Source organism: Coregonus clupeaformis, chromosome 23, assembly GCF_020615455.1.
Source record: "Coregonus clupeaformis isolate EN_2021a chromosome 23, ASM2061545v1, whole genome shotgun sequence".
Taxonomy (NCBI): Eukaryota; Metazoa; Chordata; class Actinopteri; order Salmoniformes; family Salmonidae; genus Coregonus; species Coregonus clupeaformis.
The window spans coordinates 30,717,295-30,789,383 of NC_059214.1; the positions used below are offsets into that span (position 1 = coordinate 30,717,295).

Below are 72,089 nucleotides of genomic sequence, written 5' to 3' on the forward strand. Positions count from 1 at the left end.
TGTTGGACAATAATTGTAAAAATGAAATGACTTTTATGGTGTCTGACGGAGTTAACATCAATCCGGTTAAAAGCATTTTATAAAAAATGGCTATCAAAAAAATATTTAAAATTGCATTAATATTAAGACTAATATTTGTGGGAAAAAAAGTTGATTATCCCGTCTTTCAAGAATCCCTGAGCTCTAAAACAGCAAATGTTTCTCTCTGCCCCATGACAACAACAAAAAAGATCCCCCCCCAATTTTTTTAAAACTGTATGTAAGTTGAAAACACTATGTTAAAAGCACTACGTGTGGGGGTGTCCCTAGCATTGCCAAAAGACAAAAAGAGCTGTGAATGGATCAGTGGTTCACCAAGATGGGCTTGGCAACAGTAACAAGGGGTGATGTGTAATGAAACTAGGGTCCGCATTCTCATTTAGAAGGTGGGGGGGGGGAGAGAAACCGTTCATTTGAGACCACCAGGTGACGTCCCCGGGACCAACCGGGAATAAGACAACACCTACAGGGGCCCATGACACGGCGACCATTTCGTGACATCCTAATGACACATTATTGTTTGCAAGGATATTGCTGAAAGGTTCCACAGAATAAATCAGGATGAGGGAGAATCCGTGACAATGTTTGATGCTGCATTAAATAAACTATCAGAGCACTGTGAGTGTAATGATGTTCTAAATAACACCATTAGAGACTGACTATTATGTGGGCTACGGAGTGAAGCTACACAAAAGAGACTATTGACTAAAAGTAATCTGACCTTGGTAAGGGCCATTGAAGTCAGTGTGTCCATGGAACTAGCTGCTAAAGAGGCTCAGCAGCAGTTGGGTTCATCAGGAAAATCAAGGCACATGCTTTCGCTCTGGCAAAGCAGACATCAGGCGTCTACATGCTGGTGTAAAGACATGGCTTGACGAGCGTGTGGTAAAAAACAGTGACATGTTCACACTGTTGAGCAGGAGAACACTGAAGTCAGTGACTCATCAGACGAGGAAGTCACATTGAAAATACGGACTGTTGCTGGGGGGCTACACGGCTACTATGTCTCTCTCTTGCTAGAGGGGCAGCCAGAGCATATAGAGATTGACACAGGGGCAGCTGTATTTCGTGTCAGACACAGTCTACAAAAAGACGCTGAACCACCTTCCACTTCAGCCAGCGTACAGTGAGGGAAAAAAGTATTTGATCCCCTGCTGATTTTGTACGTTTGCCCACTGACAAAGACATGATCAGTCTATAATTTTAATGGTAGGTTTATTTGAACAGTGAGAGACAGAATATCAACAAAAAAATCCAGAAAAACATGTAAAAAATGTTAGAAATTGATTTGCATTTTAATTAGGGAAATAAGTATTTGACCCCTGTGCAAAACATGACTTAGTACTTGGTGGCAAAACCCTTGTTGGCAATCACAGAGGTCAGACGTTTCTTGTAGTTGGCCACCAGGTTTGCACACATCTCAGGAGGGATTTTGTCCCACTCCTCTTTGCAGATCTTCTCCAAGTCATTAAGGTTTCGAGGCTGACGTTTGGCAACGAACCTTCAGCTCCCTCCACAGATTTTCTATGGGATTAAGGTCTGGAGACTTGCTAGGCCACTCCAGGACCTTAATGTGCTTCTTCTTGAGACACTCCTTTGTTGCCTTGGCCGTATGTTTTGGGTCATTGTCATGCTGGAATACCCATCCACGACCCATTTTCAATGCCCTGGCTGAGGGAAGGAGGTTCTCACCCAAGATTTGACGGTACATGGCCCCGTCCATTGTCCCTTTGATGCGGTGAAGTTGTCCTGTCCCCTTAGCATAAAAACACCCCCAAAGCATAATGTTTCCACCTCCATGTTTGACGGTGGGGATGGTGTTCTTGGGGGTCATAGGCAGCATTCCTCCTCCTCCAAACACGGCAAGTTGAGTTGATGCCAAAGAGCTAAATTTTGGTCTCATCTGACCACAACACTTTCACCCAGTTCTCCTCTGAATCATTCAGATGTTCATTGGCAAACTTCAGACGGGCCTGTAGATGTGCTCTCTTGAGCAGGGGGACCTTGCGGGTGCTGCAGGGTTTCAGTCCTTCACGGCGTAGTGTGTTACCAATTGTTTTCTTGGTGACTATGGTCCCAGCTGCCTTGAGATCATTGACAAGATCCTCCCGTGTAGTTCTGGGCTGATTCTTCACCGTTCTCATGATCATTGCAACTCCACGAGGTGAGATCTTGCATGGAGCCCCAGGCTGAGGGAGATTGACAGTTATTTTGTGTTTCTTCCATTTGCGAATAATCGCACCAACTGTTGTCACCTTCTCACCAAGCTGCTTGGCGATGGTCTTGTAGCCCATTCCAGCCTTGTGTAGGTCTACAATATTGTCCCTGACATCCTTGGAAAGCTCTTTGGTCTTGGCCATGGTGGAGAGTTTGGAATCTGATTGATTGATTGCTTCTGTGGACAGGTGTCTTTTATAGAGGTAACAAGCTGAGATTAGGAGCACTCCCTTTAAGAGTGTGCTCCTAATCTCAGCTCGTTACCTGTATAAAAGACACCTGGGAGCCAGAAACCTTTCTGATTGAGAGGGGGTCAAATACTTATTTCCCTCATTAAAATGCAAATCAATTCATAACATTTTTGACATGTGTTTTTCTGGATTTTGTTGTTGTTATTCTGTCTCTCACTGTTCAAATAAACCTACCATTAAAATTATAGACTGATCATTTCTTTGTCAGTGGGCAAACGTACAAAATCAGCAGGGGATCAAATACTTTTTTCCCTCACTGTATATCGTGTTAGAGACTTAGACAGGTGAATCTGAGGTATCACTTAGGTCACAATTCAGTTAAACGGACAAACTGAAAAGCTGCAACTCTAAGTCATGAAAGGAGACTATCCATCACTACTCGGTGGTTGGAGAACATCACACTCGACTGACCATCAGTGTGTACAATGACACATGGAGACACTGGCCTATCCGCCATCTGAAAGAAACATGGAGAAGTCTTTAATAGAGAGCTGGATAGCAAGCAAACCAACGTTTCTGAATGCACTACCCGTACCTTATGCTATCGAGGCTGACTTGGATGCTCTAGTCAAGAACAAAGTACTGGAGCCGGTCAGCGTGAGTGAATGGGCAACACCCATCGTACCAGTCCTTAAGAAGGATGGTGGAATCACGATATACAGTATGGAGACTTTAAAGTCACAGTTAACCCTGTATTATCCGCTGAGCAGTATCCTTTAGATCTTGAGTGGACGTGTCATCAATGATACAGGCCTTCACAAGGCTCCTTCCAAAATTAAGGTGATCTTGGAGGCCCCAGCTCCTCATAATGTTACCCAACTATGTTCTTCCCTGGGGTTAATGAATTACTACAGACGCTTTATCCCGAGCTTAGCAATGAAGCTGAAGCCGTTACATCAGTTGCTTTGTCAGGACAAAACATGGAAATGGAAAGAACACTTTGACCCGTCATTGCCCATCCAACTAGCTTGTAAGTCTCTAGTCCATATGGTGTGGGATCAGTCATGTCTCATATCATGTCTTCTGGTGAAGAGAAGCCGATCGCTTTCGCATCGAAGACATTGAACAAAGCAGAAAGTAATTATGCACAGAACGAGAAGCCCTAGGCATCCTTTTTGGGGTGCGTAAGTTTCACCAATATCTGTATAGGAAGAAGTTCAACCATCTTACAGATCATCGTCTGCTGACGAGCATCTTTGGACCGCATACTGGGATTCCGAGTTATCATTTTGCCTTCGCTAAGAAAACCAGTGTTGCAACAGCTACGCTCAGGTCATTGTAGAATAGTTTGCATGAAGGAGATCGCACAAAGCTACTTCTGGTGGCCTGGATTGGATTGAAGGTAGCATTGAGGAGAAAGCAAAAACATGTTCCTCCTGTCAAAAGGTTCTCAACGTACCTCAACTTGCACCTTTTCATCCGTGGAATTGGCCGGAGGAGGCATGGCAACACATATATGTCGTCTTCACAGGACCATTCGAAGACAAAATCTTAATCGTGGTCGTGGAGGCTCATAGCAAGTTGCCAGAGGTTGCCATAATGAGGTCTAAGACCATCAAAAAGCTTGGAGAAGTGTTTATTCGGTTCGGATCGCCACTCCAACTCGTTAGTGACAACGGACCGCAGCTAGTGTCCCATGAAATGGCCACAGTCCTACAGGTGAAGGGACGTACAGCACATCAGGTCCGTATCATCCATCTACCAACGGGCTGGCAAAGAGGTTCATACAGATCATGAAACATGCCTTGTCATGGGGCCAAGGGACACTGCACCAATGCTTGAACAGCTTCCTGCTATCCTACCAATACACTATCACAGATTATCGTGAAATAGACACAAATCTGTTATTTGAAATTCTTGACAGGCACACGAAAAAGTATTTGTTTTTTATTTCTACCACACGTTTCTCTTCATAACGCATTTGTGTCCAGTACATGATTTTCTTGTTGTGGCTAACATTAACGAAAAGTCGCTACGTTAGCTAGGGATAAAGGTTACGGGTTAAGGTTAGGTATGAGGGTTAGGGGTTAAGGTTAGGGGTAGGGTTAAGCTTATTACAAGCTCTACGCAGATGCAAGATTTGGAGTGTTGCAATGTTATTTTTGTCACAAAAGGGTTGGCTCCTTTTAATACGCTCCGGCATTCAACATACTTTTTTACTACCTGAAAATTGAGACACGCTGCATCATTCCTTTCGCAGCTGTGGGGGCAGTGTTGTCGCTTGGTTCCTTGATCTGATCTATAGGCTATTCATCAAAGTAGCCTATTTTGCATTGATAACCAAATGTAATCTCAGCTTGAACTGTTCAAACAGTAAACCAAACAACAAGAATCCACCCAAAAAGTTATTTAGTTATTTAGTGAAACTAGTGATTACAGGCTATTGTGAAATGGTAGAACCTGATGTAGCCAACTAGCTAGCCATGTGCTTTTTTCTCCATGACCAAAACATGATGATGTTCTATTTTTAGGTAGACCGTTTTGGGAATAAATGCACAAGCAGCATATCAAACTGGGATAATGTTTTAGGTTACACCGGCAAGTATAAGAATATTTGCCAGGCCATATTTTTTTAATTATGAATATGATTATTTCACATGTGGGAAGCTAAAAAGGCTAGCTAGCTAACTTGCTATGTTTTTAGCCAGGCTAAAGCCAGCTAGCTACTACTAGCAAGGGGAGGTGACTCTTCCTTGCTTTCACAAAATGAAAAGACAAGAATAAAAAACTTTGCTATCACCCCCTTGTGAATGGGAGTGGGACCGGCGAGGATATAATATTACCAAAAGGTGTCCGCTACTCCAAAATTCCCACTCCACCCACGTGCACGTAGATCAACGGACTGAAGCTTGAAGGATTAGCTAACATGCTAGCTAAGTAGTTAAAAAGTAGTAAGTAGGTGCGAACTTGTACATCATGTGATTCAAACACGCAACATTTGGGTTGCTAGACCTTCCCGTTATACACCCACCCACCCTACGAGACCAACCTCCCTCCTATCGTTTCTGTCTTAAGTAACCTACTGCCTTCATCTGTGTTTGAAATGGACAGTATACAAAATTGTGTGGTGGAATCGAAAATGTTTCCTTTCTTGTGTGTCTGTCACGAATTTCACATAAGTAATTTGTGTCTATTTCAGGATAATTTGTGATAGTGGGTTGATCCTTCAGGAACACGCCACATGCAACCACCAAAGCGTTTCCTGCTTTTGCTACTCATGAAGAGAGCGCTACGCACAAGCTTCGACCTACTCAAACTTCCGAATGCTAAGGAGTCAGTGCTACATCAACAGGAGAGTCAAGTCAAATGTTGTGAATTGAGAGCAAAGGACAGACCTTTCCATCCTGGAGGAAAGGTCTTAGCTAGGAACTACCTCAAAGGACCAAAGTGGGTTTCTGCTACATTCATTGCTGACTGGTCCTGTGTCCTACACTGTCCAGACAGCAGAGGATGTCATTAGGAAAAGGCACACAGATCAGTTACTGTTGAGTAAAGCAACACCGACAGAACCACCAGTCATGGGTTGTCCAGAACTGTTACTGGCTGACACCCTGACCCAGCAGTCGTCACTTAGGGGCTCACAGTCACGTTCTCAGGACACTGACTCAACCGCAACCATATAAGTGTATTTCATATGTGTGTTATTGAAAATGAACAAGCTGTGAAAAAAGTTTAACTTTTACATAATGGGAACAATTCAAATAAGAGAAGAGGAGATGTTATATATTAAGGTCATAGCTTTTGTACCTTCTACTTGCACAGAGCATCATGGGTAATGTGATGTTGAGATGTGCACGTTCTAGATAAATGATTTAACTGATTTCCGTCTAATCATTATTGAATTGTTATAAAGACATGGTTATGAAACCCACAAGACATAACAATGAGGGAGAAAGAATGTATTGGTAGCTGACTTGGTAGAGCATGGCACTTGCAACAGCAGGGTTGTGCATTTGATTCCCACAGGGGACCCGTATGAAAATGTATGCACTCACTACTGTAAGTCGCCCTGGATAAGAGTGTCTGCAAAATGTCTAAAGTGAGAGTATTGTTTTGTACAGTGATGTAAAAATACTTAAAAGTACTACTTAGGTTTTTTGGGTATCTGTACTTTACTATTTATATTTTTGAAAACCTTTACTTCTACATTCCTCAAGAAAATTACTTTTATACAAATACTTTTATACTTTTACTGAAGTAGTATTTTACTGGGTGACTTTCAATTTTACTTGAGTCATTTTCTATTAAGGTATCTTTACATTTTTACTCAAGTATGACAATTGGGTACTTTTTCCACCACTGGTATTGTAACTGTACTGTATAGCAGTGCTGTCTTACCTGCAGCAGTGTAGCAGTCCTTCAGGGTGAACTCTGCAGTTTTTTCACTAACAGGGTTTTCACCACACATGTGTAGACAGACTCCTGGTTCTCAGACTCCTGGTTCTCCCCCCACTTATGAACAGTTCAGGTCCTGGACTCACGGACCCTCCAGGACTCCTCCAGATGAACTGGGTCAGGGGCTGGAGGTCAGCTGAGCACAGCAGGGTTCTGTCCATGTTCTCTGGGGTTGTGTTGTTGACCACACAGGTTATGGTGGGCTGTTCCACAGCATCTAAACATACCCAGCAAAACTGTTTCATTCTTAAAACAATAGATTGTGCTATATCACACCTGCACAAGTAAACATTAATGATGATTGTTATGTGAAAGAATAGGAGTGGTTTTTTTTTGGTAAAAGATTAGCTACAGATTTTATTATTGCTTAAATATAACATTTTATATATATATATATATATATATATACATATATATATATATACCAGCAATATACCTTATCTTGTGATACAGTAAATCATTAACATGGCATAGACTAGTCAGTTCTGCTTGGGTATGTTACCTAGGCTAGAACATAGGTGAATTCCCCTATGTTAAACGTTTCCCAGATAAAGACTAGCCAACACAGTGCTATTACACTCCCATTAGGCCTCTAGCAAAACATGTGTGCTTATTCTAAGCCCTACTTTCTTATGTGTCTTTAAACCTGTAACATTGCTGAGTGACCCCAATAACCTCCTAAAACGCATGTAACCAGCCTCTGTGCAGAAAAAGACGTGGAGCACCAGCCCGTGTAGAAAGACACTGAGAAATACACTATTTTGTTAAGGGATAAGAAAGACAAAGACTCCCGAACACGATTGAGAAGGAAACGCGAGCTGCCATTGCATTTGAACAGCCTTATCCACTTGTTGAAAGTGAAAGTTCACAGTTGTCTGAGTCAGTCATTGCTCAGGCTGCATAATTATAAAATGGGCCATACACTTAAAGATTCAATATGCAGAAATCGCTCCGCCATTTCCTGGTTGCTCAAATTCTAATATGTCGCTTAATTTCAGTTTATGTGACAAAACAAGCAAGTATAGTGTAATCACTGTACCATGGAAACCGCTGCAGAGCTGCCAACTCTCACGTATTGGCCGTGAGACACACGCATTTGACCCTCTTAAATCTCACGCATTGAAAAGTATTGCTTTTATTTTTCTAATTAGTCCATTGTATAGTCAGCGCATTAACTTTTCAACAAATCATTTTGAAATCGGAGCACCTGTGCCTGCAATTTAACATCACGAGCAGAACCTCTATCATTGTCCTGTTTTGCCACAGCACTGTGACCAGTGGCACATTGAAGCATATAATTGGTCTAGATATGTAAGGGAGCAAGGGGATTGGATGCATGTTTTTTTTTAAACACCCCTCATGATTAAAGTGGAGTTGAATGGAGAGAGAACATTCTCCACTGACTCTAAAAAACTGTGAAAAGACAGTGTAGTATGGTAGTGCTATGTTATGTACGATGTTGTCAACAAAATTAGGTTGCTTTACTCCCGTCACTATTGCAGATGCAGCCTTTTGACAGCATGTACTAAAGTCGATTTAATCCACACTTGCATTAGTCCCCTCATTTGGTGATTGGCATTTAGGCTGTGACAATTTAAAGGCAGCAGACATACCTACAGTATGTTTTAGCAGGGAAGTTTGGTAAGGTGACATGATTTGTAACTATGAAAATCATTTTGTCAAACAGATTGTGAAGCAAAATGGGGCAATTTGATTCTAGAGGGGGGACAATAAATATACAAATAATCTGGTTAGGGTGTAGGGGCAGATTTATGTAATCTTGTCATCAGGAGATTTTATCTATTTACTTAATTTAGACTGATCAGTGGAACAATTCTTATTCTTAACAATGGGCTAAAGTATTGGGTAATTACTGTGCCTGTCAGCAAGAACACTACTGTTGTTCCCCACTTATTTGTATTATTCTACTTCCTCCCAATTTTGCCAGTGTAATCACATATTTGAAATCTCATATGCCTACTTGTATCTTTCAACATTAATTATATGAGGCAATGTATTTTTGCAAACATTAATGGACAGTTTTGAATAAGTCATACAAATAAGCATTGGAATCAAATAAAATGTTTGACATTTTAGTATTGTGCACACGCTAGGCAACTAATAAACACATCATATTTTGTCTATGTAGAGATGACGGCAAGGATCTTCAACTAGTAGGCATAAACCACCTGAACATTGATATATATATATATATATATATACAAAAAATTGTTTGTAATTTTACTCCATTTTTGTGATATCCAATTGTCTCATCGCTGCAGCTCCCCAATGGGCCCAAGAGAGGCGAAGGTCGAGTCCTCTGAAACATGACCCGCCAAGCCACGCTGCTTCTTAACACCTGCTCGCTTAACCCGGAAAACAGCCGCACCAATGTGTCAGAGGAAACACCGTTCAACTGATGACTGTTTTCATCTTGCAGGTGCCCAGCCCACCACAAGGAGTTGTTAGAGCGCAAAGAGCCAAGGAAAGCCCCCCGGCCAAACCCAGACGACGCTGGGCCAATTGTGCGCCGCCCTATGGGACTCCCGGTCACGGCCGGCTGTGACACAGCCTGGGATCGAACCCCAGCCTGTAGTGACGCCTCAGCGATGCAGTGCCTTAGACTCCTGAGTGGCGCAGTGGTCTAAGGCACTGCATTGCAGTGCTAACTGTGCCACTAGAGATCCTGGTTCAAATCCAGGCTCTGTTGCAGCCGGCCGCGACCGGGAGACACATGGGTGGCGCACAATTGGCCCAGGGTAGGGGAGGGAATGGCCGGCAGGGATGTAGCTCAGTTGATAGAGCATGGCGTTTGCAACGCCAGGGTTGTGGGTTTGATTTCCACGGGGGGCCAGTATAAAAAAAAAAATATATATATATATGTATTCACTAACTGTAAGTCGCTCTGGATAAGAGCGTCTGCTAAATGACGTAAATGTAAATGTTAGACCATTGCGCCACTCGGGAGGCCCTGAATGTTGATATTTATTCGATTTTTCAAACACCCATCACTTGGGAAACATAGATCAGGGGTGGCAAACCCTCCTGGAGAGGAAGCAGGATTTTCTTCCAGCCCTATTTTGAAGAGGTAGTTCACCTAAATTACAAAATATAAAATGTTTGTGTCCTTCCCTTGAAAGCAGTCTATGGACAAGAAGACTGCAATCTATGATTTGGTTATCCACTACCATCAACCATTAATATTTCCTGTGCAGAGCCTTGGTGTACTGGTAATGCTCCCTGGCACGTGTTGCATACAACTTTCCACCTGAAAACAGGGCTCAATCCCTGCTTCCAAACTTCCCACTGTTTCTATCTCACTTCATTACAGACCTGCCGCTGTGAAATATCTTCTCCATAAGCAAAGGTTATCTTCACTGTTATTAGTCGTTGATTTGGTCATGCAATATTGACTACGGTGAACATGCCCACACCAGTTTTTGTTTTATACAGTATAGAATATAATCCAATAGGCCTATATTGTTTAGCTGTGTAGGAATTCCAGTCAAATTCAGATACTTCTTGTGATGCGTTTCACATAATATGACTTATAATAATATGATATTATGAAGGAAGGGGCATGTGAAAGTTCACTTGATTTAAAGTTCCCAGTTCTGCCCCATCTTCATTACTCTGGGGGGGCTGTTTAGTCCCACATGATGCGGAGAGACACCCGCTTGTTTTTACAATATAGCCAATTGTGACTGCAACTGGCCCATCTAGCGGAAAGCACTCAGTTCTGCCTCCAGGACAAGACTCATGACAATAAACATCAACCTGCAGAGTATTTTTTTTGCATATTCATTAAGGATCTCCATTAGCTACTGCCAAGGCAGTAGCTACTCTTCCTGGGGTCCAGCAACATTAAGACAGTTATATATAGTATACAATATTACATGACATTACATTTTAAAACACTTTACCCAATACATTTAGTGTGTTCCCGCTTATTCTGGTCTGGTTACAGTCACTTATTCACATCATTCTTTTAACATGTATTTATTTACACTGATCACTGAGGATCTCTGACAACCCATCAAGATGGCATATCAGTAGTCTAAGTAAGTGCTTTAGCAATGACAGTATGTTAAGGTTCATTAAAACATATCTTTAAATTTAGCTAAAATAACAAATAGTGTATTAACTTGTAGTATGTTAAGTATTATGTTAGCTACCACAGGTACATAGAACTTAAACGTAACTTGAGAGAAATGCTGTTTGTAAACTATGAAACCAAAATCAAGAAATTCCAATGTATTACACTGAGCTATACTTCATTCACTTTTCTTTTCACTGTAGAAGTTAAACAATACATATGTAGCATCCAGCATTTTCTTCACTACAGTCTTTCTTCTACAGCACTTCTAACTCCAGTAGAAAATAAGTGGGAGACCTGTTATCCAAACTTTAGTGACATCTCAAAAACAGTGCATTTAAAGTCATACAGCTGTCCCAGAATTCTACAGTGTTATTTCCATTAGGGATTCTTGTGAGTCACTGGACTGCCCCTGTAGTGAAGTCTGGGTAATGTGCTGCCCCTTGGGTTCTGGGGTGGGTGTCTCATGTTCCATCTCTTCTTGGTTCTCTAGGGCTCCTGTGGAGTCACTGGACTGCCCCTGTAGTGTAGTCTGGGTAATGTGCTGCTCATTGGGGTCTGGGGTGGGTGTCTCATCCATCTCCTCATCACTCTGGGTGGATGTCTGGTTGGTATCATCTCCTTCTTTCTCTGTGTCTGGTTCCTTCTCCTCTTTCCCTTCCTCCTCCATCTCTCCTTCATTTCCCCTCTCATCCTCTGTGTTTGCACCAATACCTCTATTGTGGTCCATTTTCCATCTCTGTTCTCTTTTCTTTTATCTTTCTCCTCTCTCATTCTCTTTATTACTTCCTCTTTGCCCTTTCCCTTATTCTTCCACCTCATTATTCTGTCTCTACTCCCCTGGCTGGTTCCCCTGACTGAGTATCCTGGTTGCCAATCTAAGGACTTGTTAGGCTATATTGCAAATAGCCTGTGTCTAAATGTTCCCCCGAATCCCCCATCCCTAATTAGCCTACTATAGTAAGTATGAAATATATTTAATACAATATACAGCCAAATTATTAGGCCTAATATTAGGCAACATGATGTGTCAGTGAGTGTGTCTTTCTCTACCTCGACTGCACCACAGCAGATGATCTGTCATCTTCTCACAGGCACTCGGACAAGCAGAATCAGAACTTTTACCAAACAAGTTGGTTAAATTTGTACGATATATCCAATTTTGACTTTGCAGCTGGCCCATCTAGAGTAAACCGCTCAGTTCTGCCTCAAGGGCAAGACTCATGACAAGAAACATTTACTCTTACTTGTTATTGGATCTGTTTTGCCTGGAGCTGTCTCTGTCGTGTCTGCTGAGCCGGTTTTGCATTGAGCTGGCTCTGGTGTGATTAGGTCTGGTTGGGCAGGGGTTGGGTCTGGTGTGCCTGGGTCTGATTGGGCCGGGGTGGGGTCTGGTGTGATTAGGTCAGTTTGGGCCGGGGTGGGCACTGGTGTGACTGGGTCTGGTTGGGCCAGGTTGGGGTCTGGTGTGACTAGGTCTGATTGGGCCGGGGTGGGCTTGTCCTGTACTGGCTCTGTGTCTGAAACACAGAATGAGAAAATGGGTTGATACATGACTACACAAACACTATTATATAGATACATTTGTCTTAATGATAACATGACTTATTATGTTTGTCAGTCTCAATATTGACTATTTTGTTTAAGCTATCTGCCATGGGAGATAAAATCACCTGTCTGTCTGTCCAGAGGGATGTGACCCCCACTTTTTGTTGGAGACAAAATCCTTCCAGTTGGTGCGGTGTGCTGTTTCCTGTTTGCATCTGCATCCTGCTTGGTAAACAGCTCTTGTCCTATTAAATTAAAACAAAATAGTTTTATTCAGAAACAGCAAAGTGGTAAGGTATTAGTGTTGTCTAAAAATATATGTGATGGCCAAACGAAGTCTATAGCACTACACCTCAAGTTCAAAATGGCATTTTTATAGCTTACCAACCTTCTTCTGTATTTGTAACTTCCTCTACTTTAGATTTTCTCAGTGCAGCTTCAGCCACTGGTCATCCACCACAGAGTGGAAAAGACAAGAGGGATAAAGGACAGAATTAGACATAGAGAAGAGATGTGGGTAAACATCCTGTATCATTTATATGTCTAACCAGAAAGACTATGTATGTACTTTGCTGTGTTTGCTGGTTGTACTCTTTTCTCTCCTCTTCTCTACTCTAATCTCTAATCTCAGATCCAAGGTCAACGACCTTGTAACAAGTCAGCTGGCGTCACTGGGACCGTGATCATCTGAAAGCTCAGCACATACCAGGGGAGTAGGGAGGAAATGGATTGACTCTGGTCTAGCCAGATCATTAGAATGAGGGGCATTTCCTCCCATAATACTGACCTATGCCCCTTATATTTCCTGAGTCTGGAACTAAAGGTTGGCCTTCAGGCCTGATTTTGTCATAGGACATAGGATGGCCTTACGTTTCTTGCCTTTCCTCCAGCGCCACAATAACACCAGAACGGCAACTAAGACGAGGAGGATGAGGATGGACAGGATCACAGCCAGGACACTGGATGAGCCTTCCTCTGCACAGAAAGACCATTAAAACAACTTGGATGAGCAGCATTTCCACACTTAATAACACATCAATTAAGCAGTCATAACACTATGAATTATATAGTAATGTAAGTGACTAACATATGAATATCCTGGAACTGCAAAAAAATATGTTTAGCATGATCACTATAACATTATATACACATAAATCTCATTATATGTATAATAATAATAATAATATGCCATTTAGCAGACGCTTTTATCCAAAGCGACTTACAGTCCTGCGTGCATACATTTTTGTGTATGGGTGGTCCCGGGGATCGAACCCACTACCTTGGCGTTACAAGCGCCGTGCTCTACCAGCTGAGCTACAGAGGACCACCATGTATCTCTAAACCATGTTCTCACTATCAATAAATGTACAGAATCTACATTTCATGCAAATGTGTTGGCAGCATTAAATAATACATCCAAATTGTGAACACGAGAGATAATTAAAGTGACAGTACGTGTATTACTGTACCTACAGTTTAGAAGTGTTATCTTACCAGTGTAGCAGTCCTTCAGGGTGAACTCTGCAGTTTTCTCACTAACAGGGTTTTTCACCACACATGTGTAGACAGACTCCTGGTTCTCCCCCCCAGGTATGAACAGTTCAGGTCCTGGACTCACGGACCCTCCAGGACTCCTCCAGATGAACTGGGTCAGGGGCTGGAGGTCAGCTGAGCACAGCAGGGTTCTGTCCATGTTCTCTGGGGTTGTGTTGTTGACCACACAGGTTATGTTGGGCTGTGACACAACATCTAAACATACCCAGCAAAACTGTTTCAGTCTTAAAATAATAGACTGTGATATATCACACCTGCACAAGTAAACATTAATTATGATTGTTATGTGACAAGACTAGAAAAGGAGTGGGGCTATAAGTGTGACAGCACTGTTAGTGTAGGGGGTTGAGAGTCTTTAAAAACACTGAGTGTGGGGGATAGCATTGTCAGGTATTCCTTTTTATGTCTCTCTCCAGGTAGACTTCAGAAAAATGAGAAGTAGTTTTCAGCTCTGCTAATCTGATTGGTTTATACAACCAATACTTGGCCTTTGACTAGGGCTTGGCCTAATGATAAATGAACATTTGTAATAAAGATGTAATGATGATAAGGGGGCAGTTTCAATATCACACTGGAACGAGAGTTCAAGAGCTAGGCGAGAATATGTGGGTCCTGACTCATTAGGTACAGTACCCAAGGTATACAATTCGTTTTTTTTTTTACAATTCTGGCATCACTTAATCATCCGTTGTCTAGGCCTAATGATTACTTTTTTAAACACCCGTACTGATACTGTAAATAAACACACTGTATACACACAAACCTGACATGCAGGCCTTTAGACAATAATATTACACACTTACCAATAACGTCCACCTCATGTTGTGAGTACTGCAGCTTGCCCTTGATGACTGCCTCTAACAAATAGGATCCACTGTCTGCATCTGTGAGACCACTGATAGTTAGCTCTCCAGTGTGCCAGTCCAGGATGATCCTGTGTTTATACCTGCCATACTCCCTGTTCTGGCTCCCATCAAACACTACCACCTTGTTTCCATTGTGTTTCCACAGGATGTATTCAATATATCCAGACATCGAGGGGGTCAGGGTGATCTCTCCTCCCTGACCACCATACCGCTGTGCACCTGTTCCTTCCACTGGGCACAGAAAATCAGAAGATATTTGAGAAAAGCTTCTCTTTGGAAACACACAGTAACCTACCACCCCCCTGATAATTGCTGAATTATTTTTGGAATTTTTGGAAAAAAGATTAGCTACAGATATTACACCAGATAAAGTGGTTTAACAAAATATTTTTGGTATCAATTACTGGGAGTTAGCCATTACTGGGAGAAGACCTGAAATAGACAAGATGGCGGCATACACATTGTTGGATTACTTCATGGAGGGAAAAAATAATTTATTTTAATAACAGAGCATTTTCTAAATTCAAACAGACCCCCTGAAACTGGACATGGACTTTTTATGAGACTCCTGTTTCCACAAATCGAGGAAAAAGACGGTATCGCCAAGCTAATTTGTCACACAAGCTCATGCGATAGCTTAGCCTAGCGGTTAAGAGCGTTGGGCAAGTCAACGAAAGTTCACTGGCTCAAATCCATGAGCAGACTAGGTGAAACAAGATATGCTCTTGAGCAAAGCACTTAACCCTAATTTCTCCTGTAAGGCGTTCTGGATAAGAGTGTCTGCTTAATGATGTAAATCTAAATGTAGCTAGCAAAAGATCTGACTGCAAAAGATCTGACTGGTCAGAAGACCAATAATAAGTGCTGTGTATACATTGATGCCAAGGGAAGCCAGACCCCACCCCCCAAAAAAAAAAGAAATAATAATTTAAAAAAGTATATTTCGTCTCTGTGTTTCATCATTTTCATTCAATTTGCAAGAGGCTGAATCTATCTCACTGGAGAAAGCATCCGAGCGAGCGAAAGAGCGCCCCTCTGTCTCTGTATGTGTAGGCCATTTATCTGATGCTGTCTGGTCCAAAGAGCATGACATTGTTGCTGCCCGTAGCATTGTAGGCAAGGGAAGCCAGCGAGCACTTGGCCTCCCTGATAAAAATGTAATACATAATAGCAAATCAGCGTTGAGCTAAACTGAGTGAGCTCAACTGTGAATGGTCCTGGCGCACCAAAAGAAAAGTGTCACTGGAAGCCAGTTTGAATTTGGCTTCTCTCCAATCACATTGCATCGAGAGCATACGTCATTGACAGAAACAATTTGAATTGTTGCATCTACTTGTGTTGTTGTCCTCCGGTCGATAGCTAGCTACCTAAAATTGCCCCTTTCCTAAATTAGCCATGGATGGAGATAAGAATTTGGACTGGCCAATGATTATAATGGCAATTTTGATCCAAAAATAAATTGTGCCCCTGGCCTGAGAGGAGGGAAGTTCAATATGTAGCTAGATGTAGAAGGCTAACGTTAACTAGCTAACGTTGCCCATTAAATGAATTTAGGCTAGCAAGCAAGCATTTTAGCCAGGTAGCCTAGGACAACAAAACATTTAAGCGTGTATGATAGACGATTCGTCAACATGAAAGGGATGAGGATGGCATTGGCGTTTCTCTACAAGTAGGGTGAGTCAACAGCTCCTGTTTTCTTTGCGACTTGCTGTAATTCTCTGTGGTTCTAAATCAATAGTTGTTTAGTGGATCGAAAATGTTGGAAACATTAACTTGCTTGACCATGCTGTAGGTCATGTAACTGTTTGTTACATACAATATGCTTTGTGGACTTCAACAGACAGAGGTTGCTCTCCGGTTTTGTGATGAAACAAATGTGTGGTTGAATTTATTCTGCCACTGTGTCTTCTTATTGTCTCGGCCTTAGGCCTATATATCACGGTCACAAGGCATATGAACTCACAGGTTATAGAGCAAACAACACAATTATAAAAACACAGGTTGTAATATGGCTTTGTTTTCTGGCTTCCACAGTGATTTTACCCACACACGTTTCCCAAATAAAGACTAGCCAACACAGTGCTATTACTGTACCATTAGGCCTCTAGCAAAACATGTGTGCATATTCTAAGCCCTACTTGCTTATGTGTCATTAAACCTGTAACATTGCTGAGTGACCCCAATAACCTCCTAAAACCCATGTAACCAGCCTCTGTGCAGAAAAAGACATGGGGCACCAGCCCATGTAGAAAGACACTGAGCAATACACTATTTTGTTAAGGGATAAGAAAATGTGCACACTTACCAAGACAATAACTCCCCAGCACAATTGTGAAGAAAATGCGAGATGCCATTGCATATGAACAGCCTTCTCCGCTTGTTGAAAGTGAAAGTGAAAGTTGGCAGTTGTCTGAGTCACTCATTCCTCAAGCTGCCAATTATAAAACGGGAGGGGCCATAAACTTAAAGATGCACTATGCAGGAATCGCTCTGCAATTTCCAGGTTGATGAAATTCTAATAGTTCGCATAATTTCAGTTTATGTGACAAAACAAGCAAGTATAGGATAGAGAATCATTATACCATCTAAACCGCTGTGAAATATATTTTCCAGAACCTAAGGTCATCTTCACTGTTCGTAGTCATTAAGTTGATTTGGTCATGCAATATTGAACATGGTGAACAGGCCCATACCATTTTTTGTTATACAGTATAGAGTATAATCCAATAGGCCTAAATTGTTTAGCTGTGTAGGAATTCCAGTCAAATTCAGATACTTCTTGTGATGCTGTAGTGTCTAAAAGACACACCTTTGCTGGTCCATGCTTGTGATGATAAGGAATCCGCCGACACTGTACTCTGTTTATAAAGGTTTATTATAACAAAAGTTCCAGCATCGGAATTTGACCGATACCTGCAGATATCGGAGGACAGCACAGCCAAAATCAGTAATTTGCTATTCCCAACTCCTATTGTTCAAGACATGGTTTTATATAATTTATGACGTAATATGGTGTGATTCTAAAAACCAATCCCTAGTCTTTTTCACATCTCTCCCCATATCATCTTTCCATGAACATTAGTAATGCTTTCCAGATGTTTTCAACAGAGTAGAATACAGTTCATCTGTTACACCATTTTGCCACATCAGCAAAATCTTAGAGCCAAGTTTCCTCTAACCCACTTTCTGCAACGGTCAGCATTTCTAGACTCTAAGACACTACATATTTCCCCCCTTCGAGACTAATTAAGTCTCGAAAACAAAAAGAATAGGATTATGACAAATAACAATTCTTGTTCTTGAGTAACTTTAACAATAAACCAAAATTTATGGAGATTAAACACCTGTTTATATAGACACATTTTCGTATGTAGTGTAAATACATTATTATGGAGTGTAAATAAATTGTCATGGAGTGTAAGTAAATTGTCATGGAGTGTAAGAGCGAAAAACCTGTCTGGCAGCTTTCATTCCAAATATCCATCAGTCAGTCAAGACAGGAAAATTCTCTCACGGCCCCTCTGCCCTAGGCGACCACCTAAGTACTCCAGATCAATTCATACATCTTCATGAATACATTTTAAGCTATGATGCAATTGAATACATATGAAAACCCCAGCAAACAAAATACAATCAAAATGTCCACGTACAGGCTGGTCGACCCATCGGACCCTCCTGTGGATTCTCTCTTTCCTTGCCTAGACCCCATATCCCTAAACTTCAACGAAATAAACAAAAACATCTGAGGTCCCCACATGTACCCAACAACAGAAAACATAATTCTTCAAAAATGCATACAGAAAGAATATAACACTGGAATGTAGTCCACTACACTTCATCTCCTCCACAGTGTCGACTTTCAATGCGACGTCGATGATGGAATCGGAACATTTCCACTCCTTCCTTGTTCCACTTCCTCTAGTCCATTCATATTGTCCATGTTTGAGTATTTGAGTCCCTCTACATATTCCCCCATATGCTTCTGGAAGAAAAGAAAATACCAAACAGTATCTTTTGCAAAACAACACATGCAAATTAAAACATCAATATCAGCAATAATATAAGAATGTATATATAAGATTATATATATAATGAATCACATTCCATTTCCCCCCTTTGATTCATCACAATAATATAATCGTCCCACAATCAGATATTCCAAATTTCCTAGAGTTATTTCAACCCTAGTTTTCATAACATTTTAGTCTGACTTTTTCCAATTTTTATTTTTCTCAATTATTATTTTTATTTTTTTCAAAAAACCCATTTCACTGATTTATTCACAAAACTCTTTCCCATTTTCTGAGGATATTACATTGGGAAATTCCCACCTGCTTATGACTTCTTTACACAACAACTTTGCAACCGACTGAGAATCTTTTAGCTTAGTTGAACATCTTATGCACCTCTTGGTATATGAATGTAACCAAGAATAACAGTCACACATTATTTTTCAGACAGATTGTGCACCTGCCTAGTCAATCTATTCAAAAAAATATGGTTCCCAAAAATTCTACTCCTTTTTGATCTTTATCCTAAACTCCCCTTTACAACATAAGCTAACCCATAGCTTACTAAATCATCATGGTTTCTCCAAAACAATAATTGATTGCTACTCTAAGGATTTTTTTCTTTCATTGTCTTCAAAACACTTGCTTTCGAAAGTCCTTCAATTTCTGGTTCAATCCCTTGAATTGCTTCATCTTCCAATGGATACTGATTCTTCCAAGGAGGTCTGCCTCCTCAACTTTCACCTCAATTGAGCTGATTTCACAAATCCAATATCAGTCCTACTTTAATATCTCAAACATTCTTGAACTTTTTTCAACATCTCTTCTTCCATAGATTCTCAATTCATCTTCACACTTCAAACAGCTTATGACTCTCTTTGTCCTTGAGCCAAAATCATCATTTTCAGAAATCGCTGATCTTCACTCCAAGTTCTTCTCATAATTAATTGATTTGACATCGTGAGATGTGTAACCTCTTCAGGCTGAACACAGATAAAAACCTTTCTGCTATCCATCATCACTTCCCATAGTCCATTGTTTATTTTCACTTCAATTGTTGGATCTTTTTCCGGTCCTGATGCTACCAGTTGAAAACTCCTTTCGGATCTTCTAGGCACCTCTAGAGTCCTTGCTCCTTTCTCCTATAGGGTTCACCTGGAGGACAGGTGATCTTCACTTGCTCCTGTATCTTCCTCTGAAATTCTTTCTTTCCAGAAACTATCTATGGGTATGAAACAATTTATACCACTTGTTGTGGCTGGTATAATTGCATTTGACCTTGTTCAGTTGAAGCTGTAGCAGTGATTGTTATTTGGTTTACACTGATTCTGCATAACCAATGCTTCTCTTCTCCTTCTTCTCCACCAGTTGTATTTGATTGAGTTTTCTGAGAGTTTCTTGGTCCTGTTCTTTCTGGTTGTGTTCCTTTTTCTGGTACAGATCCACTTGATGGGCTATATGATCTGTATAGACACCTTTTGTCATGCTCCCAAGTCCAACCACTTCTGCCAGTTTGCTCCTTACCGGTGAGGGCAGTCCCATCTGTAGTTTAGCTCTCAAAATTGACTGCTCAATTTGACTCACATCTGGATCATTTCCGGTAATATTTCTCCACACTTGATGAACTCTTGACACGTAGGCTCTCGGATTTTCTTGTTGTCCTAGTGGGTCAATCAGAATGTTGTCAGGATGCACATTTGTTGGAAACGTATCTTTCAGTGCTCTCCACAGCCGATTCCTGCTTGCAGCCAACAATTCAGGATCATTCACAGCAGTTCCCACATATCTATGAAGTCCAGCTCTCTGAAAAATTTCTTCCATGCCTGGAATCCCAAGGAGATTAGCCAAAAGTCTCTTAATGTCTCCTATGGCAGACTGTGTTCCCACCGTAATTTCTTCCAACTTTGAAATCCAAGGATATGCTCCATCTTGAAGAGTAGGCAGTTTCTCAAGTATATCTGACATATCGGTATTCTGCAAAGGCTTATATTCTAGGTTTTGTCCTCGAATGATCACCGGCATAATTTTCTTACTAGTGCCATCTTTCCTTGGCCTCAATGTATATCTCTTCTCAGATTCTTGGGATTCTTTTCTCAGCAGCTTCTTCTCCTTCGTCTTCAGCTTCTTGAGTTGATCTTCCAGTTCTTTTACTTCTTCAAAATTATTGGCCTTATACAGGTATGATACGCATCGGTCTATATCTCTTTCTATTTCTTCTGTGTTAGTCATTGGAGGATAAAATCCTCTTGAATATGAAGCACCTTTAGTCTCCAAATCTTCATCGTTGTCTCCATCTTCATTTTCACCAGCACTCGAATCACTTGTATTCTTCTTCTTCCAACTTCCATCACCCCTTCTTTCCGCTCTGGCCAACCTCTGTCTGATGACAGGGTCATATCCACCCATGATCTCTTCTGAATCACTCTGATCATCATCATCATCATCATCAAGTTCCATCCTCCTTGACCTCACTCTACCCTTAGTCTCCAGACATCTCGTTTTGTTCCTGCTTTTGGAGTTTGGATTCATCTTTATGGTCGTTTCTGCTTGTCCTCTCTCTATTATTTGTTCATCTTCATCTCTGATGCAATAGTCACCCTCCTGAATGATCACTGGAAGCTGAGGATAAACGTCCTTAAACTTGGCTTCTTTCTCATAAGGTGGGGGTGTTTTTGCTGAATCCATATATGAGAAAGGTGTATTGACTTCTGCCATTAGCTTTTCTGTCACCTTCACCTCCTTTGCCATTTTCTCTGTACCTCTGTCTCTCTTATCTTTTGTATCTTTTATCAGTTTTTGTCCTTCATTTTCAAAAAGCTTAAGAACACCCAGGTCTCTTTGTCTTTTTTCTTTACGAAGTTTTCCTTTCTTCCCCTTCTTTTGATCTGCCTTATACGTGGATACAAGCACTTGCATTATCTTGATGACGTCTGGGTTAAGAGTGCCTTCCAATGGCCATGGTTGTTCAATGTCAGGCCAACGTTTATTCCATTTTTCAGATAATTTTGCTATACCATTAACTAGAGGATTACTATTCTGTACTACATGAAGAGGAGTAATTGCTTTTGTAGTTTTGATGTCCTTTTTCCCCATTGTAATGACTATGTTATGTGTTTCCCTCTTGTTTCCCTCCTCTTTTTTTTTTATTTATTTTTATTTTTTATTTTATTTATTTATTTAAAAAATAATTAATCAATTAATCCAATCAATCAATTACCAATCAATCAATCAAATCAATCAAATCAATCAATCAATTACCAATCAAATCAATCAATCAATTACCAATCAAATCAATCAATCAATTACTAATCAAATCAATCAATCAACTAATCAATCAAATCAATCAATGAATTAACCAATCAACCAATCCAATCAATCAATTAATCAATCAAGTCAATCAATCACTAATCAAATCAATCAATCAATTAATCCAATCAATCAACTAATCAATCAAATCAATCAACCAATTACTAATCAAATCAATCAATCAACTAATCCAATCAAATCAATCAATCAATCAAATCAATCAATCAACTAATGAACCAATCAATCAACTAATCCAATCAATCAACTAATCAATGAAATCAATCAATCAATTAATCCAATCAATCAACCAATCAACAAAATCAATCAATCAATTAATAATCAAATCAATCAATCAATTAATCCAATCAATCAACCAATCAATCAAATGAATCAATCAATTACTAATTATTCTGTGAATTTTATTTTACCAAATTATTGATTAGTGGCAGTCTTACCACATCCGATGAGGAAGAGTAAAGGAAAGTAGTCAACTCCAGAGCAATTCAAAAATAAAAGACCTGTACCAGCAACACTACCCAATTGCTTAATAAGCAATTAATTACCTTAATTTTACAGAATAATGTCGATGCTGGATTTCCAACACAACTCTAATCAAAACAAGTCATTGACAAAAACTCTAATGTGCAATTATCAATTACATCAATTCATCAGTCTGTTGCCAAGTTCCTGCGAAATGGTCACAACATGAAAAATTCTATGTAGACACAATGTATCAATTAAATCCTGTAAGGGAAAGTAGGTTTTGTGGATAAGTACAGTACTGGCCTTGATTTGGCTGGGTGGTTGTCATCGATGCCAGTTGATGTTAGCACCTCCTCTCTCTCTCTCTCTCTGTCTCCTCCTTCTCGTCTCTCGTATGACAGAAGGACAAAACAACAAGCAAGAATTTAGTTCATCATTATTTATATATATATATATTTTCTTTTCACATTCACGCTAAGAAATAAGCAAACAGCTTAACTCAGGAATATTATAAATAGCTCAATAACATTTTATTTTATTCATTTATTTTATTATTATTATTTTTAATCCGTCAATATATCTCTCATTCACCAACTCAACCGATTATCAACCAAACAGTTTTACAGTCAAGCAATAGTTAATTCAAGAGAACATTTCACTTGTGTGCAAAATTCCCCCTCCCGTTTTCTTTTTGTCTGCACTGAGAATGACTCTCCCAATCAGTTCAGTGCAGGGGAGTGGCTAAACTCATAAAATCCTACGCGTGCGCAGTTCAGTCACCAATGTGATTTCAGAGTGAAAGGAGCTATAGACAGACCCGCTGTTGCTCCGTTCTCTCCTCCCATAGACAATAACAAGACTCTACAGAACACACAAACAAACACGAAACACACAGAACACAAATCCCACTTCCAAGTTATGTTATCTTTCACTTATCCTAGTTTGCAGATTGATAGTTATGCTGTTATCAATTACAAAACATCTCTATACACTCTTAAAAAGTCCTCCCTGTAGGGTCATGCTATTCTAATAGTTAATGAACATTCTCCTTTTTATAGAGACTCATAAGGTTTTGACCTCGACTACCATATTTCCTTACAAAAGAGTAAAGTCCCTGTTGTCAGAGCCTTAATCGACACACATCTGGAAGTAATCAGAGACCTCTCCACGTACACACATGTAGCAGCATTCTCTCTGTCTCACACACACACACACACAGTTCAAGAGGAATGCATCCGTTCCTACAAAGCATGCTTACCGTCGCTCCTTATTTCTCTTGTTCCTTCTAAATTTGTGCTACCTCGAGTTGTAGACATTCAATGAGAGGTCACTTCGGACATATAATTCGTCAACCATATTCCGAGAGGTAACATACAATTGAACATATCTCCTACAATCCCACAGTTCCCAGAACTGACCCGAGAGTCAATCTAATAACTCTCCTAGGATTTATGGCCCATCTTAATGATCGCCTCGTTTGAGGGCTTCCTTAATTAGCGACGTCCTAAAGTATACTGTTACTCATTTTCTAGCCTTATTCCTTGTATTCTTAGACACTTCTAGACACTCCTTGTACGTTTATTCAAGCCAAATTATCGGTGTGCCCTATAGACACTCCCCACTTTTTTGCTTTGTTCTCAACGCAAAGTAATTTAGAAAATTTAGAACGGAATTCCTATCACACAGCAAAAAAGAACCAGCAAAATGCACGCACAGATACTTTGACGGTACATCTTGAACACACACACTCTCTGGACTCACAAAACGGCCAGCGCCCAATATTAGTGAAAAAAGCTCACCTTTTTTTTTTTTTTTTTTTTGCCGGCTTCTTGAGCGGAAGTCACTTTGTAGCCCAGGAATGGAATGTTGAGAATAGACGTAACACGACCCAAAAAGAATAAAAATAAAACTACCTCGTCGCCATTAAATGTAGTGTCTAAAAGACACACCTTTGCTGGTCCATGCTTGTGATGATAAGGAATCTGCCGACACTGTACTCTGTTTATAAAGGTTTATTATAACAAAAGTTCCAGCATCGGAATTTGACCGATACCTGCAGATATCGGAGGACAGCACAGCCAAAATCAGTAATTTGCTATTCCCAACTCCTATTGTTCAAGACATGGTTTTATATAATTTATGACGTAATATGGTGTGATTCTAAAAACCAATCCCTAGTCTTTTTCACATCTCTCCCCATATCATCTTTCCATGAACATTAGTAATGCTTTCCAGATGTTTTCAACAGAGTAGAATACAGTTAATCTGTTACACCATTTTGCCACATCAGCAAAATCTTAGAGCCAAGTTTCCTCTAACCCACTTTCTGCAACGGTCAGCATTTCTAGACTCTAAGACACTACAATGCGTTTCACATAATATGACTTATAATAATATGATATTATGAAGGGAAGGGCATGTGAAGACTCACTTGATTTCAAGTTCCCAGTTCTGCCCCATCTTCATTACTCTGGGGGGCAGTAGCGGTGCGTGGGTAACATCACTGAGGAAGCCAAGCCAAGCCAGTAAAGTAACCCATATTACAGCCTTTGTTGGGATAATTGCATTGTTTGCTCTATAACCCATCTGTGATCTACAATAAGGCTGTGACAACAAAAAGACAAGTCACACAGTGGTGGAATAAATTCAACTGCACATAGGTTTTTTTCATCACAAAACCAGAAAGCAACATCTGTCAGGTGAAGTCCACAAAGCAAATATTGCAAACAAATTGTTATATCGAGATTATATGCTGCAACTGTGGTGGCAAACATGCGCCTGATTTCTCGGATTGCCCTGTTAGGGTGAAGGAAGCAGAGGTGGCAAGAGTAAGGGCTGTCCAGGGTCTCCTATCTGGAGGCGGTGAGAAGAGTGGAAGGTTTGCGTGGCATTGAGGATACAATGGTAACTGAGCCTGCACCACTGAATGTTTCTCGGCCATCAAGGGATCCTGATATTTTACAGGACTTTGTAGCACTTATTGCAATGGTCATAAACTGCACAGCACAAACAAAAAAAAATCGGAGAAAATTGGAATCATTGTGAGTGCAGTTAAACACTTTTTGGATGTCAGTAAGTTTACAGCCGAGGCATTGTAAGAAATCCTGTCAAAGGATTTTCAGCCCTACAGTCCCCTGTTCCTGTTTAGGGATGTCACTTGATTGGAATGTGACTGAAGGAAGTGACAATTTTGGTTTTTTGTGTGTCTATGTCTGTATTTTGTATGATGTTGTTTTTTCCCCCTTTCATACAATGGATATTTTTCTATAGTTTACCACCCCTACAGTAGGTGGCAGCATGCACCTCAAATGCTTGTTTGCCGACCACCATAATATAGTACTATTGATGAAGAAAAAGAGTTATCACCTGCAGCATGGTGCAGCAAGTTAATGTTCGACAGTTTTCTAAACAACTACTGATTTAGAACCATAGAGTTACCGCAAGTCAGCACAAAGACAACAGAAGCACTGCCTCTGCTATTCCAGCACCATTTCAACTTAAACATTTCAACATTAAATCAACAAGGCTATATATGCTTAGTTTAATATACTGAAAACAAACTTAAAGATACCAAAAACAATTTAGTCCAATCAATGTTGCTAATGTGGCTGTCCATTGTAGTGATTCCTCTGTGTGTGTGCGCACGCAAGTAAATGTTTTTGTTTTTTTACTCACCTAACTTATAGACTAGTTGAACGCCAATGCTATCCTCCTCTCTTTCATGTTGGCAAAACGGTCTATGGCTCTGTAATACAGTACACTTTTAGTTTTTGTTGTCACAGGCTACCTAGCTAAAATGCTTGCTAGCCTGACTTCCTCGCATGGGCAACTATGAACCAGCTAAGTTAGCTAGCTAGCTAGTTAATGTGACTCTACTAGGCTACATCTATAGGGTGACGTTCTGGCCTTTCTTTGTCATAGGACATAGGATGGTCTTACGTTTCTTGCCTTTCCTCCAGCGCCACAATAATATCAGAACGGCAACTAAGACGAGGAGGATGAGGATGGACAGGATCACAGCCAGGACACTGGATGAGCCTTCCTCTGCACAGAAACACCATTAAAACAACTTGGATCAGCAGCATTTCCACACTTAATAACACATGAATTAAGCAGTCATAACACTATGATTTATATAGTAATGTAAGTGACTAACATATGAATATCCTGGATCTGCAAAAAATATGTTTAGCATGCTCACTATAACATTGTATACATTCAAATCTCACTCGGTTTCTCTGAACCATGTTCTAACTCGCAATAAATGTACAGAATCTTCATGAAAATGTAATGACAGCACTGAAATAGTGAAACCAAACTGTGCGTCCTACTACAACACATGAGTTGGGATGAAAGTGAGTGTAGAGTGTACAGTAACATCACTATAGCAGTGTTGTCTTACCAGTGTAGCAGTCTTTCAGGGTAAACTCTGCAGTTCTCTCACTCACAGGGTTTTTCACCACACATGTGTAGACAGACTCCTGGTTCTCCCCCCCAGGTATGAACAGCTCAGGTCCAGGACTCTCTGACTTCCCAGGACTCCTCCAGATGAACTGGGTCAGGGGCTGGAGGTCAGCTGAGCTCAGCAGGGTTCTGTCCATGTTCTCTGGGGTTGTGTTGTTGACCACACAGGTTATGGTGGGCTGTGCCACATCATCTACACACATGCCCACACGAGCACGAGCACACACAGCAAAGTGAGATAGAATTTTGGTTCAAATATCTTACATTTAATTAGGTTTTATAGTCATAAAGGAACTGAGAAAAAACGAAATTGCTACTGTGTTTACCACTTCATCTCCATCTAACACCAACTCTGTTAGAGTGCTGAAATATCTTATAGAATGGTTGTTTTTATTTGGGACCTTAAGACAGATTTTTGTGTCAATATTCGTGAAAAATATTTTCAGCACTGTTCTGCAACATATGCTTAAACAATTGAAGTATTTGCTGTGCTAGACCTGAGGGATAATGTATGCTTTATACATTTTGTTTTCTGTTCTAAATCTAGAAAAACATGCCTAAATCAGGGGCACAACTTTGGTTTTAGAAGTGGGGGGGACGTAACTTTTTATTTTATTTATTATATATATATTATTTTTTTTTGGGGGGGGGGGTCAGATAAAGACTCCAAATAGCATAACTGACCGCTCGGAGGCGTCCGCATGGTCCTGAAGCACACCGGTGCCTCGTTTTGTATTACATTCCAATGACAAAACTGGGGGGAGGGGGGTAAAAAATTCAATTTCAGAATGTGGAGGGGCCATGTCCCCCCCATCCCCAGTGAAAGTTGCGCCCCTGGCCTACATGCTAATGAAATTATCCCTGAAGTATTTAATAGTGCTATAAAAGAAAAAAAAAGAAGCTTGGAGATTTGTATTACTTATTTGAATAATCTAATGTTAGAAATAAACAATAAATAAGACTTAAAATGAACTGATATTGGCACAAGATGGAGGGAATGTTGGAACACAACTAACGAGATTACAGGTAACAAACATGTACTGTTAATCCAGTATAAATTCATGTATAGAATTTATTAAGAGACAAAATTCACAAATTCTACAGCACAACAGCAGAGTCATGTCTGAAGTGTAAAACTAACAATGACTCAATAATCCATGCATTCTGGGAATGTTCTAAATTCCAAAAGTTATAAAGTTGCCTGTCAGAAGTATTACAATGTAAATGTACTTTGAATCCATCTGCATATTTCCAGACATGGCATATGAGGGTGCAGTGAGATACCCGATGGCTTGGACGATACATCTCTCGTCAATATATTTTTTTAAACGTATACTTAAAAACTGGAAATCAACCAATCCTCCGTCGTTAACGCAATGTAAAGGTAAAATGCTTTATTATCAAAAAATGTAGTGTGTGAGACAGAGAGAAACAAAATGGTGCAGTTTGAGGCCATTTGGCGGAGAGTGAGTCGGGAGCTATAGGTGGGGGTGTGTGCTAGTGGGTCTGGGCAGGTGTGGTGTATTTGTATACATATATGATGTTGTCGTTTGTATATGTATAATTTGTATTGTTTATAAAATATAAAATCTTACAAAAAAAAAGAATAAACAATCAAGGCATTTAAACACTTGTTGGACAATAATTGTAAAAATGAAATGACTTTTATGGTGTCTGATGGAGTTAACATCAATCCAGTTAAAAGCATTTTATTAAAAAAAATTTACATTTTACTTTGGCTATCAAAATATATATTAAAATTGTATTAATATTAAGACAAATATTTGTGGGAAAAAAGTTGATTATCCCGTCTTTCAAGAATCCCTGTGCTCTAAAACAGCAAATGTTTCTCTCTGCCCCATGACAACAACAAAAAAGATCCCCCCCAAAAATGTATGTATGTAAGTTGAAAACCTTATACCTGCCATATTCCCTGTTCTTGCTCCCATCAAACACTACCACCTTGTTTCCATTGTGTTTCCATAGGATGTCTTCAATATGCCCAGAGATAGTGAGGGTCAGGGTGATCTCTCCTCCCTGACCACCATACTGCTGCGCACCTGTTCCTTCCACTGGGCACAGAAAATCAGAAAATATTTGAGAAAACCTTCTCTTTGGAAACACACAGTAGCCTACCACCCCCCTGATAATTGCTGAATTGGCTGTTTCAGCCCAATTCTGATCTTTTGCCCAATTTTTGGAAAAAGATTAGCTACAGATTGTTACACCAGATAAAGTGGTTGAACCAAAGTTTTTTTGGTATCAATTACTGGGAGTTAGCCATTACTGGGAGAAGACCTGAAATAGACAAGATGGCGGCGTACACATTGTTGGATTACTTCACGGAGGGAAAAAAGTATTTATTGTCATGGATACGGCCGAGGCTGCCCCTCCTCCTCGTTCGGGCAGGCTTCGGCGGTCGTCGTCACTGGAGTACTAGCTGCCACCGATCAATGTTTCTGTGTCTCACTAGTTCTGTCTTTATTGTTCACACCTGTTACTCATTAGGCTTATTAGTTTCCCTATATTACCTCTGTTTTCCCTCCTGAGTGTGTGCGTGATTGTTCTTTGTTACGTCGTCTGTTGAACTGTTGTTTTTGCTCTTCCCTGCGTGGAGGGTTTGCTAATATTTACTTGGAGTCGAGTAAAGCCATTTATTCTCAGTTCTGTGTCCTGCGCCTGATTCCGTTTCCCCACTGCACCCAGACGCTGACAGAATCACGCACCCGTTATGGAGTCAGCAGGCACGCCCGATCCCAGCGCTTCGGTGGAGGAACGCATCCACCAGCACGCGACCATGCTGCAGCGACTAGGTTCGGCTCTGGATCAAGTGATCCACACCATGGATCGATGGGAGAGAGTTGGGTTTTCTACACCTCCTCCTTCGCCGATTTCTCTTCCATCAAGATCCTCAACCCCTGGGTCCAGTGGTCTTCGGCTCTCACTCCCGAGGGAATACGATGGGACAGCTGCCGGGTGTAAGGGTTTCCTGCTCCAGGTGGAACTTTACCTGGCCACCATCCACCCGGCTCCCTCGGGATACGAGAGCGTGTCCGCCCTCATCTCCTGTCTGTCGGGCAGAGCCCTGGAATGGGCCAACGCGGAGTGGGGTGGAATAGATGCTGAGTCTGTTCGTTATGAGGATTTTACCCGCCGTTTCCGGGCAGTATTCGATCATCCGCCTAAGGGGAGAGCGGCGGGGGAGCGTCTGTTTCACCTCAGCCAGGGAAGGAGGAGCGCACAGGAATACGCCCTGGATTTCAGGACACTGGCAGCCAGCGCGGGATGGAACGAGAGGGCCCTGATTGATCACTACCGATGCAGTCTACGGGAGGACGTTCGTCGGGAGCTGGCCTGCAGGGACACTAATCTTAACCTGGACCAGCTGGTAGATTTATCGATCCAGCTGGATAACCTGTTGGCTACCCACGGACGTCCAGATCAGGGTCCGTCCAGTCCATCCCCCAGCACTTCCGAGTCCACACCTATGGAGCTTGGAAGTGCTGATGCGGAGAGACCGAGCAAGGGGGTGGTCTCCTGCACCAACTGTGGCCTCAGAGGACACAATGCGGGCCGGTGCAGGAGAAGGCCCTCATGGAATCGAGGCAGCAGGCAGGGTTCTGGGGGATCATCCGAGGTGAGTAGGCACCCAACTCACCCAGAGCTCCCTGTTGCTCACATGATGATTAATGTTATTTTCCCTGAGTTTTCCCCACATTCCCAGCATAGGGCGCTCGTAGATTCCGGCGCAGCTGGGAATTTCATGGATAGATTGGTTGCGCATAGATTAGGGATTCCTATATTGCCGTTAGATGTGTCCTTCCCCATACGTGCCCTAGATGTATATCAATGATGTCGCTCTTGCTGCTGGTGACTCTCAGATCCACCTCTATGCAGACGACACCATTTTGTATACATCTGGCCCTTCATTGGACACTGTGTTAACAAACCTCCAAACGAGCTTCAATGCCATACAACAATCCTTCAGTAGCCTCCAACTGCTCTTAAACACTAGTAAAACTAAATGCATGCTTTTCAATCGAACGCTGCTGGCACCCGCCCACCCGACTAGAATCACCACTCTCGACGGGTCTGACCTAGAGTATGTGGACAACTACAAATACCTAGGTGTCTGGTTAGACTGTAAACTCAACTTCCAGACTCACATAAAGAATCTCCAATCCAAAGTTAAATCTAGAATCGGCTTCCTATTTCGCAACAAAGCCTCCTTCACTCATGCTGCCAAACATGCCCTCGTAAAACTGACTATCCTACCAATCCTTGACTTCGGCGATGTCATTTACAAAATAGCCTCCAACACTCTACTCAGCAAATTGGATGTAGTCTATCACAGTGCCATCCGTTTTGTCTCCAAAGCCCCATACACTACCCACCACTGTGACCTGTACGCTCTTGTTGGCTGGTCCTCACTACATGTTCGTCGTCAAACCCACTGGCTCCAGGCCGTCTATAAATCACTGCTAGGCAAATCCCCGCCTTATCTTAGCTCATTGGTCACCATAGCAGCACCCACCCGTAGTCTGCGCTCCAGCAGGTATATCTCACTGGTCATTCCCAAAGCCAACACCTCCTTTGGCCGCCATTCCTTCCAGTTCTCTGCTGCCAATGACTGGAACGAATTGCAAAAATCTCTGAAGCTGGAGACTCTTATCTCCCTCAATAACTTTAAGCATCAGTTGTCAGAGCACCTTACCGATCACTGCACCTGTACACAGCCCATCTGAAATTAGCCCACCCAACTACCTCATCCCTATATTGTTATTTATTTTGCTCTTTTGCACCCCAGTATCTCTATTTGAACATAATCTCTTGCACATCTAGCATTCCAGTGTTAATACTATTGTAATTATTCTGCACTATAGCCTATTTATTGCCTTACCTCCATAACTTGCTACATTTGCACACACTGTATATATATTTTCTGTTGTATTTTTGATTTTATGTTTTTTACCCCATATGTAACTCTGTGTTGTTTTTATTGCACTGCTTTGCTTTATCTTGGCCAGGTCGCAGTTGTAAATGAGAACCTGTTCTCAACAGGCTTACCTGGTTAAATAAAGGTGAAAAAAAAAAGATAGTCGCCCATTAGGGTCAGGTATGGTTAGGGAGGTCACAGCTCCACTTCGGATGGAGACACAGGGGGGTCATGAAGAGAGAATTAGTCTCTTCCTTATTGATACTCCTGCGTTTCCCGTGGTGCTGGGCCTTCCCTGGCTAGCCACCCATGACCCCAGTATTTCGTGGCAACAGAGGGCGCTTAAGGGATGGTCACCTCAGTGCTCGGGAAGGTGTGTAGGTGTTTCCGTAGGGGCAACCACGGTGGAGAGTCCAAACCATGTCTCCCCAATGCACATTCCCTCAGAATATGCCGTTTTGGCTCTCGCCTTCTATAAAAGGAAGGCGACTCAATTACCACCCCATCGACGAGGGGATTGTGCGATAGATCTCCGTGAGGGTGCTGCACTTCCCAGGAGTCACGTGTATCCTCTGTCACAGGAGGAGACGGTGGCTATGGAGACATATGTCACCGAATCTCTGGGACAGGGATACATTCGGCCCTCCACTTCCCCCTGCCTTCTCGGGTTTCTTTTTTGTGAAGAAAAAGGATGGAGGTTTACGCCCGTGCATTGACTATCGAGGTCTAAATCAGATAACCGTAAAATACAGCTATCCTCTTCCTCTCATTGCTAGTATGACGGAGTCATTGCACGGGGCACGCTTCTTCACAAAATTGGACCACTAGTCCCCCTCCGTATCCGGGAGGGGGACTAGTGGAAGACGGCATTTAGTACCACCTCTGGTCACTATGAGTACCTTGTCATGCCGTACGGGTTGATGAATGCTCCCTCAGTATTTCAATCCTTTGTCGATGAGATTTTCAGGGACCTGCACGGACAGGGTGTAGTGGTGTATATAGATGATATTCTCATATACTCCGCTACACGCGACGAGCATGTGTCCCTGGTGCGCAAGGTGCTTGGTAGACTGTTGGAGCATGACCTGTACGTTAAGGCTGAGAAATGTCTGTTCTTCAGACAGTCCGTCTCCTTCTTAGGATACCGCTTGTCAGAGTCAGGGGTCGAGATGGAGTGTGACCGCATTTCAGCCGTGCGTAATTGGCCGACTCCTACCACGGTAAAGGAGGTGCAGCGATTTTTGGGTTTTGCCAACTACTACCGGAGATTTATCCGGGGCTTTGGCCAGGTAGCAGCTCCCATAACCTCTTTGCTAAAGGGCGGTTCGGTGCGCCTGCAGTGGTCAGCGGAGGCGAACAGGGCTTTTGGTCAGCTGAAGGCGCTGTTCACCACGGCTCCCGTGCTGGCTCATCCGGATCCTTCCTTGCAATTCATAGTCGAGGTGGACGCGTCCGAGGCGGGGATAGGAGCTGTACTGTCTCAGCGCTCGGGTACGCCTCCCAAACTCCACCCCTGTGCTTTCTTCTCGAAGAAGCTCAGCCCGGCGGAGCAAAACTACGACGTGGGGGATCGGGAGCTGTTAGCTGTTGTGAAAGCTCTTAAGGTGTGGAGACATTGGCTTGAGGGGGCTAAACACCCTTTTCTCATTTTGACTGACCTCCGCAATCTGGAGTACATTTGGGCAGCGAGGAGACTGAATCCTCGTCAGGCAAGGTGGGCCATGTTTTTCACGCGTTTTGTGTTCACCCTATCATATAGACCAGGTTCCCAGAATGCTACCAGCCGGTCCTGGCACCGTGGCATCAGAGCCAGAACCAAGGCTCCTGCGGTGGATGAATGGTTTCGGCGCTCGGAGGAGACATGGAACGCTGCCCACGTCTGCCTGCAAAGGGCGATTAGGAGACAGAAGGTGAGTACCGACCGCCACCGCAGTGAGGCTCCGGTTTATGCACCGGGGGACCGGGTCTGGCTCTCGACCTGAAACCTGCCCCTTCGCCTGCCCTGCCGGAAGCTGGGTCAGCGGTTTGTGGGGCCCTTTAAAGTCCTGAGGAGGTTGAACAAGGTTTGTTATAGGTTACAGCTCCCCCCTGATTACCGTATTAACCCCTCGTTCCATGTGTCTCTCCTCAGGCTGGTGGTAGCTGGTCCGCTCCAGGAGTCCGAGGTGCGGGAGGTTCCTTCGCCCCCATTGGACATTGAGGGGGCACCGGCGTACTCGGTCTGTTCCATTATGGATTCGAGGCGTCGGGTTGGAGGCCTGCAGTATCTCGTGGAGTGGGAGGGGTACGGTCCGGAGGAACGGAGCTGGGTTCTATAGGAATATTTTATGTATCATTAAGGCAAAATGTTGGGAAATGTCAAAAGTAAAATATAGTAAACATGATTGACATTCTATAATCCAGATGTATGTTTAAATAAGGAATATAGCCAATACAGTGTGTAAACATAAATTAATGTATGTATGTGTAATGAGATTAGGGAAAGGGTCTGCTACCAATATAATGAGATTAGGGAAAGGGTCTGCTACCAATATAATGAGATTAGGGAAGAGGCTTCCTATGGAAAAGTGACCATGGCCTTTTGGAGTAAACCACATGTGACATCTGGACGTTGAAAGATAAGGGTAGAGTGGCACTAAAATAAGTTAATGTACGTGGTCCTCTGTAGCTCAGCTGGTAGAGCACGGCGCTTGTAACGCCAAGGTAGTGGGTTCGATCCCCGGGACCACCCATACACAAAAAAAATTTATGCACGCATGACTGTAAGTCGCTTTGGATAAAAGCGTCTGCTAAATGGCATATTATATTATTATATTATTATTAATCATTTGCCCTAAGGGGAGTAATTGTATGCTATGTAAACATGACTGTGCATTTGTGTGTGTATATAAGAGATCTCTAAGCCAAAGAGAGACAGTTGCTCCATGGAGCAAGCTCGGCTTTGTTATGCAAATAATAAAAGTATAATTTCTAAATTCACAAGCTCCGGTCTCTTGAGAGATATTTTTGAGTTGACTATTTTTGAGTCAAATATTTCTATGACATAATTGGCGAGCTTTGCCAGGAGTTGACAACAGGGGCCAGAGATGGTGTACATCTGCAGTTGTGAAACGGCTTGGACGGACCATACAAACAAAAGCGGCCGCTTTTAACAGGTAAGCCAAGTTCTTACTTATATAGTATAAACGTTTGTGTGGTCCGATCCGGGGCACGGTATCAGCTGCAGAAAAACCAAGTAGGTCTCTCCAAATTTAAGAACCAGAAAATTAGAGACTAGGAGCTTTTGAATTTAAGAATACATGTCGATGTCATCTGTTGTTTGTCTGAACCGTCTGTTCAATTGGTTTGATTCATTTGATTCATTTGATTCATCCTGCTGATCGCTTTGTCTGGGTCATTTCGGCACGGGCGGTTGTCCATCTGGTTGAGCGATCAGACAATAACATGTTAAGTCCTGCGAATACCGCTATAAACGTGTAGCGGAGGTGTATTGTTTATAGGCTGCTTAGGTAGGCAGAAATCCTGTGTAATACCGCTTCTTTTTCTGTGTCGAGGAAGTGTAACAGAAAAAATAGGGAAGAATTTACAGGTCGCTTAGGAAAGCGTAGTAAAAGTCCAGGTGTGTAGAGGAAGTGTAACACCTAGGGGGCTAAATAAATAGAAATCCTGTGGATACCGCTTTGGAGAGCTAAAGTTAGCGCTCCAGAGGGCTGAACGGGCAGGTGGCTAGCTAAATTTGGGACCTACGGTTACCGCTCTAATGAGGAATTCATTGTTAGAGGTCTGCTCGGGTAGGTGGGGCATCATCCTGTGTTGTGGTGATGCCAAAGTTAGGTAGGGTCGATCAGGTAAAAAAGTTAGGTCATCCGGCGTAGGTGACAGCATAAATTGGAGTAACACCGGTCATCCTGAGTAGGTGAACGGGTTAAATAGTCACAAGGCCTTCAAAATATAGAGAAAGTGTTAAATAGAGTAGATCTGCTCATCTTGTGTGGGTGAGTGGTTTGCTTGGGCGGCTGTGAGTCATTCAACTGTCTGATTCATTTGGGCACAAGTGGCTGCTCATCTGTGTGAGTGAGAATAATAAGAAATCCTGCAAGTAAATAGCCTTTCTGTAAGGAAATGAAATATATTTGAGGTCGTTTGAAGCTTCTGTCTGATGGAGAAAGGGCGTGCACAATCTCACATTAGGAAAGAGAAGAATAAATGGTGCGTGGATATTCATTGACCAACTGAGTGTAGAAAATTCACGTTACCAGGAGGGGTAGAATAAAACCTGTTGGAGGAACAGGTCACGTGTACGGGTGTGATCATATGACGTCTATGCATTGTATTTTGATCAATCTTTTAGGGTATGTTTCTGACATTATATTTAGAAACTTTAGAGGTGATGTAGTATTGTGATAAATTGACTACGGTAAAATAATAACTAGGATAGGGTTAACATTCCAAATTTGGGCCCTTTGATAGAATAAAATATTCCTGTAGGTTATACAAATAGTAATTAAGCGCGTTTGAGAACAACATTGTGTAAATATGGAATAAAAGTGGTATAATGGTGTAAATTAGTCGCACTCTGAAGTTTGAATGATGAGATATAGAGGTGTGTATGATAATTATATATACGTTGGAATAATAAGCTTTTCTTGTAAATGATATCTTGGAGTTTCATACAACAATGCCTGTCATAGAATTTCGTAAGATCAGTGAATAGTGACCAGCATATACGAATATGGGAGGATTCTATGACTGAGGGGAAGGATTTGGGTAATTTGTTGTTCGTTCCGCTGAGACTAGATTGTGATTAACTGATTTGTGGCAATAAAGAATCATTAGAAACATGAATGGTTTGATTGATGTGAATATATTAGAATAGAATGAATTTTATGGGAGTGTAATTTATTACAAGTCATTGGATAAAATTATAGGTGTTGACTTGTCCAAACACGTAGACGTACGTGGAAATGGGAGAGAGTACATAGGGCATGTGGTAGAATTAAGCATTATAATAAACTATCTATTATTTCAGAAGCAGAGGTGATATAGTCAAGGAATTTTAGTATATTAGGGGAATATATAATTAATTTGTTTAGGTCGTTAGATCTGGTTCCAAATCAATGAATGTGGGGTTTGACTCGTTGACTGTTAAATTGTTTACGTTGAGCGTGTGAGATCTGTGTCCTTCAAAGCTATTTTCTGATAAAGTGTGGTATGTGCCAACTACTGACCATTATCATTGGAATAAAGGAGGATTAACTTGTCATTTCAATAAAGCATAGATTCTGCATCGCTGATTAGAGTCTAGGTTTTCTAAGTATAGTTCAGCTATGGTTGTGGGTTGTTTAGATTGAAGGAACATTCAGGATAAGACTGGACGATTTAGCAGCCTGCGTCTTTTCAGACTGAAGGACTCACTTATTCAACGGGAAAGAATGAGGAGTGACTATAGTCTGAAAGGACAGTTACATACATCTGAATAGCGTACTGGCAATTGCGATATTGTTATGGCCATAATTTGAATTGTTTAGGTAGACTGGAATGAAAGTAAGGTCTTTTAATAATATGAATATAAATATATTATTAGTTATTGTTGGGATGTGAATAGACTTTACTAATGCCATGAACTGGTTTCCGGGTAAAATAGAGTCGTACTTGCTTGACTGTATCGAGCTGAAAGAGTTATTTGAAGCAAGTTTGAATAGCTGGATGGAAAACATGTATTTGACAAAATTCTAATTGTTATTACTTTATTCTATAGTTTGCGTGACACCAGTAATGTATGCGAATAGTTGGTGAATTGTAGAATGATAATGTATTTTCGTTACATGAACTAGGGGATGCAAGGAGCTTTGGCTATTATGCTGAGGGAATAGCACCAATTTATAGTGGGTTCTAGATTTGTTGAATAAACAAACTTATATTTTAAACTAAAGTAATGCAATAGGCTACAATTATAACATTATCAGAAAAGGGCATTATACACTCATCTGTGGTCCTCTGTAGCTCAGTTGGTAGAGTACGGTGCTTGCAACGCCAGGGTTGCGTGTTCGATTCCCAAGGGGGGTTAGTATAAAAATGTATGAGCTCACTAATTGTGGGTCGCTTGGGATAAGAGCATCAGCGAAATGACTAACAAATGTTAATGGATATGGAGAGAAGAGTGCGTGGTAGTAATTTTTAGTCATTGAATAAGGTTTTGCTAGATTAATCGAGTGACAATGGTGGAATATGTCTATAAATAAATTGGATCGTGATAAATGGATGATTTTAATATATGATGGTAAACTACAGCAAGTGTTTGGTGTTACTTGTAGCTTACTTAGAAAGGATAGTTAATTCATTCTGATAATGGCGGAGTGATGGTTTAATTGCGTGGCTATGATTTTAGTTGATACAAGAGAAATAAGATATAGTTTACAACGCATGGAGAAGTGAATGTCTTATATGGTAATAGATCAACTGAACCAAACATGACGTTACTATGGAAATTTAGCATGGTTAATGTTGTTAAGTTCGTTTTTAAACCCTATGATAGAGGTAAATGCAGAACGCTGTTTGAAAGTGTGTTTTATTAGGTCTGCTAGTAAAAATGGAAGAATTTCCATTTTTGTCTGTGGGTGATAAACATTGGGGCTTGCTGAAACGCGAGAGCGCTATAAGGGACATTATGGGTTAAGTTAGGTGTACAAGGATCGCGTATTTTGTAGGAAGTCGTAGAAGGTTGAATATTATCGGCAGGAAATTGCTAGCTAGTTAGCGGTGAGAGCTAGTGCGGTTTTCGTTGGGTGACGTCACTTGCTCTATGAACTGGAAGTAGATGCTTTGTGTGGCATTTGTGGAGCGACGGGTAACGGTGCTTTGATGGTGAATGTTGTGGATGTGTGCAGAGGGTCCCTGGTTCGAATCCAGTAAGCGACAGAAAGTAAATATTTTACATTGATGCCATTGATGTGAATTACTGGTTTCATTGATAACATTATAGGAAAGATGTTGTCCTTCCAATCCATGGGATAGGATAACATAGTAATTAAAATTTCATATTGGTGAATTGGATGTTTTATTGGTTTTTACTATAAATATAAAATAATTTGTCATCTGTTGAGGTACCGTTATGAGGAAAATTAGCGGTAGAGTATGATAGATATTGTAGAGGGTTTAAAAATAAATAAATAAATAAATAAGTAAGTTAATTGGGTGATGAGACAGGTTGACTTGATGTTGAATGGGATTGTTTAATAGAAGTAATTATTTCTATTTAGGAGAATGAGAATATGTTATTAGGTAGTATTGCTTTGTGGAGACGATTTACTAATGAAGAACATGTCTCGATAGTTGAATAAGGAACGATATTTGATAATTGATCATTTTATTATGACATTATATAGTTTGTTTAAACAGCAGTGAGTTATGACAATGGTTTATTACTTCAGAAAACGATAATTTGTTTATAGTACGTTGAACGATGAGAGTAGTTCTGAGGAGTGAGATTGATACGAATGATTGTCGATGGGATAGGACTGGGGATATATGTATGATGTTTTGTGTGTAATTACTATCTTTGGATTGTTGATTATATGTTAACGACATGTATACTTTCTCTTCCAGGAACATGGGGATTTCTTTATATCTCATTGGGATGTTAAAAAGTCTGTAGGCTAGGGTGGAACTAGTTAGTAAAATTGAGTAGTTATATTTTTATTTTGTCATAGGGAGCTACCAAAATAAATAAGGCCTGGCCATTTTTTGTTTGTTTATTGTTTTACTATATGGTGTTCGAATAACCACAAACAAACTACTTAGTATGAAATTTAATTCTGTATAGGATTTTATCTCTATTTTAGGTTTTGTGACGGGATGGAAGTGAAATATCTTAAAGGGGCATACACATGTAATTTGGGTTTTATTTACTGAGTGATAAGTAAATATGTGTGATTTATTTTGAAAAGAGCTGTACTAAGGACTTACTGTACACTCGGGATACAACATTTATGAAAGGTCTTGATGGTTGTTAGGAGTAGTATACTATTGGATGAAACAATTCATTGAATGATTTCAATGACCTCAGAAATCTGTCCTGGCTTTATAGTGTGACCTGATCACCCGCACTATAAATTCTAGAGGCATGCTGGAGTGAGAGAGTTAGTCCTGAAGGAGAGGAATTCCTTGGATAGTGTTATGGGATACAGTTAAGTAAAGATATGCTCATGGGTTGTCATTTTCAGTTTAGTTATTATTTTTGGTTTAATAGGCAATATTGTTGTTGTTTTGTTTTTTGAACACATGAATCACAATGTGATGCATGTGTCCAAGGGGGGAAGTTGGGATTACCGAGGTTTTAATGTTTTATTATGGTTTTGTGGGGAAATATGCAAGGTGTATTAAGGATATGAGCAGTAGTAATAATGTGTTATGGGTTAGGTTAAATCTTTTTTATTTTTGTGATAGGAGGCATGGTGTAGAGGTGGTCTGTCTATGAGATAAGTGGACTACAACAAGCTGGAAGCAGGTGTGCTTCATAATCTCAAGGCTTCTCTTGATGGATGAGAGGACATGAGTAGCATACTGTGTCTCACTAACCTAACAATGCTCTTAAGATTTTCTTTTCATGGGTGAAGATAACTCTGCCCAACTAAGTAGGAGAATCTAAGTATTCTCTGCGCCCTGGAGACTATGTGATGGCAAAAGACTACAGAAGAAAGAGCTGGAAAGACCCTATGTGGAGGGGCCTGTACCAGGTGTTGTTGGCTATCTTAATGATGGTAAAATTGGTGGAGACAGATACTTAGATCCATGTTTCCCACTATAGGAGTGTTCCTGTCACGAGTTGCTAAGCCAGAACCCAGAAGCAGACCAGGACAAGGTAAGTTGAAACGAAGGTGAGTGTTTATTACAAATTCAAGAGTGATGCTGAATAATCCAGGGAACAGAGCGGGCGGCGTTGATTAGTTGTTGGGGGTGCAGTGGTTGATCCCATCCTGGGTCGGCAGCCGCCGACCACCAGGCAGAGGTTGGATGAAGGTTCCGGACGGGTGACTGCAGATGGAACAAAACGGGGGTAAGTAAGCAACAAACCAACAAGGTGCAAAAACAACAAAACTAACGCTAGGCTCTAAGACTGATACTCTGGTAAACCTACTGTTCATGGCTAACGATCCGGCAGGGAATGGATGTTAGGCCAGAGCCTAAGAAGGGTGATGATCAGGACCAGGTGTGCAGATTGCTGATGGGATGCAGGTGCGGAAATCAAGAGAGCTCCCGGAGCGTTCCCGAACCCTCGGGAAACTGGAGATCACGAACAGAAAAACTAGTCCACAGACAGGACCCGACTCAGACTGCCGGGATCGTTACAGTACCCCCTCCGACGAACGCCACCGGGCGGACTCCCGGAGCGCCAGGATGGAGGCGGTAGAAGTCACTGATGAGGTCAGCATCTAGGACCTGTCGCCGCGGAATCCAACTCCTCTCTTCAGGACCATACCCCTCCCAGTCCACGAGATACTGGAACCCCGGCCCCGCCGTCTGGAATCCATGATGCGACGCACCGTGTAGGCAGGACCACCTCCGATCATCCGAGGAGGAGGAGGAGGAGGCGGAGGAGGCAACAGAGGACTGAGGAAAACAGGCTTGAGGCAGGAGACATGAAAGGTGGGATGGACTCTGAGCGTCCTCGGGAGTTTGAGTCGAACTGCCACCGGATTGATCACCTTCTCCACCACAAACGGACCAATGAACTTCGGTAACAACTTCCTAGACTCAGTCCGTAAAGGAAGATCCCGTGTGGCCAACCAGACCCTATCTCCGATGGTATAGGTGGGAGCGGGGATCCGGCGACGATTCGCCTGGAGCTGATACCGGTCCGAAACTCTAAGGAGTGCCTTTCTGGCCCGATGCCAGGTCCGGTGGCACCACGAATATGGGCCTGAACAGAAGGCACTGAGAGCTCCTTCTCCTGAGAAGGGAACAGGGGAGGTTGGTAGCCATACAGGCACTGGAAGGGAGACATCCCAGTGGCAGATGTAGGGAGAGTATTGTGGGCATACTCAACCCAAGGCAACTGAGAGACCCAGGAGGTGGGGTTGGAAGAGACCAGGCAGCGTAGCGTGGATTCCATCTTCTGGTTGGCTCTCTCCGCCTGACCATTGGATTGGGGGTGAAAACCAGATGTGAGACTGACTGTAGCTCCAATGGCCAAACAGAAGGACTTCCAGACAGCAGAGGTAAACTGAGGGCCACGGTCGGAAACGATATCACTGGGCAAACCGTGGACCCTGAAAACCTCCCTAACCAGGATCTCGGACGTCTCCGAGGCAGAGGGAAGCTTGGCAATTGGCACAAAGTGGGCGAACTTGCTGAATCTGTCCACGATAGTCAGAACGACCGTGTTCCCCCTCAGAAGCGGGCAATCCAGTGACGAAGTCCAGGGCCAGATGCGACCATGGTCGCGGGGAATAGGAAGGGGGTGAAGTAGTCCAGAGCTGGGCCGATTGGTACTCTTATTCTGCGCACACACTGGACAGGCAGCAACAAAACCCCGAGTATCCTCGGCCATGGCAGGCCACCAAAAGCGTCTGCGAAGAAACGCCATTGTCCGAGCCACGCCAGGGTGACAAGCCATCTTGCTGGCGTGGGACCATTTGAGGTCAGCAGGACGAACCGACTCAGGCACAAACAACCGACCGGGTGGACCGTTACCGGGACCGGGCTGAGTCCGAAGGGCCGCCAGCACCTCCTCCTCAATCTTCCACATAACTGCTCCCACGACGCAGTTCCGGGGGAGAATTGTCTCGGTCTTGGACCCACTCTCCTCCGTCTTGGAGAACATCCGGGACAAGGCGTCCGCCTTGCCGTTCTTAGATCCAGGTCGGAACGTCAGGGAAAACTTGAATCGTCCGAAAAACAACGCCCACCTGGCCTGACGGGAGTTGAGGCGTTTAGCCGATTGCACGTAAGCAAGATTCTTGTGGTCAGTCCAGACAATAAACGGTTGCTCCGCCCCCTCCAACCAGTGGCGCCACTCCTCCAAGGCAAGTTTCACCGCGAGAAGCTCCCGGTTACCCACATCGTAATTCCTCTCCGCAGGCGAAAGGCGACGAGTAGTAGGCGCAGGGATGGAGTTTACTGTCCGTGGAGCATCGCTGCGACAGGATGGCGCCAACTCCCACATCAGACGCGTCCACTTCAACGCCGAACTGACGGGCCGTGTCCGGTTGAGAGAGAATCGGTGCGTTGGTGAATCGCCTCTTCAAATCCAGAAACGCTCGATCCGCCTCCGGATTCCACTTGAAGGTCCTGATACTGGAAGTCAAGGCAGTTAACGGAGCGGCCACACGGCTGTAATCCCGGATGAATCTGCGGTAGAAATTCGCAAACCCCAAAAATCTCTGGAGCTGCAATCTCGTACCGGGCTGGGCCCATTCCAGAACCGCTCTAACCTTCTCCTGGTCCATCCTAATCTCTCCCCTGGAGATGATGTACCCGAGAAAGGATGTCGTGTGGGCGTGAAACTCGCACTTCTCGGCCTTCACGAACAGGCGATTCTCCAACAATCGCTGCAGAACCTGCCGGACATGCTGGACGTGGTCGGAAGGTTCCTTCGAGAAGATCAGAATGTCATCCAGGTAAACAAACACAAAGAGACCGATCATATCTCTCAGGACGTCGTTCACCATACTCTGGAATACCGCTGGAGCATTGGTCAGTCCAAACGGCATCACCTGATACTCGAAGTGACCCATCGGTGTATTGAAACCCGTCAACCACTCGTCCCCCTCTCTGATCCGGACCATGTGATACGCATTGCGTAGGTCTAGCTTGGTGAACACCGTAGCACCCTGTAAGGAGTCGAAGGCAGAACTCATCAAGGGCAGGGGATACTTGTTCTTGACCGTGATGTCATTCAACCCCCGATAATCAATACACGGTCGAAGAGAGCCATCCTTCTTACCCACAAAGAAGAATCCTGCCCCCAGGGGTGATGACGAGGGACGAACGAGACCAGCAGCTAGGGACTCCTTGATGTAGGTCTCCAAAGCCTCACGTTCAGGTCGGGAGATACTGTATAACCTTCCCTTGGGGTAGACAGCTCCAGGGAACAGGTTGATGGCACAATCATATGGTCGGTGGGGAGGGGAGTGACAGAGCCTTCTGCTTACTGAAAACTTCCCCAAATCGTGATATGTCTCGGGAACCAGGGACAAATCTGGGGGTTTAGCCTCAATCACCTGACTGGGAACCGAATGGGGGCAGGCAGTCTTGAGACAGTTAGCATGACAATCAAGGCTCCAACTCGTTACCTTGCCCGTCACCCAATCGAACGTGGGATTGTGTTCCTTCAGCCAGGGGTATCCAAGGACCAGAGGAACATGGGAAGACGGCAGAATGAAGAATGAAATCATCTCAGAATGATTCCCCGACAACCGCATCTTAACCGGTTCAGTCCTCATCGTGATACGTGCCAGACTACTGCCGTCCAGAGTGGTAGCTTCAATGGCTTCCGGCAATTGCTCCTTGGAAAGCCCCAGCTGTTCCACCAACTCGGCATCTAGAAAGCTTCCATCGGCACCTGAATCGATAAAGCGTTAATCGCTAAGCTCTGATTCCTGTTCATAAGGGTAGCCGGGAAACGGGGTCTGACAGAGGTATTGAGAGGTCGAAACTGGCTCGCTAAAAGTCCTCCCAACTTTAGCGAGCCGCGCAGTTTGACGACCCGACTGGAACCTGAGAAGCTGATCGGTTGGACGGAACCCATTGCTTCTCCCTCCTTCGCTCTCGGACTCGATTATCCACCCGAATAGACAAGGCTACCAAGCTGTCCAGGTCACCAGGCTCCGGATAGGAGATCAACTCATCCTTGAGCTGCTCCGACAGACCCTGGTAAAGGCCGCTTGCAGAGCCTCCTCATTCCACCCACTCTCCACAGCCAACGTCTTGAACTCGATCCCGAAGTCGGCCACGCTGCGAGTTCCTTGGCGAAGCGAAAACAGGCGCCTAGCTGCGTCCCTCCCTCGGACGGAATGGTCGAAGAGCTTCCTCATCTCGGCCGTGAACCCCTGGTATGAAGCCATGCAGGGATCCTGTCGTTCCCAAACGGCTGAAGCCCACTCCAGCGCTCGACCACGCAGCAACTCAATCACAAAGGCTATCCTAGCCTTGTCTGTGGCATAAGAGTAGGGCTGTAGATCGAACACTAATCCACACTGCATCAGGAAGGAACGGCATCTTCCCAGCTCCCCCTCATATTTATCCGGCGTCGGAACCTTGGGCTCACGGAAGGACACAGCTTCAGAAGCGGCAGGCGAGATGGGTGAAACCGGTAGTGGATCCTCCACCGGACACTTGCGTTGGTTCTGGACCTCCGTCAGACCGGTAGAAAGGTTCCGAACTGACAACGCGATCTCCTGTAGTACCGTGCTATGATGGCCCAACATCTTCTCCTGCTGGGTAATGGCATGGCGAACAGAGTCCAGGTCCGCTGGGTTCATTACTGGCCGGATCGTTCTGTCACGAGTTGCTAAGCCAGAACCCAGAAGCAGACCAGGACAAGGTAAGTTGAAACGAAGGTGAGTGTTTATTACAAATTCAAGAGTGATGCTGAATAATCCAGGGAACAGAGCGGGCGGCGTTGATTAGTTGTTGGGGGTGCAGTGGTTGATCCCATCCTGGGTCGGCAGCCGCCGACCACCAGGCAGAGGTTGGATGAAGGTTCCGGACGGGTGACTGCAGATGGAACAAAACGGGGGTAAGTAAGCAACAAACCAACAAGGTGCAAAAACAACAAAACTAACGCTAGGCTCTAAGACTGATACTCTGGTAAACCTACTGTTCATGGCTAACGATCCGGCAGGGAATGGATGTTAGGCCAGAGCCTAAGAAGGGTGATGATCAGGACCAGGTGTGCAGATTGCTGATGGGATGCAGGTGCGGAAATCAAGAGAGCTCCCCGGAGCGTTCCCGAACCCTCGGGAAACTGGAGATCACGAACAGAAAAACTAGTCCACAGACAGGACCCGACTCAGACTGCCGGGATCGTTACAGTTCCAACCTCAGCCATTGGGTAGCATTGTTGTCTTTTGTGTGTGTCTGTGCTTGTGTCTTTGCAGCAGTAACTCTGAGCTTCCCTATGGGTAGGCTGATTGAAGGACACTCTTCGCAGACCGATGTCGATAGATTGAGAGGGACTCTGGCTGATCCGGAGACCCTAGTGACGGAGGAAGGTTAACAGCTAAAGTGACCATACATCGTTGTCCAGGTTACACCAACGGCGGTACGGATAGAGGGGAGCGCGATCGGGTATCATCTAAACCATTGTACCAGAGTGAGGAAACTGATGACTAAGAGACCACCGAGACTTTCAAGACCTCCAATACGCACCAGAAATCCTCATCATTGATTTCTCTGTACTTGACTAGTTCCCTGAGAATAAGGGGAATGGGGTACTGATAATAGTAGAGAGCAGAAGAACAAGACATAGAAGGGATATAGACAGGATTAGAATGTATATTCTTGCACAGGCAGGAACCATAACTAAAATGCAGGAAGGGATCACTATTAAAATACAAGGGTTAAAATATTATTGGTGTGTGAGGAACCAGCATAAAGAGTATGGGGAAGTCACATGGGGTAGTGTGACTTTAAGATAATGAAAGACAGAGACAGGTGAATCATAGACATAAGGAGAACAGTCCAAGACTTAGATTACCAATTTGATGTAGTATTTAGTGTTAGATTTCCAGGGGGAAGTGTTATTGGAGTAGTTATTCCTTGGGAAAGTGCACTGAACCCTGTACATGTTAGAGCCATACCAAATACAGAAGAAAGGGAATTGAAGGAGCCGTTAAACAATGATTGGTATAGATGAGTACAATATATTGCATTAAAAGTAAATAAAAGAAAATAGTATAATATGCACCACATCTCTGTTTTAAATAGTTAACAGTAGTTCAACATCTTCACAGTTACTAGGACTGTGTGCTAGGATTCAATCATAACTGTTGTAATGTTTAGGACATTTTAATTATAAACAATTTTATGATCAACCAGGATGAAGAGAGAAGTGTAAGCAATTGTTGGAATAGGAACAAGGAAAAGGGAAACACCAGAGTAATGTCAAATAGATTATGAGCAAAAATATAGGAATGTTAAAGTAAAACAATTGGGTTATATAGTTTGCGAGAATTCAAGGGAGAATGTGAAAATAGGGGGTGTTTAAACAGATAGCCTTTGGAATACAGGGACCCCTCAAAGAAAAATCTATCAGGCATTAGATAGAAATGGGTATTAAGAATGAGTGATGAAACATAAGACACGTAGTCAATGTTAATAGGAATGTTTTGGATTGGAAATGAACTCAACTAAACTGTTATGATCTGTCCTTTCCTGAGGTTACTACGGATGGTGTCGTAATGCATAGCAGAAATAATTTGGTCCAGAACGGTGTAAACCTCAATAAAAACCAAAAACCCTCTACCCGGCTGAAGGGAAACAACAAAGGCGTTGAAGACGTTCCTGTCCGACACCACCTCTGCTAGGAGACCTGAATCCAGCATCAAATCAAAGCAATCAATTGCCTTCTCTTTTGTGCTTTTTCTCTCAAGAATGTGACAGGAGTCCATGTGGAGTGAGCAGGAGGAGAGAGGTCTATGCAAATGCAATGTTCTTCCTAGTTTGGGTATACTGGTTTGCAAATGGACAAAACAGAATGATGGTGGAGGTGGGGCGGTTCAGGTGTGACATTGGAATTGGGACAATGCCATGGGTAATCCAAGATGAACTATGAAGCTATCTGAAGAACATAATGAAGACGCCAGAAGATTGAGTGCCGGTAGAGGAAGGGACTGTTAGTTGAGGTAGTATGTTGATTAAGGAGGTATTATACTGTCACGGTCGTCTGACGAATGAGTAGACCAAAGCGCAGCGCGTTGAGTGAACATGACTTTATTAAGATAAAGTACACTAACCAAAACAATAAACACTGACGAAACGTGAAGTCCAACAGTACACGACTGAACACGGAACAAAAACCCACAAACACACAGTGAAACCACAACAGTTTAAATATGGCTCCCAATCAGAGATAACGAGCCGACAGCTGTCACTCGTTACCTCCGATTGGGAGTCACATGAATAATCAAGAACCACCACAACATAGAAATGCACAACTAGAAATCCCAACATAGAAATACACCCAAATGAAAATGAACAACCCTGGCTCCATAAATCAGAGTCCCTGGAGCCAGAGTGTCACAGTACCCCCCTAAAGGTGCGAACTCCGGGCGCACCAGCATACAGTCTAGGGGAGGGTCTGGGTGGGCGTCTGTCCATGGTGGCGGCTCTGGCACTGGTCGTGGTCCCCACCCCACCATAGTCACTACCCGCTTACGTAGCCTCCTCCAAATGACCACCCTCCAATATAACCCCACTGGATTAAGGGGCAGCACCGGACTAAGAGGCAGCACCGGACTAAGGGGCAACACCGGACTAAGGGACAGCACCAGGAGAAGGGGCAGCACCAGGATAAGGGGCAGCACCAGACTAAGGGGCAGCACCAGACTAAGGGGCAGCACCAGACTAAGGGGCAGCACCGGACTAAGGGGCAGCACCGGACTAAGGGGCAGCACCAGGATAAGGGGCAGCACCAAGGATAAGGGGCAGCACCAGGATAAGGGGCAGCACCAGGATAAGGGACAGCACAGGGCTAAGGGGCAGTACCGGACTAAATGGCGGATCCTGGCTGGCTGGCTCTGGCAGATCCTGGCTGGCTGGCGGATCCTGGCTGGACGGCTCTGGCGGATCCTGGCTGGACGGCTCTGGCGGATCCTGGCTGGACGGCTCTGGCGGATCCTGGCTGGATGGCTCTGGCGGATCCTGGCTGGACGGCTCTGGCGGATCCTGGCTGGACGGCTCTGGCGGATCCTGGCTGGACAGCTCTGGCGGATCCTGGCTGGACGGCTCATGGCCGGCTGACGGATCTGGCTGCTCATGGCTGGCTGACGGATCTGGCTGCTCATGGCTGGCTGACGGATCTGGCTGCTCATGGCTGGCGGAAGGCTCTGGCTGCTCATGGCTGGCTGACGGATCTGGCTGCTCATAGCTGGCGGAAGGCTCTGGCTGATCCTGTCTGGCGGAAGGCTCTGGCTGATCCTGTCTGGCGGAAGGCTCTGGCTGATCCTGTCTGGCAGACGGCTCTGGCTGATCCTGTCTGGCGGAAGGCTCTAGCGGCTCCTGTCTGGCGGAAGGCTCTAGCGGCTCCGATCTGGCGGACGGCTCTGAAGGCTCATGGCAGACGGGCGGCTTTGCAGGCTCAGTTCAGACGGGCGGCTTTAGCGCCGTAGGGCAGATGGGTAGTTCAAGCGCCGTTGGGCAGACGGGCAGTTCAGGCACCGTTGGGCAGACGGGCAGTTCAGGCGCCGTTGGGCAGACGGGCAGTTCAGGCCCGTTGGGCAGACGGCAGATTCTGGCCGTCTGAGGCGCACCGTAGGCCTGGTGCGTGGTGCCGGAACTGGAGGTACCGGGCTGAGGACACGCATCTCAGGGCTAGTGCGGGGAGAAGGAACAGGGCATGCTGGGCCCTGGGGACGCACCGTAGGCCTGATGCGTGGTGCCGGAACTGGTGGTCCCAGGCTGAGAACACGCATCTCAGGGCTTTTTATGGTGCGTGGAGCAGGAACAGGCCGGGCTGGGCTGGCGACGCGCACCGTATCCCTGGTGCGAGTGGCCGGAACAGGCCGGGCCGGGCTGGCGGCGCACCGTATCCCTGGTGCGTGGAGCAGGAACAGGCCGGGCTGGGCTGGCGACGCGCACCGTATCCCTGGTGCGAGTGGCCGGAACAGGCCGGGCCGGGCTGGCGAAGCGCACCATATCCCTGGTGCGTGGAGCAGGAACAGGCCGGGCTGGGCTGGCGACGCGCACCGTATCCCTGGTGCGAGGGGCCGGAACAGGCCGGGCCGGGCTGGCGACGCGCACCATATCCCTGGTGCGTGGAGCAGGAACCGGCCGGGCTGGGCTGGCGACGCACACCGTAGGTTCTGTGCGTGGAGCAGGAACAGGCCGGGCTGGGCTGGCGACGCACACCGTAGGTTCTGTGCGTGGAGCAGGAACAGGCCGGGCTGGGCTGGCGACGCACACCGTAGGTTCTGTGCGTGGAGCAGGAACAGGCCGGGCTGGACTGGCGACGCACACCGTGGGCTTGATGCGTGGAGTAGGAACAGGCCGGTCCGTACTGGGAACACACACCACTGGCTTTAACTGGGGATCAGGAACGGGCCGGACCGGACTGGTAACACACATCAGTCTCTCACGCCGTGCCGCAACAACTTCCCTTCCTCTACTCGCCAATGGCTCCCGTAATCCGATAGCCTTCTCTCCACGTCTCCCTGTGGCAGCCTCCTGCTGCCCAGCCGCCAAGCCATGTGCCCCCCAAAAAAACTTTTTGGGGTTGCCTCTCGTCCTTCCAACGATGACCCTGCTGACGCCGTTGCTCCTCTCTCGCCAGGGCCTTGATCTTCCCCAAGGTCCCTTGCCCCCCGAGCATGTCCTCCCAGGACCACGATTTGCCCACCTGGGCCATCGCCAGCCTCTCGATCTCCTTACCAGGCGCCTCCTCCCATGTCCAGTCTCTTTGCTCCTGGACACGCTGCTTGGTCCTTTTATGGTGGGTTTTTCTGTCACGGTCGTCTATGTCGTCCAAGTATGACCAAGGCGCAACGTGTCCAAGAAACATGACTTTATTAATCAAAGTAACCAAATACAAAACAAAAGACGACTCAAATGAAGTCCACGGTACAACAGACCGAACACGGAACAAAAACCCACAAACACACAGTGAAACCACAACAGTTTAAATATGGCTCCCAATCAGAGATAACGAGCCGACAGCTGTCACTCGTTACCTCCGATTGGGAGTCACATGAATAATCAAGAACCACCACAACATAGAAATGCACAACTAGAAATCCCAACATAGAAATACACCCAAATGAAAATGAACAACCCTGGCTCCATAAATCAGAGTCCCTGGAGCCAGAGTGTCACATATACACTACTACATTTATAGTAATTTGGAAAATGCATTAAGATACTGATCTGTTGTAATTCTCGTTATGAGGAAGTTAATGCTAGAATTATTATAATATAAATATACATTCTGCCAGTGTCAATATGTGCCAAGGTGAGAGTTTTAACTTTGAATGATGGAACAAAGGTGACTAACTAAGATTTGTCATTCCAAAGTTGTTTTGGGTAATTAATTTGATTATGATTATAAATTATAAGTGGACTGATTGATCTGAATAACTTATTAATATTAATGCTTAGTGATGTTGACATTGCAATTAATTGATTAGATATTGATATTGATTATTTTGATTGTTATAATACTTGTGATATGGGTGAAAAAGGTTATGTAAGCTAAAGATATTGACACCATTCTTAACATGTCCTAGATATTATTGTTAAGACAAAGTTGCATATGTTGATGTGATAGGATATTAACACATATATGGGAAATGCTATAACTAAACAAAAGTGGGGAGCATTGTTTAAAAAGAAATACACCCAGTTCAGGGAGCGTCATGACAGTAGGTAAATTAATATGGGACATTTTGGGAATTTGGGAATCCTGAATGTTTGTATGAAGTTGTTCCTGGGGGTGGATGGGCCTGCCATGGTTACAAAGCCTAATAGGAAAACTTGGAGGTTAATATAGAGGAAAACCTTCCAGACTTGTATCCAATACCTGACTGGGCTATGGGTCCTCATCAGGATGGGTCAAGTAAAGAGGAAGATATATTGGTTTAAATATATGCGTGTAAAATGAAACCACATATGGCAAGGCTAAGAATAAGTAAATGCGCATGCTTACATTCATTTTAAAATGTATCTTTGTATTATTTGGGACATTGTTGGAATGTCCCAAAGGGGGGATTATATAGGAATATTTTATGTATCATTAAGACAAAATGTTGGGAAATGTCAAAAGTAAAATATAGTAAACACGATTGACATTCTATAATCCAGATGTATGTTTAAATAAGGAATATAGCCAATACAGTGTGTAAACATAAATTAATGTATGTATGTGTAATGAGATTAGGGAAAGGGTCTGCTACCAATATAATGAGATTAGGGAAAGGGTCTGCTACCAATATAATGAGATTAGGGAAGAGGCTTCCTATGGAAAAGTGCCCATGGCCTTTTGGAGTAAACCACATGTGACATCTGGACGTTGAAAGATAAGGGTAGAGTGGCACTAAAATAAGTTAATCATTTGCCCTAAGGGGAGTAATTGTATGCTATGTAAACATGACTGTGCATTTGTGTGTGTATATAAGAGATCTCTAAGCCAAAGAGAGACAGTTGCTCCATGGAACAAGCACGGCTTTGTTATGCAAATAATAAAAGTATAATTTCTAAATTCACAAGCTCCGGTCTCTTGAGAGATATTTTTGAGTTGACTATTTTTGAGTCAAATATTTCTACGACAGTTCCCAGGAGGGACATCCTTGATCCCTCCTTGTTAAGGGAGTTCCATCGTCGTCATCCGACTTGCCCTGCTCCGCGTCCTCCTGGCTGTCCCCGAGGCCGGTGTCGACGCACGGCTGGAGCCGCGCGTCGGGGGTACTGTCACGGATACGGCCGAGGCTGCCCCTCCTCCTCGTTCGGGCAGGCTTCGGCGGTCGTCGTCACCGGAGTACTAGCTGCCACCGATCGATGTTTCTGTGTCTCACTAGTTCTGTCTTTATTGTTCACACCTGTTACTCATTAGGCTTATTAGTTTCCCTATATTACCTCTGTTTTCCCTCCTGAGTGTGTGCGTGATTGTTCTTTGTTACGTCGTCTGTTGAGCTGTTGTTTTTGCTCTTCCCTGCGTGGAGGGTTTGCTAATATTTACTTGGAGTCGAGTAAAGCCATTTATTCTCAGTTCTGTGTCCTGCGCCTGATTCCGTTTCCCCACTGCACCCAGACGCTGACATTTATTTTAATAACAGAGCATTTTCTAAATTCAAACAGACCCCCTGAAACTGGACATGGACATTTTATGAGACTCCTGTTTCCACAAATCGAGGACAAAGACGGTATCGCCAAGCTAATTTGTCACACAAGCTCATGTGATAGCTTAGCCTAGCGGTTAAGAGCGTTGGGCAAGTCAACGAAAGTTCACTGGCTCAAATCCATGAGCACACTAGGTGAAACAACTGTAGATATGCTCTTGAGCAAAGCACTTAACCCTAATTTATCCTGTAAGGCATTCTGGATAAGAGTGTCTGCTTAATGATGTAGATCTAAATGTAGCTAGCAAAAGATCTTATCTGACTGGTCAGAAGACCAATAACAAGTGCTGTGTATACATGGATGCCAAGGGAAGCCAGGCTTCCCCCCCCCCCCCAAAAAAAAAATGTAATAATAAAAAAAGAATGTATCTTTCGTCTCTCTGTGTTTCATCATTTTCATTCAATTTGCAAGAGGCTGAATGTACAGTGGGGAAAAAAGTATTTAGTCAGCCACCAATTGTGCAAGTTCTCCCACTTAAAAAGATGAGAGAGGCCTGTAATTTTCATCATAGGTACACGTCAACTATGACAGACAAAATGAGGAAAAAAAATCCAGAAAATCACATTGTAGGATTTTTAATGAATTTATTTGCAAATTATGGTGGAAAATAAGTATTTGGTCAATAACAAAAGTTTCTCAATACTTTGTTATATACCCTTTGTTGGCAATGACACAGGTCAAACGTTTTCTGTAAGTCTTCACAAGGTTTTCACACACTGTTGCTGGTATTTTGGCCCATTCCTCCATGCAGATCTCCTCCAGAGCAGTGATGTTTTGGGGCTGTCGCTGGGCAACACAGACTTTCAACTCCCTCCAAATTTTTTCTATGGGGTTGAGATCTGGAGACTGGATAGGCCACTCCAGGACCTTGAAATGCTTCTTACGAAGCCACTCCTTCGTTGCCCGGGCAGTGTGTTTGGGATCATTGTCATGCTGAAAGACCCAGCCACGTTTCATCTTCAATGCCCTTGCTGATGGAAGGAGGTTTTCACTCAAAATCTCACGATACATGGCCCCATTCATTCTTTCCTTTACACGGATCAGTCGTCCCGGTCCCTTTGCAGAAAAACAGCCCCAAAGCATAATGTTTCCACGACGAGTTAAGTTTTTACCAAAAAGTTCTATTTTGGTTTCATCTGACCATATGACATTCTCCCAATCCTCTTCTGGATCATCCAAATGCACTCTAGCAAACTTCAGACGGGCCTGGACATGTACTGGCTTAAGCAGGGGGACACGTCTGGCACTGCAGGATTTGAGTCCCTGGCGGCGTAGTGTGTTACTGATGGTAGGCTTTGTTACTTTGGTCCCAGCTCTCTGCAGGTCATTCACTAGGTCCCCCCGTGTGGTTCTGGGATTTTTGCACACCGTTCTTGTGATCATTTTGAGCCCCAGATCGAGGGAGATTTTCAGTTGTCTTGTATGTCTTCCATTTCCTAATCATTGCTCCCACAGTTGATTTCTTCAAACCAAGCTGCTTACCTATTGCAGATTCAGTCTTCCCAGCCTGGTGCAGGACTACAATTTTGTTTCTGGTGTCCTTTGACAGCTCTTTGGTCTTGGCCATAGTGGAGTTTGGAGTGTGACTGTTTGAGGTTGTGGACAGGTGTCTTTTATACTGATAACAAGTTCAAACAGGTGCCATTAATACAGGTATCGAGTGGAGGACAGAGGAGCCTCTTAAAGAAGAAGTTACAGGTCTGTGAGAGCCAGAAATCTTGCTTGTTTGTAGGTGACCAAATATTTATTTTCCACCATGATTTGCAAATAAATTCATTAAAAATCCTACAATGTGATTTTCTGGAATTTTTTTCTCTCAATTTGTCTGTCAAAGTTGACGTGTACCTATGATGAAAATTACAGGCCTCTCTCATCTTTTTAAGTGGGAGAACTTGCACAATTGGTGGCTGACTAAATACTTTTTTTCTCCACTGTATCTCACTGGAGAAAGCATCCGAGCGAGCGAAAGAGTGCCCCTCTGTCTCTGTATGTGTAGGCCATTTATCTGATGCTGTCTGGTCCAAAGAGCATGACATTGTTGCTGCCCGTAGCATTGTAGGCAAGGGAAGCCAGCGAGCACTTGGCCTCCCTGATAAAAATGTAATACATAATAGCAAATCAGCGTTGAGCTAAACTGAGTGAGCTCAACTGTGAATGGTCCTGGCGCACCAAAAGAAAAGTGTCACTGGAAGCCAGTTTGAATTTGGCTTTTCTCCAATCACATTGCATCGAGAGCATACGTCATTGACAGAAACAATTTGAATTGTTGCATCTAGTCGTGTTGTTGTCCTCCGGTAGATAGCTAGCTACCTAAAATTGTCCCTTTCCTAAATTAGCCATGGATGGAGATAAGAATTTGGACTGGCCAATGATTATAACGGTGATTTTGATCCAACCATAAATTGTGCCCCTGGCCCCTGGACTGAGAGTATGGAAGTTCAATATGTAGCTAGATGTAGAAGGCTAATGTTAACTAGCTAACGTTGCCCATGAAATGAAGTTAGGCTAGCGAGCAAGCATTTTAGCCAGGTAGCCTAGGACAACAAAACATTTAAGCGTTTTTTTTTTTTTTGGGGGGATCAGCTTTAATATTGCATATAGATTGCAACTTCCATCAATGTAATTTTCTGCATCACTTCCAATCCCCAATATGTTTTTTTCTCTCGCATATATATATATATATATATATATATATATATATATTGTGACGTCACGAGAGGCTACACAGCTTTCAGCGGGATTGCTCAAGTAGTGCAAGGAGACAAGGTTCAAACAAAACAAGGATTTTATTATAGGTCTTGGGAAATTAACGAAAATATAACAAAATTCTGTTCTCTTGTGGCTCTTTAAGGGTTAACAGTTCAGGGATGTCTCTTCCACATCCAAAATCATAATTCTCACTCGCTCAGATAACTTTTCCCCAGCCTTACTGTAGTCCACGTTGCAGCTAGTGGCCAACCCAGCAAAAAGTCCTTCCAAATGTCTCTCACGTATTTCCACAGGTGCATATATCCAAAGGTGAGTATTTCCCAAAGGTAAGTATCTCCAAATCCTTATATTCCTCATGGAAGTGGACGTGCAGCACTCTTGTCCTCCAGAGAGCCCAGGTTGGAGACTGTGTCTCTTCCCTTCCCAAACCTTCAGCTCATCAGCTCCTCATTTGTTTCAGCTGCGTGGGAAGATTGGCCATAGAGGGGTGGGAGTTCCCGACCATCCCAGCAGATGGAGCCATAGCTGTCTGGGTTTGCAGCCACCTCAGGGGATGTAACGTCCCTCCAGGACACAGCCTCTCGTGACATCACACATCCCCCTCCTCGGGACCGACGTCCTCGTCGGGGTAAAGGCAGCGAAGAAGGCATCACGCCGGGAGAGGGCGTCCGCATTGCCGTGGTGCTTGCCAGACTGCTCTCTCTTCAACTCCTCCAACTCTAGGACCAGGGACTCAGCCTCCTGTTGTCTCTCCTTGAGTTTCTTACTGAACGCATCAGCCTTGGTTTTAGCAGAGTTTAGCTTCTGTTGAGCAGCTTTCAGTTCCTTCTCTCTCTCTGCCTCCGCATTCTTCATCTTGTTCTCCAACACCTTGTACTTCTCCTCTGCCTTCTTCTGGACCTCCTTACTACTGCGCAGGGTCTCCTCACACTCCTCGATGGTCCTGCGCAGCCTCTCCAGCTCCTCCTGTTGCTTAGGGAAGGAGCTCTGTTGGAGTTTAGCCTGGAGGATATCTAACTCTTCTGTCTTCATGTCTAACTGTTGCTTTAACAAACGATACCTCTCAGCGGTCCCCTTCAGACCAGACAGTTCTTTGTCCAGATTCTGTAGCTCCGTCTCTGTGTCGGTCTGGGCACCTGCCATCCCTATCAGAGCCCGGGCGGGAGTGAGTAACTCGGAGGATTGCACCGGAGCCTTCCCAGGATGAGTCTTGCCTCTCCGTTTCCGAGGTACTCGGGTTATCCTCTCCTGAGACTCTCTCCAGAGTGGGTAAAAGGCTGGGCAGTCTCGTCCAATTAGGACAGGGACGGGGAGGGAATCAACCACCCCCGCCGTCGTGTGTATGGTTCCCCGTGTGCTGGTCATTGTAAGTTCAGTAATGGGGTATTCTCTGGTGTCCCCATGGACACAGGAAACTGGGAGGACTTTCCCCGGGGTCGGACACGTTGGGCCCACCAAATCCTTACGCACCAGGGTGGCCCGGCTACCAGAATCCAGTAAGGCCTCCACATCATGGTGATTCACAGTTACCGGGCAGGTGGGGGGTCGATCTGGGCCGCCATCTACGACTCCCAAGAGCGAGGCAAAACGGTGTGTGGGTGCTGAGCTGGAGGACTCCGCAGTGGGCATAGGTTCATCGGCTGGTTTCCCACACTGCCAGGAGATATGTCCCATCTCCCCACACCGGTAACACTGTCGAGTTTCCCCCTCCTGGTGTACTCTTCTTGGACCCGCCTGGTTTCTGGCTCCGCTGGAGCCGGGATAAGTCCTGACGTGGCTGGGTTCGAGACCTTGGGGTCCTTTGGACGGGTTCTTCCCATTTGTGGTGGGGCCGCACTCCTGGGGTCTTTTCGGGGAAGCATTCAGCATCTCCGCTGTGGCCTGGTACTTTTCCACAGCTTCCACGGTCAGATCAGCCGTGGTCAAGGCCTGTTGACTGATGAACCGTTTTGCCTCATAAGGCAGGGCGCGTAGGTAACGATCCACCACAACGGCCTCCACCACCGCCGCTGCTGTATTCCTCTGCGGATCCAGCCATTTCCTTGCGATTCGGACAAGTTCATGCATCTGCGCCCGAGGAGGTTGGTCTGGTTGGAAGGTCCAGCCGTGAAAGCGCTGGGCCATACCAAACTTTGTGAGTCCATATCTGCTGAGGACCTCAGACTTCAGGGCATCATAGTCAGTAACCTGGTCAGGGCCCAGGTCCCGGACAGCATTCAGCGATTCCCCGGTTAGAAAGGGGGCTAACAGACCAACCCACTGTTGCTTGGGCCAGGCTTCCCTAGTGGCCGTGGCCTCAAATGCATGCAGGTATGCCTCAATGTCATCGGTAGCTCCCACCTTAGATATAAAGTCACTTGCCTTTATTGGGCGGGTATTTTGGACCACCCTCTGTCTCTGCAACTGCAATTCCTCTGCCTTCAGAAGGTTGGCTTTCTTTTGCTCCTCCAAGAGAGCCATGTTTGCTTGCATCTGGGCTTGCTGGCCAGCAACAAGGGCTTTCAATATGTCCTCCATTTCAGTCGGGCGGGGAGCCTACGGCCAACTTGGAAAACTGGGTGATCAAACCTTCGGTATCCTCCTCTGACATGCACTATTAACGCTTAGCGTGCCCGTATTCTCCACCATCTGTGACGTCACGAGAGGCTACACAGCTTTCAGCGGGATTGCTCAAGTAGTGCAAGGAGACAAGGTTCAAACAAAACAAGGATTTTATTATAGGTCTTGGGAAATTAACGAAAATATAACAAAATTCTGTTCTCTTGTGGCTCTTTAAGGGTTAACAGTTCAGGGATGTCTCTTCCACATCCAAAATCATAATTCTCACTCGCTCAGATAACTTTTCCCCAGCCTTACTGTAGTCCACGTTGCAGCTAGTGGCCAACCCAGCAAAAAGTCCTTCCAAATGTCTCTCACGTATTTCCACAGGTGCATATATCCAAAGGTGAGTATTTCCCAAAGGTAAGTATCTCCAAATCCTTATATTCCTCATGGAAGTGGACGTGCAGCACTCTTGTCCTCCAGAGAGCCCAGGTTGGAGACTGTGTCTCTTCCCTTCCCAAACCTTCAGCTCATCAGCTCCTCATTTGTTTCAGCTGCGTGGGAAGATTGGCCATAGAGGGGTGGAGTTCCCGACCATCCCAGCAGATGGAGCCATAGCTGTCTGGGTTTGCAGCCACCTCAGGGGGATGTAACGTCCCTCCAGGACACAGCCTCTCGTGACATCACAATATATATATACAGTGGGGAAAAAAAGTATTTAGTCAGCCACCAATTGTGCAAGTTCTCCCACTTAAAAAGATGAGAGATGCCTGTAATTTTCATCATAGGTACACGTCAACTATGACAGACAAATTGAGGAAAAAAAATCCAGAAAATCACATCGTAGGATTTTTTATGAATTTATTTGCAAATTATGGTGGAAAATAAGTATTTGGTCACCTACAAACAAGCAAGATTTCTGGCTCTCACAGACCTGTAACTTCTTCTTTAATAGGCTCCTCTGTCCTCCACTCGTTACCTGTATTAATGGCACCTGTTTGAACTTGTTATCAGTATAAAATACACCTGTCCACAACCTCAAACAGTCACACTCCAAACTCCACTATGGCCAAGACCAAAGAGCTGTCAAAGGACACCAGAAACAAAATTGTAGACCTGCACCAGGCTGGGAAGACTGAATCTGCAATAGGTAAGCAGCTTGGTTTGAAGAAATCAACTGTGGGAGCAATTATTAGGAAATGGAAGACATACAAGACCACTGATAATCTCCCTCGATCTGGGGCTCCACGCAAAAATCTCACCCCGTGGGGTCAAAATGATCACAAGAATGGTGAGCAAAAATCCCAGAACCACACGGGGGGACCTAGTGAATGACCTGCAGAGAGCTGGGACCAAAGTAACAAAGCCTACCATCAGTAACACACTACGCCGCCAGGGACTCAAATCCTGCAGTGCAAGACGTGTCCCCCTGCTTAAGCCAGTACATGTCCAGGCCTGTCTGAAGTGCATTTGGATGATCCAGAAGAGGATTGGGAGAATGTCATATGGTCAGATGAAACCAAAATATAACTTTTTGGTAAAAACTCATCTCGTCATGTTTGGAGGACAAAGAATGCTGAGTTGCATCCAAAGAACACCATACCTACTGTGAAGCATGGGGGTGGAAACATCATGCTTTGGGGCTGTTTTTCTGCAAAGGGACCAGGACGACTGATCCGTGTAAAGGAAAGAATGAATGGGGCCATGTATCGTGAGATTTTGAGTGAAAACCTCCTTCCATCAGCAAGGGCATTGAAGATGAAACGTGGCTGAGTCTTTCAGCATGACAATGATCCCAAACACACCGCCCGGGCAACGAAGGAGTGGCTTCGTAAGAAGCATTTCAAGGTCCTGGAGTGGCCTAGCCAGTCTCCAGATCTCAACCCCATAGAAAATCTTTGGAGGGAGTTGAAAGTCCGTGTTGCCCAGCGACAGCCTCAAAACATCACTGCTCTAGAGGAGATCTGCATGGAGGAATGGGCCAAAATACCAGAAACAGTGTGTGAAAACCTTGTGAAGACTTACAGAAAACGTTTGACCTGTGTCATTGCCAACAAAGGGTATATAACAAAGTATTGAGAAACTTTTGTTATTGACCAAATACTTATTTTCCACCATCATTTGCCAATAAATTCATAAAAAATCCTACAATGTGATTTTCTGGATAATTTTTTCTCATTTTGTCTGTCATAGTTGACGTGTACCTATGATGAAAATTACAGGCCTCTCTCATCTTTTTAAGTGGGAGAACTTGCACAATTGGTGGCTGACTAAATACTTTTTTTCCCCACTGTATATATATATACTGCTCAAAAAAATAAAGGGAACACTTAAACAACACAATGTAACTCCAAGTCAATCACACTTCTGTGAAATCAAACTCTCCACTTAGGAAGCAACACTGATTGAAAAATTTCACATGCTGTTGTGCAAATGGAATAGACAACAGGTGGAAATTATAGGCAATTAGCAAGACATCCCCAATAAAGAAGTGGTTCTGCAGGTGGTGACCACAGACCACTTCTCAGTTCCTATGCTTCCTGGCTGATGTTTTGGTCACTTTTGAATGCTGGCGGTGCTTTCACTCTAGTGGTAGCATGAGACGGAGTCTACAACCCACACAAGTGGCTCAGGTAGTGCAGCTCATCCAGGATGGCACATCAATGCAAGCTGTGGCAAGAAGGTTTGCTGTGTCTGTCAGCGTAGTGTCCAGAGCATGGAGCCGCTACCAGGAGACAGGCCAGTACATCAGGAGACGTGGAGGAGGCCGTAGGAGGGCAACAACCCAGCAGCAGGACCGCTACCTCCGCCTTTGTGCAAGGAGGAGCAGGAGGAGCACTGCCAGAGCCCTGCAAAATGACCTCCAGCAGGCCACAAATGTGCATGTGTCTGCTCAAACGGTCAGAAACAGACTCCATGAGGGTGGTATGAGGGCCCGACGTCCACAGGTGGGGGTTGTGCTTACAGCCCAACACCGTGCAGGACGTTTGGCATTTGCCAGAGAACACCAACATTGGCAAATTCGCCACTGGCGCCCTGTGCTCTTCACAGATAAAAGCAGGTTCACACTGAGCACATGTGACAGACGTGACAGAGTCTGGAGACGCCGTGGAGAACGTTCTGCTGCCTGCAACATCCTCCAGCATGACCGGTTTGGTGGTGGGTCAGTCATGGTGTGGGGTGGCATTTCTTTGGGGGGCCGCACAGCCCTCCATGTGCTCGCCAGAGGTAGCCTGACTGCCATTAGGTACCGAGATGAGATCCTCAGACCCCTTGTGAGACCATATGCTGGTGCGGTTGGCCCTGGGTTCCTCCTAATGCAAGACAATGCTAGACCTCATGTGGCTGGAGTGTGTCAGCAGTTCCTGCAAGAGGAAGGCATTGATGCTATGGACTGGCCCGCCCGTTCCGATCTGGGAGGAGATCCCTCAGGAGACAATCCGCCACCTCATCAGGAGCATGCCCAGGCGTTGTAGGGAGGTCATACAGGCACGTGGAGGCCACACACACTACTGAGCCTCATTTTGACTTGTTTTAAGGACATTACATCAAAGTTGGATCAGCCTGTAGTGTGGTTTTCCATGGGTTGATAAATTTGATTTCCATTGATAATTTTTGTATGATTTTGTTGTCAGCACATTCAACTATGTAAAGAAAAAAGTATTTAATAAGATTATTTCATTCATTCAGATCTAGGATGTGTTGTTTAAGTGTTCCCTTTATTTTTTTGAGCAGTATATATATTATATATATTATATACACACACACACAACAACACACACACACACACACACACACACACATACATACATACAGTTGAAGTCAGAAGTTTACGTACACCTTAGCCAAATACATTTAAACTCAGTTTTTCACAATTCCTGACATTTCATCCTATTAAAAATTCCCTGTTTTAGGTCAGTTAGGATCACCGCTTTATTTTAAGAATGTGAAATGTCAGAATAATAGTAGAGAGAATGATTTATTTCAGCTTTTATTTCTTTCATCACATTCCCAGTGGGTCAGAAGTTTACATACACTCAATTTGTATTTGGTAGCGTTGCCTTTAAATTGTTTAACTTGTGTCAAAAGCTTTGGGTAGCCTTCCACAAGCTTCCCACAATAAGTTGGGTGAATTTTGGCCCATTCCTCCTGACAGTGCTGGTGTAACTGAGTCAGGTTTGTAGGCCTTGCTCGCACACGCTTTTTCAGTTCTGCCCACACATTTTCTATAGGATTGAGGTCAGGGCTTTGTGATGGCCACTCCAATACCTTGACATTGTTGTCCTTAAGCCATTTGGCACAACTTTGGAAGTATGCTTGGGGTCATCGTCCATTTGGAAGACCCATTTGCGACCAAGCTTTAACTTCCTGACTGATGTCTTGAAATGTTGCTTCAATATATCCACATAATTTTCCATCCTCATGATGCCGTCTTTTGTGAAGTGCACCAGTCCCTCCTGCAGCAAAGCACCCCCACAGCATGATGCTGCCACCCCCGTGCTTCACGGTTGGGATAGTGTTCTTCGGCTTGCAAGCACCCCCTTTTTCCTCCAAACATAACGATGGTCATTATGGGCAAACAGTTCTATTTTTGTTTCATCAGACCACAGGACATTTCTCCAAAAAGTATGATCTTTGTCCCCATGTGCAGTTGCAAACCGTAGTCTGGATTTTCTATGGCGGTTTTGGAGCAGTGGCTTCTTCCTTGCTGAGCGGCCTTTCAGGTTATGTCGATATAGGACTCGTTTTACTGTGGATATAGATACTTTTGTACCTTTTTCCTCCAGCATCTTCACAAGGTCCTTTGCTGTTGTTCTGGGATTGATTTTCAGTTTTCGCACCAAAGTACGTTAATCTCTAGGAGACAGAACGCGTCTCCTTCCTGAGCGGTATGACAGCTGCGTGGTCCCATGGTGTTTATACTTGCGTACTATTGTTTGTACAGATGAACGTGGTACCTTCAGGCGTTTGGAAACTGCTCCCAAGGATGAACCAGACTTGTGGAAGTCTACAATATTTTTCTGAGGTCTTGGCTGATTTTATTTTTATTTTCCCATGATGTCAAGCAAAGAGGCACTGCGTTTGAAGGTAGGCCTTGAAATACATCCACAGGTACACCTCCAATTGACTCAAATGATGTCAATTAGCCTATCAGAAGCTTCTACAGCCATGACATCATTTTCTGGAATTTTCCAAGCTGTTTAAAGGCACAGTCAACTTAGTGTATGTAAACTTCTGACCCACTGGAATTGTGATACAGTGAATTACAAGTGAAATAATCTGTCTGTAAACAATTGTTGGAAAATGTACTTGTGTCATGCACAAAGTAGATGTCCTAACCGACTTGCCAAAACTATAGTTTGTTAACAAGAAATTTGTGGAGTGGTTGAAAGATGAGTTTTAATGACTCCAACCTAAGTGTATGTAAACTTCCGACTTCAACTGTATATATACACATACATACATACACACACATATACAGTATCTCACAAAAGTGAGTACACCCCTCACATTTTTATAGATATTTGAGTATATCTTTTCATGTGACAACACTGAAGAAATGACACTTTGCTACAAAGTAAAGTAGTGAGTGTACAGCTTGTATAACAGTGTACATTTGCTGTCCCGTCAAAATAACTCAACACACAGCCATTAATGTCTAAACCGCTGGCAACAAAAGTGAGTACACCCCTAAGTGAAAATGTCCAAATTGGGCCCAAAGTGTCAATATTTTGTGTGGCCACCATCATTTTCCAGCACTGCCTTAACCCTCTTGGGCATGGAGTTCACCAGAGCTTCACAGGTTGCCACTGGAGTCCTCTTCCACTCCTCCATGACGACATCACAGAGCTGGTGGATGTTAGAGACCTTGCACTCTTCCACCTTCCGTTTGAGGATGCCCCACAGATGCTCAATAGGGTTTAGGTCTGGAGACATGCTTGGCCAGTCCATCACCTTTACCCTCAGCTTCTTTAGCAAGGCAGTGGTCGTCTTGGAGGTGTGTTTGGGGTCGTTATCATGTTGGAATACTGCCCTGCGGCCCAGTCTCCGAAGGGAGGGGATCATGCTCTGCTTCAGTATGTCACAGTACATGTTGGCATTCATGGTTCCCTCAATGAACTGTAGCTCCCCAGTGCCGGCAGCACTCATACAGCCCCAGACCATGACACTCCCACCACCATGCTTGACTGTAGGCAAGACACACTTGTCTTTGTACTCCTCACCTGGTTGCCGCCACACACGCTTGACACCATCTGAACCAAATAAGTTTATCTTGGTCTCATCAGACCACAGGACAGCTAACTGTTTTCGGGCTTTCTTGTGCATCATCTTTAGAAGAGGCTTCCTTCTGGGACGACAGCCATGCAGACCAATTTGATGCAGTGTGCGGCGTATGGTCTGAGCACTGACAGGCTGACCCCCCACCCCTTCAACCTCTGCAGCAATGCTGGCAGCACTCATACGTCTATTTCCCAAAGTCAACCTCTGGATATGACGCTGAGCACGTGCACTCAACATCTTTGGTCGACCATGGCGAGGCCTGTTCTGAGTGGAACCTGTCCTGTTAAACCACTGTATGGTCTTGGCCACCGTGCTGCAGCTCAGTTTCAGGGTCTTGGCAATCTTCTTATAGCCCAGGCCATCTTTATGTAGATTAACAATTCTTTTTTTTTCAGATCCTCAGAGAGTTCTTTGCCATGAGGTGCCATGTTGAACTTCCAGTGACCAGAATGAGGGAGTGTGAGAGCGATGACACCAAATTTAATACACCTGCTCCCCATTCACACCTGAGACCTTGTAACACTAACGAGTCACATGACACCGGGGAGGGAAAATGGCTAATTGGATTGCCCAATTTGGACATTTTCACTTAGGGGTGTACTCACTTTTGTTGCCAGCGGTTTAGACATTAATGGCTGTGTGTTGAGTTATTTTGAGAGCAAATTTACACTGTTATACAAGCTGTACACTCACTACTTTACATTGTAGCAAAGTGTCATTTCTTCAGTGTTGTCACATGAAAAGATATAATCAAATATTTACAAAAATGTCAGGGGTGTACTCACTTTTGTGAGATACTGTACATACATATATGCACATATACATATCCTTTAAAAAATATATATTTCCCTTTATTACTTTCCAACCCCACCACCCCTTCCCTAATTGGAGTAAACTAGTGAACAACAATGCTTAGGCCTCTACTTCCAGCTTATACATACCATATACATTTTATGGACACAGTCAATTTTACAATAATTCTATTTTGTTTGTTTTTACTCCTGAACTTCCTCTACCCTCAACCTCTCCGATCATTTTCATGATGTCCATCCGGTTTGCTTCTATATGCCATATCTTTCTAACTGTGCTCTTTCACAAAAGCTCTCAACCTATAACCTATATACTTATTATGGACACAGTATGCTTACATTATTAGTTATCTTGTTGTTGTTAGTTGTTATTAGTCCCATCCTTCAACTCCATTCAACACCACCCATCTATCTCTTAACACCATCCATATTGGATTTCTATTTGCCATATATTTTTCAACTGTACTGTGATGTTTTACAAAAGTTCTGAACCTTTCTATTCTCATTGTTTCTACAGACTGTAAATTGAAAATAAACATTTTTGCTAAATGTATTATTATATTATTGATCGATTGACTATGACTTTTCAGATCACCCAGTAATGCTATCTGCAGGGTTAGCTCCAGGTAAATATTGCAATCCTTTAGCCATTCCTGGACCTGTGTCCAAAAACAAGCTACAAATGGACAGTACCAAAACAAATGATCTAATGATTCTGTCTATTCGCAGCATAATCTGCAGAGCTGGGAAGATTGTATCCCCCATATAAATAACATTCTACTGGTAGCAAGAATTGTATATAATAATTTAAATTGAAAGATTCTAAGTTTTGAATCCGGTGTCGTTTTGCGTATCAGTTAATTTTTTTTTTTTTTCACCTTTATTTAACCAGGTAAGCCAGTTGAGAACAGGTTCTCATTTACAACTGCGACCTGGCCAAGATAAAGCAAAGTAGTGCAATAAAAACAACACAGAGTTACATATGGGGTAAAAAAACATAAAGTCAGAAATACAACAGAAAATATATATACAGTGTGTGCAAATGTAGCAAGTTATGGAGGTAAGGCAATAAATAGGCTATAGTGCAGAATAATTACAATAGTATTAACACTGGAATGCTAGATGTGCAAGAGATTATGTGCAAATAGAGATACTGGGGTGCAAAAGAGCAAAATAAATAACAATATAGGGATGAGGTAGTTGGGTGGGCTAATTTCAGATGGGCTGTGTACAGGTGCAGTGATCGGTAAGGTGCTCTGACAACTGATGCTTAAAGTTATTGAGGGAGATAAGAGTCTCCAGCTTCAGAGATTTTTGCAATTCGTTCCAGTCATTGGCAGCAGAGAACTGGAAGGAATGGCGGCCAAAGGAGGTGTTGGCTTTGGGAATGACCAGTGAGATATACCTGCTGGAGCGCAGACTACGGGTGGGTGCTGCTATGGTGACCAATGAGCTAAGATAAGGCATAAACACTATGCCATGGGATCGGTACGTCAAAAATCTATTCCCAACTATTTTGCAATCTATATGGGACGGCTGTCAATCCTTTGGTCCTTCAATTAAACTGGTATGCTTTTTTATTTATCACAGTTTTCTTTAACCAATTATGTTCTTTAATGCAAGGCCGACAGACAAGTTCCTTACTTTTTCCCCCATCCACTTTCCTCTTCCATTTTTGAAGTAATGCTGCAATTATTTGTTTGTAATTTTGGGTAGAGCCGACATTTCCATATTTTTTTGTTAGCTGCATGTGCGACATAACTCCACCAGTCCTACCGATGATATCATTTACGAAGATTATACCTTTTTTAAACATTTTGTCAAAAAAGTAAATGTTTATCAATTAGTATATTTGAGTTTAACCACAATATTTGTTGCATTATTTGTTCTGTCGTTTCTGGAGTATTAAATTGAAATTGCAACCAACTTTCTATGGCTTGTTTTAGAAATAGTGATATTTGGTAGATTATTTCCTTTTCAAATAACTGAAAGTGAGAGGTTGTAATCTGAATGAAGGGAAAAAGGCCATTCTTGAACATTGGGTGAGACAATCTTACTAATTTGCTAGAGAACCAGTTCGGATTTAAGTATAACTTTTGTATGACTGAAGCTTTTAGTGATAGGTCTAATGCTTTAATATTTAATATTTAACCTTGTTTCACTCCTCTTGACAGTTTAAAACTTTCTGAGAAATAGCCATTATTTACTATTTTACACCCAGGATTATTATACATGATTTTAACCCAATTTATAAGAGATTCTCCAAAATTGACATGCTCCAGGCATTTATAGCATTTATATATAAACCCCAGTCGTACTTTATCAAATGCCTTTTCGAAGTCTGCTATGACCTCACCCTCTCACCGTCCCCCCCTACTCACAAGGCAGGCAATACGCTTGACCTCATCTTTACTAGATGCTGCTCTTCTACTAATCTCACTGCAACTCCCCTCCATGTCTCCGACCACTACTTTGTATCCTTTTCTCTCTCGCTCTCCTCCAACACTACTCACTCTGCCCCTACACAGATGGTAATGCGCCGCCGCAACCTTCGCTCTCTCTCTCCCACTACTCTCTCCTCTTCCATCCTATCATCTCTTCCCTCTGCTCAATCCTTCTCCCTCCAATCTCCTGATTCTGCCTCCTCAACCCTCCTCTCCTCCCTTTCTGCATCCTTTGACTCTCTGTGTCCCCTATCCTCCCGGCCGGCTCGGTCCTCCCCTCCAGCTCCGTGGCTTGATGACTCATTGCGAGCTCACAGAACAGAGCTCCGGGCAGCTGAGCGGAAATGGAAGAAAACTAGACTCCCTGTGGACCTGGCATCTTTTCACTCCCTCCTCTCTACATTTTCTTCATCTGTTTCTGCTGCTAAGGCCACTTTCTACCACTCTAAATTCCAAGCATCTGCCTCTAACCCTAGGAAGCTCTTTGCCACATTCTCCTCCCTGCTGAATCCTCCTCCCCCCCCCTCCTCCCTCTCTGTGGATGACTTCGTCAACCACTTTGAAAAGAAGGTTGACGACATCCGATCCTCGTTTGTTAAGTCTAATGACACTGCTGGTCCTGCTCACACTGCCCTACCCTATGCTTTGACTTCTTTCTCCCCTCTCTCTCCAGATAAAATATCGCGACTTGTGACTGCAGGCCGCCCAACAACCTGCCCGCTTGACCCCATCCCCTCCTCTCTTCTCCAGACCATCTCCGGTGACCTTCTCCCCTACCTCACCTCGCTGATCAACTCATCCTTGACCGCTGGCTATGTCCCTTCCGTCTTCAAGAGAGTGAGAGTTGCACCCCTTCTCAAAAAACCAACACTCGATCCCTCTGATGTCAACAACTACAGACCAGTATCCCTTCTTTCTTTTCTTTCCAAAACTATTGAGCGTGCCGTCTTTAGCCAACTCTCTTGCTATCTCTCTCAGAATGACCTTCTTGACCAAACCAGTCAGGTTTCAGGACTGGTCATTCAACTGAGACTGCTCTTCTCTGTGTCACGGAGGCTCTCCGCACTGCTAAAGCTAACTCTCTCTCCTCTGCTCTTGTCCTTCTAGACCTGTCTGCTGCCTTTGATACTGTGAACCATCAGATCCTCCTCTCCACCCTCTCCGAGCTGGGCATCTCCGGCGCGGCTCACTCTTGGATTGCGTCCCTACCTGACCGGTCGCTCCTACCAAGTGGCGTGGCGAGAAGCTGTCTCCGCACCACGTGCTCTCACCACTGGTGTCCCCCAGGGCTCAGTTCTAGGCCCTCTCCTATTCTCGCTATACACCAAGTCACTTGGCTCTGTCATATCCTCACATGGCCTCTCCTATCATTGCTACGCTGACGATACACAACTAATCTTCTCCTTTCCCCCTTCTGATAACCAGGTGGCGAATCGCATCTCTGCATGTCTGGCAGACATATCAGTATGGATGACGGATCACCACCTCAAGCTGAACCTTGGCAAGACGGAGCTGCTCTTCCTCCCGGGGAAGGACTGCCCGTTCCATGATCTCGCCATCACGGTTGACAACTCCGTTGTGTCCTCCTCCCAGAGTGCGAAGAGCCTTGGCGTGACCCTGGACAACACCCTGTCGTTCTCCGCTAACATCAAGGCGGTGACCCGATCCTGCAGGTTCATGCTCTAAAACATTCGGAGAGTACGACCCTGCCTTACACAGGAAGCGGCACAGTTCCTAATCCAGGCACTTGTCGTCTCCCGTCTGGATTACTGCAACTCGCTGTTGGCTGGGCTCCCTGCCTGTGACATTAAACCCCTACAACTCATCCAGAATGCCGCAGCCCGTCTGGTGTTCAACCTTCCCAAGTTCTCTCACGTCACCCCGCTCCTCCGCACACTCCACTGGCTTCCAGTTGAAGCTCGCATCTGTTACAAGACCATGGTGCTTGCCTATGGAGCTGTGAGGGGAACGGCACCTCCGTACCTTCAGGCTCTGATCAGTCCCTACACCCAAACGAGGGCATTGCGTTCATCCACCTCTGGCCTGCTGGCTCCCCTTCCTCTGCGGAAGCATATTTCCCACTCAGCCCAGTCAAAACTGTTCGCTGCTCTGGCACCCCAATGGTGGAACAAGCTCCCTCACGACGCCAGGACAGCGGAGTCACTCACCACCTTCCGGAGACATTTGAAACCCCACCTCTTTAAGGAATACCTGGGATAGGATAAAGTAATCCTTCTACCCCCCCAAAAAAAATAAAAAATAAAATAAATAAAAAATTGTAAAGTGGTTAACCCACTGGCTATAGGGTGAATGCACCAATTTGTAAGTCGCTCTGGATAAGAGCGTCTGCTAAATGACGTAAATGTAAATGTAAATGTAATAGCAGGCCTGGTTTCCCAGATTTTTCATAGTGTTCTATTGTTTCCAGTACATGCCTTATATTATCTCCAATGTATCGTCCATGTAAAAAAACCTGTCTGATTAGAATGAATAATGTCCGACAATACCTTTTTAATTCTATGCGCTATACATTTTGCTAGAATTTATTCATCACAACACTGAAGTGTAAGGGGCCTCCAATTTTTTTAATGGACTGGATCTTTATATTTTCCACTTGTATCCTGTTTCAGTAATAATTAAATCAGACCTTCTTCTTGAGTGTCTGATAATCTACCATTTACATAGGAGTGGTTAAAACATGCTAATAACGGTCCTCTGAGTAAATCAAAAAAGGTTTGGTATACCTCGACTGGTATGCCATCCAACCCTGGACTTTTTCAGGACTTAAAGTCTTTAATTGCATCCAGAAGTTCCTCCTCTGTAATTTCACCACATGAGTCTTTCTGTATGGCTGTTAATTTTACATTATCAATATAAAACAATCTCTACAATTAGCTTCAGTTAGAGGAGATGGAGGCGACTGAAATGAAAATGTATGCTTAAAGTACTTTGTTTCCTCCTTCAAAATATAATTTGGTGAATCATGGGTGACTCCGTCATTTGTAACCAGTTTCATTAAATTATTTTTGGTAGCATTCCTATGTTGAAGATTAAAAAAGAATTTGGTGCATTTTTCATCATATTCCATCCAGTTTGCTTTATTTCTTATAATATATTACACTTGATCTTTCTTGAATAAGTTTCTCCATTTATTTTTGTTTTTCCTCTAATTTATTCTGAGCCTCTATGTTACAGTTTTTATTGCCATCTATCTGTTCTGTTAGACCTTCTATTTCCTTTGTTAGTATGGACTCTTTTGACCTAAATTGCTTTTGGTTCTAAAGACACATTTAAAGGTGTCCCATACAATAAGGGGATTTGCTGTACCTATGTTATGTCAGAAAAAAATCAGTTATAAATTCCTCTGTCCTAGTTAAAAACAAGTTATCATCCAATAGGCTTTGATTACATTTCCAATATCCTCGCCCACGTGGAAATTCAGTAATAGTAATGTATATGTCAATTATATGATGGTCCGACCGCATTCTGTACCCTATCAACAATTTTGAAACTTTTGGTGCCAACGAGAATGACATAAGAAAGAAGTCAAGACGACTAGCTTGATTGAGTCGTCGCCATGTATATCTCATTAGATCTGGATATTTAAGCCTCCATATATCTACTAGTTCTAATGTATCCATGACATTCACGATTTCCTTAAGAGCATGAGGGTGATTGTTTGTAGTGTGATTTCCTTTCCCGTCCATTGAGCTATTTAAAACGGTATTATAATCTCCCACCATAATATTATAGTCTTGAATTGCTTGCAAGGTTGATTATTTATTATACAGTGAGGGAAAAAAGTATTTGATCCCCTGCTGATTTAGTACGTTTGCCCACTGACAAATAAATTATCAGTCTATAATTTTAAGGGTAGGTTTATTTGAACAGTGAGAGACAGAATAACAACAAAAAAATCCAGAAAAACGCATGTCAAAAATGTTATAAATTGATTTGCATTTTAATGAGGGAAATAAGTATTTGACCCCCTCTCAATCAGAAAGATTTCTGGCTCCCAGGTGTCTTTTATACAGGTAACAAGCTGAGATTAGGAGCACACTCTTAAAGGGAGTGCTCCTAATCTCAGCTTG

The 72,089-nt window shown here is 43.8% G+C and overlaps 1 long non-coding RNA gene across 1 annotated transcript; it reads right to left on the minus strand.

The window, feature by feature from the left end:
* Positions 1–25,224: 25,224 nt before the first annotated feature.
* On the minus strand, positions 25,225–27,249 carry LOC121536286. Its single transcript, XR_005994848.1, has 4 exons — positions 27,168–27,249; positions 26,705–26,809; positions 26,441–26,510; positions 25,225–25,369 (listed from the first exon to the last, which is right to left on the minus strand). It is a non-coding gene; the product is annotated as an uncharacterized LOC121536286 (long non-coding RNA).
* Positions 27,250–72,089: the final 44,840 nt, after the last annotated feature.